This window comes from Bombina bombina, chromosome 7 (assembly GCF_027579735.1).
Source record: "Bombina bombina isolate aBomBom1 chromosome 7, aBomBom1.pri, whole genome shotgun sequence".
Taxonomy (NCBI): domain Eukaryota; kingdom Metazoa; phylum Chordata; class Amphibia; order Anura; family Bombinatoridae; genus Bombina; species Bombina bombina.
The window spans coordinates 496,408,492-496,480,580 of NC_069505.1; the positions used below are offsets into that span (position 1 = coordinate 496,408,492).

General features: G+C 37.7%; 2 protein-coding genes across 3 annotated transcripts in view; both read right to left on the reverse strand.

Annotated features, from left to right (window-relative positions):
• Window positions 1-14,279: 14,279 nt before the first annotated feature.
• LOC128666851 (cytochrome P450 2C15-like) lies at window positions 14,280-54,413 on the reverse strand. The gene is made up of 9 exons (XM_053721653.1): window positions 54,107-54,413; window positions 52,718-52,880; window positions 48,883-49,032; window positions 36,078-36,238; window positions 35,808-35,984; window positions 35,579-35,720; window positions 34,613-34,800; window positions 30,226-30,367; window positions 14,280-14,881 (listed from the first exon to the last, which is right to left on the reverse strand). The coding sequence occupies exons 1-9, from the start codon at window positions 54,284-54,286 to the stop codon at window positions 14,700-14,702; spliced, it is 1,485 nt and encodes a 494-aa protein (XP_053577628.1). The 5' UTR covers window positions 54,287-54,413; the 3' UTR covers window positions 14,280-14,699.
• Window positions 54,414-68,608: 14,195 nt separating this feature from the next.
• Window positions 68,609-72,089, reverse strand: part of LOC128666852 (cytochrome P450 2A4-like) — a 51,788-nt gene continuing 48,307 nt past the window's right edge. The window contains exons 9-10 of one of the 2 annotated variants that reach the window (XM_053721654.1): window positions 71,737-71,878; window positions 68,609-68,981 (exon numbers count right to left, since the gene is read on the reverse strand). In XM_053721654.1, coding sequence (XP_053577629.1) covers window positions 68,800-68,981; window positions 71,737-71,878 — 324 coding nt within the window. In that variant the 3' untranslated portion in view covers window positions 68,609-68,799. Of the gene's footprint in view, window positions 68,982-71,736; window positions 71,879-72,089 lie in introns of those variants that run through there. The other variant, XR_008403276.1, reaches the window with a different exon arrangement.

The window sequence follows — 72,089 nt, forward strand, 5'->3', positions numbered from 1 at the left end:
AAAAAAACAAACACTAAATTACAAAAAATAAAAAAAAGATTACAAGATATTTAAGATAATTACACCTATTCTAAGCCCCCTAATAAAATAATAAACCCCCAAAATAAAAAAAATTCCCTGCCCTATTCTAAATTCAACAAATTTCAAAGCTCTTTACCTTACCAGCCCTTAAAAGGGCCTTTTGTGGGGCATGCCCCAAAGAATTCAGCTCTTTTGCATACATCAAATACAATACCCCCCCCCCATTACAACCCACCACCCACATACCCGTATTCTAAACCCACCCAAACCCCCCTTAAAAAAGCCTAACACTACCCCCCTGAAGATCTCCCTACCTTGTCTTCACCACACCGGGCCGAACTCCTGATACGATCCGGGCGATGTCTTCCTCCAAGCGGCAAAGAAGAATTCTTCCTCCGGCGATGTCATCCTCCAAGCGGCAAAGAAGAATTCTTCCTCCGGCGACGTCTTCCTCCAAGCGGCAGCAAAGTCTTCATTCTTCCGGCGGCATCTTCAATCTTCTTTCTTCGCTCCGCCGCCGCGGAGCATCCATCCCGGCCGACTGCTGAACTTGGAATGAGGTACCTTTAAATGACGTCATCCAAGATGGCGTCCGCCGAATTCCGATTGGCTGATAGGATTCTATCAGCCAATCGGAATTAAGTTAAAAAAATCTGCTTGGCTGATTGAATCAGCCAATCAGATTCAAGTTCAATCCGATTGGCTGATCCAATCAGCCAATCAGATTGAGCTCGCATTCTATTGGCTGATCGGAACAGCCAATAGAATGCGAGCTCAATCTGATTGGCTGATTGGATCAGCCAATCGGATTGAACTTGAATCTGATTGGCTGATTCAATCAGCCAATCAGATTTTTTTAACTTAATTCCGATTGGCTGATAGAATCCTATCAGCCAATCGGAATTCGGCGGACGCCATCTTGGATGACGTCATTTAAAGGTACCTCATTCCAAGTTCAGCAGTCGGCCGGGATGGATGCTCCGCGGCGGCAGAGCGAAGAAAGAAGATTGAAGATGCCGCCGGAAGAATGAAGACTTTGCTGCCGCTTGGAGGAAGACGTCGCCGGAGGAAGAATTCTTCTTTGCCGCTTGGAGGATGACATCGCCGGAGGAAGAATTCTTCTTTGCCGCTTGGAGGAAGACATCGCCCGGATCGGATCAGGAGTTCGGCCCGGTGTGGTGAAGACAAGGTAGGGAGATCTTCAGGGGGGTAGTGTTAGGCTTTTTTAAGGGGGGTTTGGGTGGGTTTAGAATAGGGGTATGTGGGTGGTGGGTTGTAATGGGGGGGGGTATTGTATTTGTTGTATGCAAAAGAGCTGAATTCTTTGGGGCATGCCCCACAAAAGGCCCTTTTAAGGGCTGGTAAGGTAAAGAGCTTTGAAATTTGTTGAATTTAGAATAGGGCAGGGAATTTTTTTTTATTTTGGGGGTTTATTATTTTATTAGGGGGCTTAGAATAGGTGTAATTAGCTTAAATATCTTGTAATCTTTTTTTTATTTTTTGTAATTTAGTGTTTGTTTTTTTTTGTAATTTAGTTTAGTTAATTTAATTGTATTTTTAGATAGATGTTTGTAGTTTATTAAATTTATTGATAGTGTAGGTGTATTTGTAACTTAGGTTAGGATTTATTTTACAGGTAATTGGGTAATTATTTTAACTAGGTAGATATTAAATAGTTAATAACTATTTAATATCTATTATACCTAGTTAAAATAATTAACAATTTACCTGTAAAATAAATATTAACCCTAACATAGCTACAATGTAATTATTAATTATATTGTAGCTATCTTAGGGTTTATTTTATAGGTAAGTATTTAGATTTAAATAGGAATATTTTAGTTTATAAATGAATTAGATTAATTTAATATAAATTTAGTTAGGGTTAGATAGAGTTAATATAGTTAATATAAATACTATAGTAACTATATTAACTATATTAACCCTAATATAATTAGGGTTAATATAGTTAATATATATAATGTAATACCTATATTAACTATAATATACTTAGGGTTAATATAGATAATATAGCTGGCGGCGGGGTAGGTAGATTAAATAAGGGGTTAATCATTTTAATAGAGATGGCAGCGGTGTAAGGGGCTTACATTAGGGGTTAATAATTTTAATATAGATGGCGGCGGTGTTAGGGGCTCACTTTAGGGGGTTATAGATATAATATAGCTGGCGGCGGGGTACGGGAGCGGCGGTTTAGGGGTTAATAACTTTATTAGGTTGCGGCGGGGTAAAGGAGCGGCGGTTTAGGGGTTAATAGCTTTTTTATTGTTAGGATAGTGAGGGGGGATAGCGGATAGAGGGTTAGACAGTGCGGGCTATGTTAGGGAGGCGTGTTAGACAGTGCGGGCTATGTTAGGGAGACGTGTTAGACAGTGCGGGTGTTTTAAACTTTAGTCAGGTTTTATAGGCGCCGGCAGTTTCTAACGTGCCGCAAGTCACTAGCGACGCCAGAAATTTGTACTTACGCAGATTTCTGGACATCGCTGGTTTGTGAGACTTACGGCACGTTAGCATCTGACGGCGACTTATATGGGATGGCTCGAGTTGCGAGCTGAAACTGCGGGCGACGCCGGTTCCCTCGCTTGCGCCGCAAACTGCGATCGATATCGGATCGCGCCCACAGTACATATACATACAGTGCATATATATACAGTACATATACATAAAGTACATATACATACAGTACATATATATATATACACATATACATACAGTACATATACATACAGTACATATATACAGTACATATACATACAGTACATATATATATATATATATACAGTACATATATATACAGAACATATATATACACACATATACATACAGTACATATACATACAGTACATATATATATACAGTACATATACATACAGTACATATACATACAGTACATATATATATACAGTACATATACATAGAGTACATATACATACAGTACATATATACAGTACACATACATACAGTACATTTATATAAAGCACATATACATACAGTAAATATACATACAGTACATATAGTACATATACATACAGTACATATACATACAGTACATATATATACAGTACATATACATACAGTACATATACATACAGTACATATGCATACAATACATATACATACAGCACATTTACATACATACAGTACATATACATACAGTACATATATACAGTACATATACATACAGTACATATGTATATATACAGTGCATATACATACAGTACTTTTACATACAGTACATTTACATACAGTACATATACATACAGTACATATACATACAGTACATATATATACAGTACATATACATACAGTACATATAGTACATATACATACAGTACATATATATACAGTACATATACATACAGTACATATAGTACATTTACATACAGTATATATACATACAGTGCATATACATACAGTACATATACATACAGTACATTTATATACAGTACATTTACATACAGTACATATACATACAGTGCATATACATACAGTACATATATATACAGTACATATAGTACATTTACATACAGTACATATACATACAGTACATATACATACAGTACATATACATACAGTGCATATACATAAGTACATTTACATACAGTACATTTACATACAGTACATATACATACAGTGCATATACATAAGTACATTTACATACAGTACATTTACATACAGTACATATATACATACAGTACATATACATACAGTGCATATACATAAGTACATATACATACAGTACATATACATACAGTACATTTACATACAGTACATTTACATACAGTGCATATACATAAGTACATATACATACAGTACATATACATACAGTACATTTACATACAGTACATTTACATACAGTGCATATACATACAGTACATTTACATACAGTACATTTACATACAGTGCATATACATAAGTACATTTACATACAGTACATTTACATACAGTACATATACATACAGTGCATATACATAAGTACATTTGCATACAGTACATTTACATACAGTACATTTACATACAGTGCATATACATAAGTACATTTACATACAGTACATTTACATACAGTACATATATATACAGTACATTTACATACAGTACATTTACATACAGTACATTTACATACAGTGCATTTACATACAGTACATATACATACAGTACATTTACATACAGTACATTTACATACAGTGCATTTACATACAGTACATTTACATACAGTACATTTACATACAGTGCATTTACATACAGTACATATACATACAGTACATTTACATACAGTACATTTACATACAGTACATATACATACAGTACATTTACATACAGTGCATTTACATACAGTACATTTACATACAGTGCATATACATACGTACATATATACATACAGTACATATACATACAGTACATATACATACAGCACATATACATACAGTACATATATATACAGCACATATACATACAGTACATATACATACAGTACATATACATACAATAAATATATTTCCAACTAGAGAGCTTCTTAAATTGAGATATATGAGTTGTAGGATATTGGTATTACATACATGAAAGCACCATAGATTGTTAAAAGGTATAACATATACTACATATATTATACAGGTTATACTGTTAAATTAAAGGGATAGGAAAGGCAAAATTAAACTTGATTCTGATAGAGCATGTAATTGTAAGACACTTTCAAATTCACTTCTATTTTCAAATGTGCTTTGTTCTCTTTATATCCCTTGTTGAAAAATAATATGCACTTATCCTACACTAGTGGGAGCTAGCTGCTGATTGGTGCCTGCACACATTTGTCTATTGTGATTGGCTAACTAGATGTGTACAAATAGCTCCCAGTAGTGCAATGCTGCTCCTTCAGCAAAGAATAACAAGAGAATGAAGCCAATTTGATAAAATAAGTAAATTGGAAACTTGTTTAAATTGTACATTTACATACAGTACATTTACATACAGTACATATACATACAGTGCATATACATAAGTACATTTACATACAGTACATTTACATACAGTACATTTACATACAGTACATTTACATACAGTACATATACATACAGTACATTTACATACAGTGCATTTACATACAGTACATTTACATACAGTGCATTTACATACAGTGCATTTACATACAGTACATATACATACAGTGCATTTACATACAGTACATTTACATACAGTACATTTACATACAGTGCATTTACATACAGTACATTTATGTGTAGAAATAGCTCCCAGTAGTGCAATGCTGCTCCTTCAGCAAAGAATAACAAGAGAATGAAGCAAATTTGATAAAATAAGTAAATTGGAAACTTGTTTAAATTGTACATTTACATACAGTACATTTACATACAGTACATATACATACAGTGCATATACATAAGTACATTTACATACAGTACATTTACATACAGTACATTTACATACAGTGCATATACATAAGTACATTTACATACAGTACATTTACATACAGTACATATACATACAGTACATTTACATACAGTACATTTACATACAGTACATATACATACAGTACATTTACATACAGTACATTTACATACAGTACATATACATACAGTACATTTACATACGGTGCATTTACATACAGTACATTTACATACAGTACATATACATACAGTGCATATACATACAGTGCATATACATACAGTACATTTACATACAGTACATTTACATACAGTGCATATACATAAGTACATTTACATACAGTACATATACATACAGTACATTTACATACAGTACATTTACATACAGTACATATACATACAGTACATTTACATACAGTGCATTTACATACAGTACATTTACATACAGTACATTTACATACAGTGCATTTACATACAGTACATATACATACAGTACATTTACATACAGTGCATTTACATACAGTACATTTACATATAGTACATATACATACAGTGCATTTACATACAGTGCATTTACATACAGTACATTTACATACAGTACATATACATACAGTGCATTTACATACAGTACATTTACATACAGTACATTTACATACAGTGCATATACATAAGTGCATTTACATACAGTGCATTTACATACAGTACATTTACATACAGTACATATACATACAGTACATATACATACAGTACATTTACATACAGTACATTTACATACAGTGCATATACATAAGTGCATTTACATACAGTACATTTACATACAGTACATATACATACAGTACATATACATACAGTACATTTACATACAGTACATTTACATACAGTACATATACATACAGTGCATTTACATACAGTACATTTACATACAGTACATTTACATACAGTGCATTTACATACAGTACATTTACATACAGTACATATACATACAGTGCATTTACATACAGTACATTTACATACAGTGCATTTACATACAGTGCATTTACATACAGTACATTTACATACAGTACATTTACATAAGTGCATTTACATACAGTGCATTTACATACAGTGCATTTACATACAGAACATATACATACAGTACATATACATACAGTACATTTACATACAGTACATTTACATACAGTACATTTACATACAGTGCATTTACATACAGTACATTTACATACAGTACATATACATACGTACATATATACATACAGTACATATACATACAGTACATATACATACAGTGCATATACATACAGTACATATACATACAGCACATATACATACAGTACATATATATACAGCACATATACATACAGTACATATACATACAGTACATATACATACAATAAATATATTTCCAACTAGAGAGCTTCTTAAATTGAGATATATGAGTTGTAGGATATTGGTATTACATACATGAAAGACCATAGATTGTTAAAAGGTATAAAATATACTACATATATTATACAGGTTATACTGTTAAGTTAAAGGGATAGGAAAGGCAAAATTAAACTTGATTCTGATAGAGCATGTAATTGTAAGACACTTTCAAATTCACTTCTATTTTCAAATGTGCTTTGTTCTCTTTATATCCCTTGTTGAAAAATAATATGCACTTATCCTACACTAGTGGGAGCTAGCTGCTGATTGGTGCCTGCACACATTTGTCTATTGTGATTGGCTAACTAGATGTGTACAAATAGCTCCCAGTAGTGCAATGCTGCTCCTTCAGCAAAGAATAACAAGAGAATGAAGCAAATTTGATAAAATAAGTAAATTGGAAACTTGTTTAAAATTGTATGTTCTATCCATATCATGAAAGAAAATGTTGTCGTTTTCTATCCCTTTAATTTTTAGATATAGCAAGGACTGAAAGAAACAAAGTATTATTAAATGCATATGAAAGTTAAAATTAAACTTTCATGATTCAGACAGAGCGGGCAATTAGTTGGACATCCTGGTGTACAGAAAACAACTCATCTCATAACCAGATACTTTTGGTAGCCACATATAAGAGGTGATGTAAAATCTTATGTTAACTCCTGTGATTTATGTCAGTGCGCCAAATCTCCTAAACAGCTACCCGCTGGATTACTCCAACCCCTTCCTATTTCAGAAAAACCTTGGGATTCCATCAGCATGGACTTTATTGTGGACCTACCACCATCTGAGGGAAAGACCTGTATTCTTGTTATTGTTGACAGACTAACAACAATGGCTCACTTCATAAGCCATTACCTTTCATTCCACATGCCCGCACCATTCGTCAAACATTCCTAAACATTTTTTAGTTTGCATGGTTTTCCCAAAGAGATTATTTCTGATAGAGGTGTTCAGTTCACCTCCAGATTCTGAACTTCTATGCCTAAATCTCTCAAAATAGATCATCACTTTTCCACAGCATTTCAAAGTAATGGCCAAACTTAAAGAGTCCACCAAATACTTGAACAATATTTAATGATCTATTGCTCATACTTACAATCTGATTGGAATTAATTTTTATATTTAGCTGAATTTGCCTATAAGAACTTTCATTCATCCACCAAACAATACTCTCTCTTCGCTGGAATAGAAACACCTCCATCCTCCTCCACCAATTCTGATCGATGGAGATCCAGAATCCAAAAGTAGAACAATCCCTGGATTCTCGTATTAGGTACAGACATCTGGAATATTTTATGTGATGGAAGAGTTATGGTGTTGAAGAAAATTCCTGGGTAACTCATCATTCTGTTCATGCCCCAAAAATGACCGCCAGTTTTCATCAATCCAACCCTAGCAAACCCACACTTTCAACTCCCTGAGGGAGATCTTTGCCGGGGGGGGGTTTGTCACATTCTGATACTTATGATTATATGACGATACTGTCACTTTATTAAGTTTACCTTTTAGAAGTCACTCCCCTTTTTTTTCCTATGCTTCTGAAGGCATTCCCTGCCCATTAACAGGTGCTGTGTTAGTTAATTGTGTTTGCTGTCTGGTGTAAGAAATCTGTCTTTCTCTGCTGAAAGCCAACTGCATATTAAACCTGTGTCTGCTGACTGATTTTAATAACAGGACTTTTACTAATACTTGTAACCTATCTTGTATGTTGGATTACCTCCTATCTTTGGATTTATAGTCTTTTTATGCTGCTGAAAACATCAAGGCCACTGTTTGGGATATAAAGTGCTGGATCTGCTTTCTGGTTTTAAACACACTTTATATTTACTTAAAGCATCAAGTCTGCTGTTTGTGATCTGATTTTCAATCTGGGGCTACTCATTTGGATTGAAAGACACTTTATGTTTGTTTGCTGAAAGCATCAAAATTACTGATTGGGATCTGACGTATGTGCTGTTCTGTTTACTTCATGAGATACACGGCCTAATGAAAAAATAGGTAAGAACTAATTTTAAGAGGAAAAAAGACTGTTTATATTTTTGAGTTTGGATTCTGTTTGGCCTTTTTCTCAATACAAACTATAGTTGAATAATACAGTAAGAATCTTGTGTAAAGTTCTCCTTTTAAAAGGAAATATATTTAATTTGATCTAGTACAGGCATACCTCGTTTTATTGCGCTTCACTTTATTGCGCCTCACAGATATTGCTCTTTTTACAAATTGAAGGTTTGTAGCAACCCTGTGTCGAACAAGTCTATCAGCACCATTTTTCACCTTATACTCACATAAACGCACATGAATACACATATATACACACCTATATATATATATATATATATATATATATACACTCACCACCAGAATAAAGATTACGACTCGCTGAAGGCTCAGATGATGGTTAGCATTTTTTTATCACTAAAGTATTTTTTAATTAAGGTATTGCACACTTAAAGGGACACTAAACCCAAATTTGTTCTTTCATGATTCAGATAGAGCAGCAATTTTAAGCACCTTTCTAATTTACTCCTATTATCAATTTTTCTTCGTTCTCTTGCTATCTTTATTTGAAAAAAAACAGGAATTTAAGGTAAGGGTCAGGCTAATTTTTGGTTCAAATATTTCAACTCTGAGTGCTCAGCTACGCGACCTGATGTGGCTGAGCGCGCAGAGATGAAAAGGCAGGACACACTGAGCATGCACAGCTCCATCATCACGCTGTGCACCGCGCCGCTCTCAGTGTGTCACAGCCTTAACAGTTACTGCCAAGTGAACATTATTACTATCGATTTATAGCTGACAGGAGATTAAAGCCCTTATTTGAATTTTGGGACCTCCCTCTTTCAAATATGGGTCTTATAAAATATATATATATATATATATATATATATATATATATATATATATATATATATATATATATATATATATATATATATATATATATATATATATATATAGTGAGTGAGTAATAAAGATCAAATGCTTAGAGGTGAAAATCCTGTAACAGATATAAATAGTTTTGAGAAAAACCAGGGAAAAGTGTAGGCTGTAAGGCTGAGGAAAGTCCCGCTTCGGAGTTCAAGGGGTCAACTGAAAAGTTTGAATGAGTATTAAAAAAAATCTTTGTAATGCCCTGTTCAATTTACAGTCACTAGAGTCAATGTAGTTTGGATGATAACCCCAATATTTTTGCAGAGTTGTATAAATTTGAATTGAATCTGAAATTTTTGGTGACGTTTCTTAGGAACTTTGATTTGTCGGTTAAAATATTGGACAGCTGAGATGATTTCCATGAATGACTGCTATTGGAGAACTATTCTTCACAAAATATTTGCCTGCAAAATGCCCTGCTTAGAGTTCTTTGAAGTTGATATGTTCCTTATCTGCAGGATTCAACTTGCCCCTGTGATAGATAGGCCCCAACAGGCTCCTACTAATAAATTTCTTACATCTGATTCCATAACAACATCTAGAACACTGTCGAAGATAGTTCTTCTGTTCCAAATTTCCATGTGAAAAATCCACCAGGAGAGTTCTTCCATGGCCTCTGTAGAAAGAGGGATATTGTGGAAATCTCCTTTTTGGAGATTAAAATTTTTTAGTTGTTGCAAATAGGGTTGCCAGGTGTCTGGTATCTGACCAGACAGTCTGGTTTTTCAACCAGCTGTCCGGTAAAACTACCAGAAAAAAACGGACACTTAAATTTCTTGTTTTGAAGAAGACAACTGCACTTTATCCAGTGGAGAATAGGGAAGTACACATTCCCATGCTTTCTCCACTCCACAAGACTGTGCCACCTCCCCTTTTGGAGACCTGTTAAACTTCACAGGTTCCCAGTTGCTGCGGGGGTGGGGCCTCATCTTATGCTGCAGAAAAGAGAATGGACTGAAGTGTCTGCTTTTGCAAAAGACTTTCTCACGGACAGAAGAGTTGTAACTGCCCTTCTCTCTGACTGGAGGTAACCGTATGAAGAGGATGCTCCGCGCCAGATGCCTTGAAGATGGAGCCGCTCCACGTTGGAAGGATGAAGATAGAAGATGCCATCTGGATGGAGACTTCTGCCAGCATGGAAGACCACTTCTTGCCGCTTGGATGAAGACTTCTCCCAGCTTCGTTGAAGACTTCTTGCCGCTTAGATGAAGACTTCTCCCGGATGGATGTCGGGTCTTCAAAAACTGTAAGTGGATCTTCGGGGTTAGTGTTAGGTTTTATTAAGGGTTTATTGGGTGGGTTTTATATTTAGTGTAGGGTCTGGGCATGTAAAATATCTAAATGTCCTTTTCAGAGCAATGCCCATACAAATGCCCTTTTCAGGGCAATGGGGAGCTTAGGTTTTTTAGATAGGTTAAAGGCCCTTTTAAGGGCCATTGGTAGTTTATTGTAGGCTAGATTTTTTTTATTTTGGGGGGGGCTTTTTTATTTTGATAGGGCTATTAGATTAGGTGTAATTAGTTTAAATATTTCATAATTTCTTTTTTATTTTGTGTAACTTAGTCTTTTTTATTTTGTGTAACTTAGTCATTTTTAATAGAGTATTTTAATAACTTGAGTAGGGTTAGGTTTTTAAATATGTAATATAGTTAATTTAATTGTTAGGTTAATGTAATTGTAGTATAATAGTTAGGGTAGGTTAATTAGTAGTTTAATATAGTTTATTTTAATTCTAAAGGTAAGTTTAAATTTATTCTAAGATAGGGATGAGTTAATATTTATTGTAAAGTTAGTGGGTTGTTAGGTTTAGGGGTTAATAAGTTAATTTAGTTTATGGCAATGTGGGGGGCTGGCGGTTTAGGGGTTAATAGGTTTAGTTAATGGTAGTGATGTGGGAGGCCAGGGGTCTAGGGGTTAATCATTTTTATAACAGTTGCGGCGGGGTCCGGGAGCGGTGGGATAGGGGTTAATACATTTATTTAGTTATGGTGGGCTCCGGGAGCAGCGGAATATGGGTTAATAAATATAAATATATATATATATATAGTTGCAGTGGGCTCCGGGAGCGGCGGGATAAGGGCTCATTTTTTTTATTTAGCTTGCGGCGATGTCGGGGTGGCAGATTAGGGGTGTTAGGACTCTGGGTATATGTTAGGGTGTTAGGTGTATACTTTACTGGTTTTCTCCCATAGAAATCAATGGGATATCTGGCAGCAGCAAACATAAGATTTCGTTGCTTTCAGACTCCCATTGATTCCTATGGCATCCGCGGCCTCCAGGGTGGCGGATTGAAAACCAGGTATGCTGGGCCGGAATAGCGGCAAGCGTACCTGTTAGGAATTTGATAACTAGCAAAAGTTGTCAGATAGTGACAAATTTGTATTCGGAACATCTGTAATGACGTAAGCATTGCTCTATGTCGATTGAAACCAGCGGATCATATGTTACATCACAAATTTCAACTTTTGCCGGTCTGTAGGCTTTGATAAATAAGGCGAATCAGGCTCTCCACAATTACACCACAGAATTCCGGCGTATTTGCGGTTGACGGCTTTATAAATAGGCCTCATTGAGTCAACTCTGCGACCTGTTTCCAAAGCTGATACACGAGAGAGTGATGTGAACTCTCCAATATACCTGGCTGCTGGCTCCCAATCTTGGGGATGTGGCCGACCCCCAGAGGTGAGACAGGAGTCATCGGTTGGATCACAGGGGCAATCACATCAAAGCCAGTAAGGCATCTTTGTTCAGTGGATCACGGGTTGAACATTGCACTCTGCCGGACATGAAAGGGGAATCTTCACAGGTTATGAAGGGAGAGCAATTGCGGCAAATTGTGCACGCCAGTGTGGAGATTCCTTGGACATCTTTGCTAGACTTGCTACTTGAGGAACCTGAAAGGCTACCCCTTCAGGGTTGAATTCTGCGCTTGAGACATGCAGAAAAATGTATTTACTTTATCCGCTCAAGTGAGTTTGTCTTGCGTAGCCAGGGACACAGATTTTTAACCTATAAGAATCATAGAAAGGCAACTGGTTGAGACTCGGGGCTATGTCTGTGTTACTGAGCTGCAATTTGCATTTTTATATACGCTTGCTTTTGAGTATTATAGTATTACCTTCTGCTTTGTACAAAGTGTTTTGTCATGAAAGCTCAAAAGCCTGATATAGTTATTTACAGTCTGCTAAAGCCGAAAGTAGTTATGAATAGTTTACATTCCAATGTTCTTCATATAGAAGAAAATGTTTATTTTTAAATATATATTTCTCTATATAACTGATTATTTTCTTAAAAATGTATTTAAAAATAAACAAGATGTCAGTGCAACCCTCTAATGATAACATTTAATGGATGCCTCCTAATTCTAAATGCTATTAACTGTTTATGTATCCCCATTGCATTAACACCTTCCTACCTGAACCACAACTAAGCCCTTTGTCACTTTGCACAACTCCGCAGCACAAGGCCACTCCGTCAAAAAACACCTGAAATCATCCTTTTGAAAAAACAAACTAACACCCACATAGAAATAACATAGCCCCATAACCAGCACCAAGTTTCCCCTAATGTAAAGATATTAAAGGGACACTGAACCCAATTTTTTTCTTTTGTGAATCAGATAAAGCAACAATTTTAAGCAACTTTCTAATTTACTACTATTATCAAATTTTCTTCGTTCTCTTGCTATTTTTATTTGAAAAAGAAGGCATCTAAGTTAAGGAGCCAGCCAGTTTTTGGTTCAGGACCATGGAAAGCACTTGTTTATTGGTGGGTGAATTTATCCACCAATCAGCAAGAACAACCCAGGTTGTTCACCAAAAATGGGCCGGCATCTAAACTTACATTCTTGCTTATCAAATAAAGATACCAAGCGAATGAAGAACTTTTGATAATAGGAGTAAATTAGAAAGTTGCTTAAAATTGCTGCTCTATCTGAATCATGAAAGAAAATTTTTGTGTTCAGTGTCCCTTTAATCAATGATCATGTAATGTCTTCTTTCTTGTTGGATGAATAAGTGACACAGAAGTTCACAAACGCTCTAATGCAACATAACGCTTTATTTCAAACAGTGATCTAGTGCCCTAGAGGCATGAAACACGTATGATGCTTTACTATGTACTCCAGTGGATGATATATGTTTTTATGGAAATCAATTTGACACCTGAACTCTTACTTTACCTGGCTCGGCTGTTTGAAATAGAGCGTTATGTTGGATTAGAGCGTTTGTGGACTACTGAGTGACGGAAATTCTGTGTCACAAGCTTCAGTCCTATCGGGGGCTATCTCCATTGCACCTGACTTTCCATCCACGCCCACTACATCGTGTCGACACGGAAGAACGCCACTGTTTACCTTCGGCTAAGCATCCTTTCCCCTTGGGTTCCTATTTCTTGTTGGATGGAGGAATGGCCGACCTGATAAGTAGGTGAATTGGTAAAGTTTTTCTATTTCAAAAGCTTTCTGCCTTTATAAGCAAACCAAGATTATTTTTGAGTATTTCCATTTATTCATACATAGTTGTTTATATTTCACAGCAAATACAATTTGGGCAACTGAGATTAAAATACATCCCAAAAGATTTCATGAAAGTCTCCCCTTTGTAATGGTCCATGTTCTTTTAATACAACCACTGAGATTAAAATACATCCCAAAAGATTTCATGAAAGTCTCCCCTTTGTAATGGTCCATGATCTTTTAATACAACCACTGTGGTTGTGTTGTGCTTTCATGATTATCTTAAACCATCAGAATATAGAACTTCTTCAATGTAGAAACCCCCCAAAACATTTTTCTACAGGTATCTTTCTATGAGTTGTTTCTGTTATTCAAGATGTTGTCTTCATGATTCAGATCCAGGTCTTCTCAAAAACAGGTCTAGGCTAAGCAGCTTGGCCTTTGTATTGTTAGCGAGGGACGGCATACATAGTATATTTCCTAGGTCTTGATGCGTTGGTGTTAGGTTCTGGTGTGATCTCAATGTCCTTTTCATCTACTGTTGGCTTCAAGGTAAACTTCTGTAGTATATTGGTTAGGAAAAGAAATAACTCCATACGGGCCATGCCTTCACCAGCGCACACTCGTTTTCCTGCAATAAGGAGATGGGAGACACAAGTATATCAGGATGAGAAAAAACAAGCATGAAACTTTCTACATAAAAGGTGTATGGTCCATAAAATACCATTGTAGAACCATCCACACAATGTTGACGGAATATACGTTAATATTAAAATGTGAAATGATACAACAGACCTTGTTTTGTACCCACTTCTCTGTTGTGGTGCTATATGGCATTCTCTAAAGTATCCTTACCACTTGGATGTCTATTATGCACCCTGCAACATGCCATTGTTTTATAAACAGTGATAATATTTTGTTGATAGCTCTAGTATTAGTATTTCCCTTTTGTTTTTATGACAGAAAACCTACCAAACAACATATTTTAAAAAGCAAATCTACTATTTAAGGGTTTCTTTCAAGAGAAAAAAAGATCTTTTTTTGAGACTTGGGGGCCGAATTATCAAAGCGTCAATCGGCCCTAATGCATCTGTTTTCGCAAGAAACAGGAGTTAAGAAGCAGCGATCTTAAGACTGCGGTTCCTTAACTCGTCTGCCACCTCTGAGGTGGTGGACAGCAATCAGCCGATTGGATATGATCGGGATGATTGACACCCTCTGCTAATGGCCGATTGGCCGTGAATCTGCAGGGGGCGGTATTGAACAAGCATTTCACGAGAAATGCTTGTGCAATGATAAATGCTGACACGTATGTTGTCGCATTTATCGATGTGCGGCGGACATGATCTGCTACAGCAGATGTCCGTCCGCACAATGATAATTCGGCCCCTCAAAGTAGTAAAGCAGTATCGCTTGATAGTTTGCTAACAAAACACATGAATTGATATGGAAATAAAGGATAAAGTTAAATTTAGACTGAATACTTAGGAAGCAAAGGTTTATTAATGGATAAAAAAAGGTTTTATGACAGATTAAAAGGGACATAGTATATAAAAAGGGTCAGAACTGGGCTAGAGTCAAAGGTGTATGCGTGTGTATATATGTGTGTATGTATATATGTGTGTGTGTGTGTATATATGTGTGTGTGTATATATATATATATGTGTGTGTATATATATGTGTGTGTGTGTATATATGTGTGTATGTATATATGTGTGTGTGTATATATGTGTGTGTGTATATATGTGTGTGTGTATATATGTGTGTATGTATATATGTGTGTGTGTGTGTATATGTGTGTGTGTGTGTATATATGTGTGTGTGTATATATGTGTGTGTGTGTGTGTATATATGTGTGTATGTATATATTTGTATGTGTGAGGTGTTTTATGCCTAAATCTCAGTAAAATAGTATAGCACAGAAGCAAAACGCTAAAACCTTATCTTACATGAGTTTTTCCGTGCGCCCCCATAAAAGTCTGTGAGAGATTAAGCACACCCGTGCCCCCTGACATGCAGTTGTTAGTGTGCACTAGACTATTGCTTCAGTGATAAAAAACAAACAAAAAACGTTGTACTTGTTATATAATCACAAACATAGAAGTGGTACTGATTGCGCTTGAGTGCGCTAATATTTTTGTGCTCCACTTGTAATCTACACCAATAAAGGGATAGTTTACGAGTGGAGCACAAATTTGTGCTCCCACAAGTGCTTTATCTGCGCTCAACTTTTTTTTTTACCATTGCACGCCCAGTTGCTCACGTATTACAGGTCGCAAGTAAAGACTTTGCGAAGTTGTAAACGCAGGACCATATTCCCCCATAGACTTTAATGGAGCAAACATGAGCGTAGGATTGCAATAATATGTATGTATTTCTATAAATATGGATATCTGTATTTAGTTGTATAAATATGTATGTAAATACATATATATACATATGTATAGAAATACTTGCGTATATAATTATATACATACATATATTTATACGTGTTCCTATGGATCCCTATGTAAAAGCACTTTTGGCCCATTATTTTTTTTTCTAACACCTGAGACCTCATATCTTTGAGCCATTATAACTTTTTATTGCAATTTAAAAAAAAAATGTTTTATTAGATGCTGTTTTTATGAGTCTAACTGTACTCTGTAATGTATTTTTGATGTGTTTTGCGACACTTCTTTGACTTGCGTAACAGTTAACCAGAGCTCTGAAGTCCCGGTCATAATTGTAGCGTAAATTGCAATTGCGCTTAAGTGTTTGCATTTACTTTCAACATTTAATACAGGCGGATTTTAACTTGCGTGCAAACGACCACAAAAACCCGATATCACTTGCGCTCAAACGATAGCGTCACTCATAATCTAGCCCATAAATTTTTTACTAAATCGTCATATTAAAGTGCAATTTTTTTAGATCATTTGTGTACTGCACAAGAGAAGACTTCTTATCAAGAATGTCTCATTTATTAAATACATCTTATTCGGAAAATGTCGGGGTGGATATCGAATATGGCGGCGTGAGAAAAGAGCTCCAGCAAACCTGCATCTTTATTGTGTAATTATAGCCGCCATATCGATCTTCGAAGTAGTCCTTGGCAGGGAAATCCAGCCTGGAAACACTGCAAGGCTCACTCAGCAGCAACCTCACCATCGGAACACTACACAGGTAATATCAGTAGCCGCCATTGCCTTTGCCGCCCACGACGAGTGAGTTTCTACTGTGCCTGGAGGTATATAGGGCGCATATAACTGCCGATCTCAGCAGCGCAGTAACCCTCCACACATAGGGTAAGAAGAACTTTGAACTACTGCCACTCTGCTGGGAATAAACTTGGCCTCATTGCGATGTTAATGCCGCACTTATAATCTTGCCTCAGATCTTTGTCTCGGAGCTAGCTACATCTTTTAAAATAAAAATGCATCACAGACAAAGGGCAAAGTCTATTGATGTCCACAATTATTTCGACACTGAGGGGTCAATTTATTAAGCTCCGTACAGCTCGCCGGAAACAGAAGTTGCTCCATAACCTGTCCACCTGCTAGCGAATCTGCAGGGGGCGGTATTGCACCAGTAGTTCCCAAGATGCAATGATAAATGCAGGCAACGTATGCTGTCGGCATTTATCGATGTGCAGCGGACATAATGCGCTACATCGTATCATGTCCGTCCGCACAATAATAAATTGACCCCTGAATATTGAACTTATTATTGTGCATCAGGACCACATATAGCTTGCTACACTTTCCACTGCTTAACTACGCAGCATACCTATAAAAAGTTAACGGGAGTATACCTTTAATACCTATAAACAGAAAAGCTGCAAACAAGAAGGGAAATAAAAATATATTTTGTGAGCATAAAAGTAATAAGCAGACGGACCTCATCATTTGACTGAGACCTCCCCCGCACACAGCAATCTGCTAAGTGGCACAAGATATACTTGCTATAGCATTTTTGTTTTTTACTTAAAGATTCCTGTTGCCTACTGCAAACGAACTGTATGACCTGTAAAAGCCTATGGACAGGCATCTAACCTCTCAAAAAATGTTGAAAAGAGCAAAGGCCCACCAAGAAAGGAAGGGGAAGACGCCCCCTGACCCTCCACCTACTTCACCATCTACGATGGCTGTAGTGACACAGTCAGACATCTCCCTCAACGCAGATCAACAGCTTAGCTCTCTCCTCCTGACCAAGCTGGATACTTTACAGAAGGGTATGGATACCCTAACTACGGAAGTTAAAAATTTAACTCACGGCTTACTATGGCAGTGCAGCGAATCTCAGATTTGGAGGATGGTCATAACTCGTCGGCAATTAAGATTACGGATTTAATCCAACAAAATGCCTACCTTCACCAGAAAATTGATGACTTGGAAAACCTTTCCGTAGGAACAGTAATCGGCTGGTGGGACTCCCAGAGTCGGTTCGCCCCATCTCTATGAAAGTGCGCATAGGATTGGAAGTTACAGGCCAACAACTCTGGAGAAGAGTATCTCAATTTTCAATCCAAAATTCACCTTCTAAGAGCATACTGAAAAATTCAGATGCTGCTTTATGACAACAAAAGTATCTACCTGTTTCAGGACTATTCATCGGAAGTCATGAGGAAAAGGAAAGAATTCTTCTATCTTGTGCACATCACTACATAAGGAAAAGCGGCAAGCCATCCTGCTGTTCCCAGCACATCTTAAACTTCACACTCCGAGAGGCCCTACAATCTTTGATTCACCCAAAGATGCTCAAGCCCTCTTAGACCAAGAAATGGAATTCACCTCACAACTCCACTCACAGTAACATGCCTCTCCTGGCTGATTCAGTTGAGGAACCTTTCTTTCGCTCCTAAGTGGGAGCTCAAGCCCCTGAGAGGGATATTAACTGTGAAATCCAAAAATAAGACAATTATGGTTTGGTATTACTTATTGATATATGTTAATTGTTATATGTTGTTTTGGTTGTAAAAAATTTACCAAGGCTATTTGTTACAGAATGTAGATTAGTTTTTACTATGAGTCATCTCTACTTGTTACACACTACACACTCCAATAAAGATAACTACTTGAGCTCCACTCCTCCTTATGATTACATGCAACCCTGTGTAGCATACTTAATATATATATCCCTCCTAGGCTTCCAATGTCAGTGAAAACCATCTCCTGGAATGTAGGAGGGATTATTTCACCAATCAAAAGAAAATCTATTCTAGCTCACCTAAAGTTCCCCGCTAACATCATGTTCCTACAAGAGACCCATCTTAATACACCCGAACACGAAAAACAAAGTTAATTGGATCTCAGAGATTATTAGCGCCCCCTATAACAACTCTAGTAGAGGAGTAGCTATTCTATTCCACAAAAATTTTGACTATCAAATAGAGGACAAGATCATTGACCAGGAGGGAAGGTTTATCATTACCAAAACTTAAATGGCAGGGAGAATGGTATACCTTATGCAATGTTTATGGCCCCAACCAGCGAGCCCCCAAATTTTGGCAAGACTTGACCAAAAACCTAGCTAGATTTTTAGACACTTAACTCATTATAGCTGGCGATTTTAACCTTACCCCCAATCCAGCACTTGATAGATTTAGGGACCCAACAAGATCTGCTCCAAAGAGGCCTATAAGAGATATGACAATATTTCCACTTAAGGTATTTGATGTCTTTTACTCCTCATTGGAAGTGCAGGACATTTGGAGAAGACAACCCTACAGGAAGGGACTTTACTTGTTCATCTCGAGCCCACAATACGGTATCCCATTACCTCCTGACTCTCTAGAGCTCCTGATTACAGAAACTAAAATTTATAACATCACAATCTCAGACCATGCCCCTGTCTCTATAACCCTTCTCCAATCTCCAAAACCCATTTACAAATGTGTTTTTTGCTTCCCATTTTGCTTCCCAACTCACCTAATTAAGTCTCCTGATTTTAACATGTATCTAGTAAAACAATGGGACAACTTCGTAGCTAACAATGCCCCCCATTTGAAAACCCCAGAGCTTTTTTGGGAAACAGCCAAAACAGTCCTCAGAGGGGACATCATTACATATCTTACTAAACAGAAACATTTACAAAATAGTAAAGAGGAACACCATAATTATATGATGTCAAAAGCATACTCACTTTACTGCCAATACCCAACCCTGGCTCATAGGTGTTCCTATTATGCAGCAAAAAAGGAGAGATACCTTCCTATTGTGGAATACTATATATCAAGACAATAGAAAAAAGGGCAGATTTTTGAGGCATGGTAATATATCGGGAAAGTTTCTATCTTCCCTGATTAAAATTAAGCAATCAAATAGGGGAGTCCCTGCTCTCAAGAAAGGAGACCAGCTGACAAATAATCTATTAAATATAGTAACAGAGTTTGCAGAGTATTATTCCACTTTATAACAGTCACAGCCAGCCCAGAGGGATGCCCAAGATAGGTTTTGGAATAAAATCACACTCCCCAAAATAACAACTGACCAAGTAGACAATAAAAAGGGTCATGAAACCCAAACATTTTCTTTCATGATTCAGATAGAAAATACAATTTTAAACAACTTTCTAATTTACTTCTATTTAGTGATGTCGCAAATTGTTCGCCGGCGAATAGTTCCCGGCGAACATAGCATGTTCGATCCGCCCCCTATTCGTCATCATTGAGTAATACTTTGACCCTGTACCTCACAGTCAGCAGGCACATTCCAGCCAATCAGCAGCAGACCCTCCCTCCCAGAATCTTGGTTGCGCTCCTGTTCCCTTTATTGTTTTGCATGTTGACACCGGCTGAGAGGGAAAGAACTCGGCATCGATGGAGCTGCACCAGAGACACCATACATACCACTGAGTGACGTCATCATCCAGACACTTGGATTCACACGCCGGAACTACACGCCACACACCAGTGGGGAGTGAGTTTGTTTGGCTGCATCTTTGTCTTTAGCATGTACACTATAAGGAAAATATCGCCACAGAGGAAGTCTTGGTCTGCAGTTTAAAAAGAACTAAAAGCGGAGCAGTTTTATAAAGGTACTGTGCCAGTCTAATTCGGGAGTTGATTTCTTCTACAAGATACGACGAGTCCACGGATTTCATCCTTACTTGTGGGATATTATCCTCCTGCTAACAGGAAGTGGCAAAGAGCACCACAGCAGAGCTGTATATATAGCTCCTCCCTTCCCCTCCACCCCCAGTCATTCTCTTTGCCTGTGTTTGTACTAGGAAGAGGGTAAAGTGAGGTGTTAGTTTTAGTTTCTTCAATCAAGAAGTTTTTTTTATTTTAAATGGTACCGGTGAGTACTATTTCCCTCAGGGGGATATAGAAGAAGATTTCTGCCCTGAGGTTTATGATCTTAGCAGATGTAACTAAGATCCACGTTGGTTCCCACAGAGCTTCTGAAGGTAGTACAAGAGAGATCTTCATTGTGGAGAACGGTTTCATGCTGCAAGCAGCATTGAGGTATGTTTAGTCCTTTACTTCTGAGGAGACTTGGTGTATCAGAACTGGCTGACATGTTTTTCCCTGCAAGGGAAGGGGTAAGCAGTAGACCTGTTGAAACAGAGGGTATTACTGAAAACCTGTATGTATTATTTGTTAACATGATACTGGGCTTTATGCATATTGCAGCATATATCAGAGACACTGGGAGAGGCAGCTTAACGGTTTGGTTTTTATTAGTGAATAACAAACGTTTCCATAGCTGTTTTTATGAGGTTTTTGTTTGGGGACCACATGGCTTTTGGCAAAACCGTTTCCCATGCAGTTGTACAGTCTGAGGTAAACGTCGTCCATGATGGGCGGGGCCTATTTTCGCGTGCTCGGACGTGCAGTTCATCTGGCTGTGAAGGCAGCAGGCATTAGCTCCGGATGGGTCTACACTGATGTCCTGTTAACCGGATCGTTAGCAAGTCCTTTTGCAGTTCCCTGGGGGCAGGTAGGTGCCACAGCTCTGCAGGGGTCATTTTTTGAAATCAAATACATTTTTTGCTTTAAAGAACGTCTAGAGTTTAATTTTGCCCTTTTGCCTCAGGGTGCAATAATTTTTGGCACTATTGTGTATGTGTAGCTAATTAGATAGCGTTATTTAATGTTTTTTAGGCAATTTGAAAAAATTGTGTGCTTTTTTATCTCTTAAAGGCGCAGTAAACGTTTTTCTAAAAACTGTTTAATTCAATAAATAAAGTGTTTGACTACTGTGGTTATTACTAGTCTGTTCAACATGTCTGACATTGAGGAAACTCATTGCTCTATGTGTTTGGAAGCCATTGTGGAACCCCATATTACATTGTGTACCTCTTGTACTGAAAGGGCCTTACATTGTAAAAAGCATATTTTAGGTGAAGAAAGTGTGCCTAAGGATGATTCTCAGTCTGAAGAGAATCAGGATATGCCATCCAATTCTCCCCAAGTGTCACAACCTTTAACGCCCACACAAGCGACGCCAAGTACCTCTAGTGCGTCTAATTATTTTACTGCAGTTATGTCAACTACCCTTACAGAGGTATTATCTAAATTACCAGTGTTGCAGGGTAAACGCAGTAGGTCAGGTATTAATGTGAATACTGAATCCTCTGATGCTTTATTAACTATTTCCAATGTACCCTCACAGTGCTCTGAGTTGGGGGTCAGGGAATTGCTGTCTGAGGGAGAACTTTCAGATTCAGGAAATGTGTTATCTCAGACAGATTCGGACGTGATGTCCTTTAAATTTAAGCTTGAACACCTCCGCATGTTACTTAGGGAGGTTTTAGCGACTCTGGATGATTGTGATACTATTATGATACCACCAGAGAAATTGTGTAAGATGGACAAATATCTAGAGGTGCCTACTTACACTGATGTTTTTCCAGTTCCTAAAAGAATTTCGGAAATTGTAAAGAAGGAATGGGATAGACCAGGTATACCGTTCTCTCTCCCTCCTAATTTTAAGAAAATGTTTCCCATATCAGACACCATTCGGGATGCTTGGCAAACGGTCCCTAGGTCCCTAGGGTGGAGGGAGCTATTTCTACCCTGGCTAAGCACACAACTATACCTATTGAGGACAGTTGTGCTTTCAAAGACCCTATGGATAAAAAGTTAGAGTGTCTTCTAAAGAAATTATTTATTAATCAGGGTTTTCTTTTACAACCTACGGCTTGCATTGTTCCAGTTACTACTGCAGCAACTTTTTGGTTTGAGGCTCTAGAAGAGTCTCTGAAGGTTGAGACTCCATTAGATGACATATTGGATAGAATTAAGGCTCTCAAGCTAGCTAATTCTTTTATTACTGATGCCGCTTTTCAAAATTGCTAAATTAGCAGTGAAAAATGCAGGATTTGCATTCTAGCGCATAGAGCGTTATGGCTCAAATCTTGGTCTGCTGATGTCTCATCAAAATCTAAGCTTTTAGCTATTCCTTTTAAAGGTAAGACCCTATTCGGGCCTGAATTGAAGGAATCATTTCTGACATAACTGGAGGTAAAGGCCATGCCCTACCTCAGGATAAGTCTGTTAAGACGAAGGGTAAACAAAATAATTTCCGTTCCTTTCGAAAGTTTAAAGGAGGACCCTCTGCTTCCTCTTCCTCCATAAAGCAGGAAGGGAATTTTGCTCAATCCAAGTCAGTCTGGAGACCCAACCAGGCTTGGAATAAAGGTAAACAATCCAAGAAGCCCGCTGCTGCTACAAAGACAGCATGAAGGGGCGGCCCCCGATCTGGGACCGGATCTAGTAGGGGCAGACTTTCTTTCTTTGCTCAGGCTTGGGCAAGGGATGTTCAGGACCCTTGGGCACTTGAAATCGTGACCCACGGGTATCAACTGGAATTCAAGGATTTTCTCCCAAGAGGGAGATTTCATCTTTCACGATTATCTGTAGACCAGATAAAAAGAGAGGCGTTCTTACGCTGTGTAAAAGATCTCTCTACCATGGGAGTAATTTGTCCCGTTCCAAAACTGGAACAGGGGCAGGGGTTTTACTCAAATCTTTTTGTGGTTCCCAAAAAAGAGGGAACTTTCAGACCCATTTTAGATCTCAAGTGTCTAAACAAGTTTCTCAGAGTTCCATCATTCAAGATGGAGACTATACGAGCAATCTTAACAATGATTCAGGAGGGTCAATTTATGACTACCATGGACTTGAAGGATGCATACCTTCATATCCCTATTCACAAGGATCATCATCAGTTCCTAAAGTTTGCCTTCCTGGACAAACATTATCAGTTTGTGACTCTTCCCTTCGGGTTGGCCACAACACCCAGAATCTTCACAAAGGTTCTAGGGTCTCTTCTAGTGGTTCTCAGACTGCAGGGCATAGCAGTGGCGCCTTATCTGGACGATATTCTGATTCAGGCGTCAACTTATCATTTGACAAAATCTCACACGGACATAGTATTGTCTTTCCTGAGAACTCACGGTTGGAAAGTGAACATAGAAAAGAGTTCACTAGTTCCACAGACAAGGGTTCCCTTCGTGGGGACTCTGATAGACTCGGTAGACATGAAAATATTTCTGACGGAGGTCAGAAAAACAAAGATTCTAAATACTTGCCGAGCACTTCAGTCCATTCCTCAGCCATCAGTGGCTCAGTGTATGGAGGTCATTGGATTAATGGTAGCGGCAATGGACATCATTCCATTTGCCCGCTTTCATCTCAGACCACTGCAGCTGTGCATGCTCGGATAGTGGAATGGGGACTATGTGAATTTATCTCCTCAGATAAATCTGGATCAAGAGACCAGAGACTCTCTTCTTTGGTGGTTGTCGCCGGATCATCTGTCCCAGGGGACTTGTTTCGGCAGACCTTCGTGGGTGATGGTGACAACGGACACCAGCCTACTGGGCTGGGGTACAGTCTGAAGGCTCGGGGTGTTTGGACTCAGGTGGAGTCTCTACTTCCAATCAATATTCAGGAATTGACAGCAATATTCAATGTGCTTCAGGCGTAGCCTCAGTTGGCTTCAGCCAAATTCATCAGATTCCAGTCGGACAACATCACGACTGTGGCATATATCAATCATCAGGGGGGAACAAGGAGTTCCCTAGCGATGATAGAAGTATCCAAGATAATCCAATGGGCAGAGGCCCACTCTTGTTATCTGTCGGCAATTTACATCCCAGGAGTAGAAAACTGGGAAGCGGATTTTCTAAGTCCTCAGACTTTTCATCCGGGGGAGTGGGAACTCCATCCGGAGGTGTTTTCCTCATTGATTCGCCAATGGGGCAGACCGGAACTGGATCTGATGGCATCTCGTCAGAATGCCAAGCTTCCACGTTACGGATCCAGGTCAAGGGATCCCCAGGCCGAACTGATAGATGCCTTGGCAGTGCCTTGGTCGTTCAGCCTAGCTTATGTGTTTCCACCATTTTCTCTCCTTCCACGCGTGATTGCTCAAATCAAACAGGAGAGAGCTTCAGTAATCCTGATAGCGCCTGCATGGCCACGCAGGACTTGGTATGTGGATCTACTGGACATGTCCTCTCTGCCACCACTTCCTTTGAGACAGGACCTTCTCATTCAAGGTCCTTTCCAACATCCAAATCTAAATTCTCTGCAGCTGACTGCTTGGAGATTGAACGCTTGATTCTATCTAAGCGAGGATTCTCTGATTCGGTCATTGATACTTTGATACAGTCTCGAAAGTCTGTCACTAGAAAAATCTATCATAAGATATGGCGTAAATATCTTTATTGGTGTGAATCCAAGGATTACGCATGGAGTAAAGTTAGGATTCCCAGGATTCTGTCTTTTCTCCAAGAAGGATTGGAGAAAGGGTTATCAGCAAGTTCCTTAAAGGGACAAATTTCTGCTTTGTCAATTTGCTTCACAAACGTTTGGCAGATGTGCCAGATGTTCAGTCTTTTTGTCAGGCTCTATCTAGAATTAAGCCTGTATTTAGACCAATTACTCCTCCCTGGAGTTTGAATTTAGTTCTTCGAGTTCTTCAAGGGGTTCCGTTTGAGCCCATGCATTCCATAGATATTAAATTGTTATCTTGGAAAGTTCTGTTTTTAGTTGCTATTTCTTCTGCTCGAAGAGTTTCTGAGCTTTCAACGTTACAGTGTGCCAGTGTGATTTGCCTTATCTTATCTTTCATTCTGATAAGGTGGTTTTACGCACCAAACCTGGATTTCTTCCTAAGGTTGTTTCAAATAAGAATATTAATCAGGAAATTGTTGTTCCTTCCTTGTGTCCCAATCCTTCTTCTAAGAAGGAGCGTCTGTTACATAACCTGGACGTGGTCTGTGCCTTTAAGTTTTACTTACAGGCGACTAAGGATTTCCGTCAATCATCTTCATTATTCATTGTTTATTCTGGAAAGCGTAGGGGTCAGAAAGCTACGGCTACCTCTCTTTCTTTTTGGCTGAGGAGTATCATCCGCCTGGCATATGAGACTGCTGGTCAGAAGCCTCCTGAAAGAATTACGGCTCATTCTACTAGGGCTGTGGCTTCCACATGGGCCTTTAAAAACTATGCTTCTGTTGAACAGATTTGTAAGGCTGCGACTTGGTCGTCCCTTCATACTTTTTCCAAATTTTCCAAATTTGATACTTTTGCTTCTTCTGAGGCTGTTTTTGGGAGAAAAGTTCTTCAAGCAGTGGTGCCTTCCGTTTAGGTCTCTGTCTTGTTCCTCCCGTTTCATCCGTGTCCTGTAGCTGTGGTATTGTATCCCACAAGTAAGGATGAAATCCGTGGACTCGTTGTATCTTGTAGAAGAAAAGGAAATTTATGCTTAGCTGATAAATTGATTTCTTCTACGATACGATGAGTCCACGGCCCTCCCTGTCATTTTAAGACAGACTATATTTTTTTATTTACAACTTCAGTCACCTCTGCACCTTTAAGCTTTTCCTTTCTCTTCCTAAAACCTTCGGTCGAATGACTGGGGGTGGAGGGGAATGGAGGAGCTATATATACAGCTCTGCTGTGGTGCTCTTTGCCACTTCCTGTTAGCAGGAGGATAATATCCCACAAGTAAGGATGAAATCCGTGGACTCGTCGTATCGTAGAAGAAATCAATTTATCAGGTAAGCATAAATTTCCTTTTTTATCCTATCTGTGGACTGCAGTCGTAACACAATTGTTCAGCATCATGAGAACTCTCTGTTTGTATTAACCTACAATCGTGTGTGTATATATATATATATATATATATATATATATATATATATTAATTCCCTGCATTTATCACGCTTGCTCTTGGGGATTTTTTAGCGCAGAACGTTTTTCTTAAATTGGTGTCACTACATAAATCATATATTACAGAATTGCATGACATTCTGGAACCCCACACCGTTAGGCCTAACCTCTACTCTATAGATTGGGGATATAGCAAAGTTGCGCATTAGGAATAAAGTATTAATACAAGCTAAAATCCCTACAATGCAACAGAAGCTCTTGAACACCTGGAATAAAAAAATAGCTAGAATACCCTCAACTAAGATTATATATGACAGCCTGACTTTGACAAGGTCAGCGACTCTTGCGGCGGACCTTAGAGAATCTCAGCTGAGAGTTATCAAGACTACCTTACCCCAAATAGACTGAGCAAATGGAGGAAAAACTTCTCTAATGTCTGTAGTAAATGTTCACATCCAGATCCAGATTTTATCCACTACCTTGGTACTGCACCAAGATCCATAACTATTGGGGATGTGTCTCCTTTTGGTTATCTAAAATAACACACTTACCTTTAACTCTTACGCTTCAACATTCTGTTTTTTTTTTACCAACTACCAATCAGAGGTCTAGTTAAAAGTTAGATAAAGTTTTTTATTATTTGTGTATTGTTGGCTAGAAAATGTGTGTTTCACAGATAGCTTCATAGAAAAGCACCCACTTTTGTATTTTTGAAGCAGATGGTATTGAAATATCTAAAACATGAACAGTGTGAATACCTTATTTGATGTATGTGCCAGAGTGTCACGTTTCCTGGGGAAGTGGAAGCTCTATCTAGAGTTTATAGATCTTCCAACCAAAAGGCAGATTCTGTATCCTTTCAAAACTACAGTTTATATGATGGAAGCGAACCTGAGAGATGAATGGAATATATGGGAGGACTGACCTATATATGGAAGTTGTATTGAGTTGCATATTCAAGTCCGCTGCGTTTGCCCTGATGATGCCTCACAGATCATTTGTTGTGTGCCCTAACTGTCAATTTGTTGGAATGTATATATATATTGCACACATGGAACTTTCCTAAGATCTCAACTCTAACATTTATAAACCACTAGTGAGTTGACTTTAGATTATTCAGGTTACAGGTATAGGGTTGCCAGGTGTCCAATTTTCAACTGGACAGTCCAGTATTTTTATCAGGCTGTTTTGTAAAATCTTCCTGAAAATACTGGCCAATTAACCCCTTCACACAATAAGACGTATATATACGTCTTGTGGTACTTTGCTCATCGTACCGCAAGACGTATATATACGTCTTAGCTTCAGGAAGCTCCAGCAGTCTCGGCTTTTAAGTTACAGCAGAGAGCTGGAGTTCCTGAAGCTCCAGGCATCTGCCGCATATGGAACTGGAGCGCGATTGGCGCTCCGGTTCCTTATGAGGGCAGATGCGTGATTGTTACAGATGTTGACACTGTGTGTATCACCGTCTGTAACGATCATTACTGGTGCGGGCGGGTGGGCGGCCAAGCAGCAGAGGAGGGAGGGAGTGGGTGGGCCCTAGGCTACAGAAAAAAATTAATAAAGGGACACGGAGGGATGGGGCAGCTACTACACTACAGAAAAAGGTGTGTGGGATGCCCTAACTAATGATCGCGGGAGGGGAGAGGTAGGGGGGACACTACGCTACAGAAAATAATTTAAAAAAAAAAGAATAAAAAAGTATAGCTGCCAGTACCTAAGATGGTGGCTAATAGAGGGGGGGGGTTTAGAAAGCTGTTTGGGGAGATCAGGGAGGTTGGGGAGTAAGGGGGGATCCTACACTGCAGAAAATATCAAAATAAAATAAAAAATAATTTATAAAAAAAAAAAAAAAAAAAAGACATTTTCATACTGGCAGACTGTCTAGTACCTAAGACCAGTGGGAATTGTGGGAGGGAAGAGAGCTGTTTAGGAGGGATCAGGGGTTGGGAAGTATCAGTTGAGAGGGTAATCTCTACACTAAAGCTAAAATTAAACTTTTAAGCTACCTAATTAACCCCTTCGCTGCCGGGAATAATAAAAGTGCGATGCACAGCTTCAATTAGCGGCCTTCTAATTACCAAAAAGCCATGGAAAAGCCATATATGTCTGTTATTTCTAAACAAAGAGGATCCCAAAGAAACTTTTACAACCATTGGTGCCATGATTGCACAAGCAGTATGTAAATGATTAAAGTGAGAAAACCAAAGTTTGTGAAAATATTAACAATTTTTTTTTATTTGATTGCATTTGGCGGTGAAATGGTGGCATGAAATATACCAAAATGGGCATAGGTCAATACTTTGGGTTGTCTACTTAAAATATATATATATAGTTTTGACAGGTAAATAAAAACAAGACAAGGCTTTATTTCTGTTTAAATGGAGTGATAGCAAAAATGCTAAAAATTCTCCGTTATTTTGGGCACGTTTTTCTCTGAAAGTCCCTGAAGCGAAGGGGTTAAAGGTTCAGTTTTTTTTTTTTTAAGTTCCTGAGTGTTATATAAATATAAAAGACATTTTTATACCTAAATGTGTTACAAATATGGAGCAGACAGAAGTGAGGGGCAATCAAGAGGGTGAAATCTGGCAGTCAGAGGTAAAATAATTGATATGTATGTTACTGGCTACCAAGGGGTAAACATACTGCTCAGTTGTGAAAAATATACATAATGGGATCAAGAGTTGGGGGCTAATGTAAAGCTTTTGGGGGGAAACATTTTGTGAATCCCACCTACCAGTGTACCCCAGTTTGCTCAGTATTTTTGTGGAGGGAAGTTGGCAGGCCTATTCACTTAGGAATTGTAAGATGACCGTATGCCTTTTCTTGAAGCCAGTGAACTATTATTGGTGACTTATTGATCTTACCTACAGAAAATGGAATAAAATTCTCAGATTTCTTAAAACCTCCGTTTTCATCAAGAAAATGATTGGGGTCAAACTGTTGTGGATTTTTGAAATACTTTGGATCCTTCAGGACAGAAGTTAATACCGGAAACAATGTCGTACCCTGATATAGAAAAATAAATTAAAATATAATTTGTCTTACAATATTTATGATAATGATAGCAAATTTAAGGATTCAGTGTTTAGAAAAAGACCAAAATGTACCATAAGATAATGATTATGTTAGGAAAGGGATAGGTTTACCAAATTTGCCTATTCCAAACTCTAGCACATCTCATTTCTATATAGCTATTAGATTCATTTGTAGAAACCTGTTAATGGGACACTGTATTATAAAATGTGTTTTTCCTTAATTTGTTCCAAATTACTTGTTTTACAAAGAGCATAGTATTACATTTATGGGAAATTGATCCTTCATGTTTTTGTTTGTATTCAAAATAAAGGATTTTGCTAATTAAACCCATCACATAGGACATGCCCATAACAGGGGGCTGAGCCTGCAAGTAAAGCAGATCTGCTAATGTTATTTATGTTAGGTCTTGAATTGCTAATTATGACTGGAGGGTTAAATAAACACAAGCAGCTATTTCATATATAAAATTTCCCCCTCTTGTCCCCCACTATAAGATTAATTAGTGCTAATGTCTCCTGTTGACAAAGTTTTTCTAAAGAGAATATCTGCGAGATTACGAGTTTTGTATTAACAGGGGTGCGGTGCTAACTAGCAGTTTTCCCTCACCGCTCACCTACAGACAACGCTGGTATTACGGGTCTTTACAAACCTGGCGTTAGCCGCAGAAAAGTGAGCGGAGAGCAAAATTTAGCTCCACATCTCACCTAAATACCAGTGCTGCTTACGTTAGCGGTAAGCAGGTAAAACGTGCTAGTGCACGATTTCAGCTTAGGAATCAATGGGGGAGAGCCGGCTGAAAAAAAACCTAACACCTGCAAAAAAGCAGCGTTCAGCTCTTAACGCAGCCCCATTGATTCCTATGGGGAAAAAACATTTATGTCTACACCTAACACCCTAACATGAACCCTGAGTCTAAACACCCCTAATCTTACACTTAACCCCTAATCCGCCGCCCCCGACATCGCCGACACCTGCATAATATTATTAACCCCTAATCTGCCGCTCCGGACACTGCCGCCACCTACATTATACTTATTAACCCCAAATCTGCTGCCCCCAACATCGCCAAACCCTACATTATATTTATTAACCCCTGATCTGCCGCCCCCAATGTCGCTGCCACAATATTAAATGTATTAACCCCTAAACCTAAGTCTAACCCTAAACCTATCCCCCCTAACTTAAATATAATTTAAATATATCTAAATAAATAATTCCTATTTAAAACTAAATACTTACCTATAAAATAAACCATAAGATAGCTACAATATAACTAATAGTTACATTGTAGCTAACTTCGGGTTTATTTTTATTTTACAGGCAAGTTTGTATTTATTTTAACTTGGTAGAATAGTTATTAAATAGTTATTAACTATTTAATAGCTACCTAGTTAAAATAAATTCAAATTTACCTGTAAAATAAATCCTAACCTAAGTTACAATTATACCTAACACTACACTATAATTAAATTAATTACCTAAACTAAATACAATTAAATACAATTTAAAAAAATTATCTAAAGTACGAAAAAACAACAACACTAAATTACAGAAAATAATAAAATAATTACAAGTTTTTTAAACTAATTACACCTAATCTAATCCCCCTAATAAAATAAAAAAGCCCCCCAAAATAATAAAAAGCCCTACCCTATACTAAATTACAAATAGCCCTTAAAAGGGCCTTTTGCGGGGCATTGCCCCAAAGTAATCAGCTCTTTTACCTGTAAGAAAAATGTACAATACCCCCCCAACATTAAAACCCACCACCCACACACCCAACCCTACTCTAAAACCCACCCAATACCCCCTTAATAAAACCTAACACTAACCCCTTGAAGATCACCCTACCTTGAGAAGTCTTCACCCAACTGGGCCGAAGTCCTCAACGAAGCCGGGCGAAGTGGTCCTCCAGACGGGCAGAAGTCGTCATCCAAGCCGGGAAGAAGAGGTCCTCCAGACGGGCAGAAGTCTTCATCCAGACGACATCTTCTATCTTCATCCATCCGGCGCGGAGCGGCTCCATCTTCAAGACATCCGACGTGGAGCATCCTCTTCAAACGAATTCCAACTGAAGAATGAAGGTTCCTATAAATGACGTCATCCAAGATGGCGTCCCTTGAATTCCGATTGGCTGATTCTATCAGCCAATTGGAATTTAGGTAGAAAAAAATCCTATTGGCTGATGCAATCAGCTAATAGGATTGAGCTTGCATTCTATTGGCTGATCCAATCAGCCAATAGAATGCAAGCTCAATCCTATTGGCTGATTGGATCAGCCAATAGGATTGAACTTCAATCCTATTGGCTGATTGCATCAGCCAATAGGATTTTTTCTACCTTAATTCCGATTGGCTGATAGAATTCTATCAGCCAATTGGAATTCAAGGGATGCCATCTTGGATGACATCATTTAAAGGAACCTTCATTCTTCAGTTGGACTTCGTTTGAAGAGGATGCTCCGCGTCGGATGTCTTGAAGATGGAGCCGCTCCGCGCCGGATGAATGAAGATAGAAGATGCTGCCTGGATGAAGACTTCTGCCCGTCTGGAGGACCTCTTCTTCCCGGCTTGGATGAAGACTTTTGCCCGTCTGGAGGACCACTTCGCCCAGCTTCGTTGAGGACTTTGGCCCGGTTGGGTGAAGACTTCTCAAGGTAGGGTGATCTTCAAGGGGTTAGTGTTAGGTTTTATTAAGGGGGTATTGGGTGGGTTTTAGAGTAGGGTTGGGTGTGTGGGTGGTGGGTTTACTTTTTTTAACAGGTAAAAGAGCTGATTACTTTGGGGCAATGCCCCGCAAAAGGCCCTTTTAAGGGCTATTTGCAAATTAGTATAGGGTAGGGCTTTTTATTATTTTGGGGGGCTTTTTTATTTTATTAGGGGGATTAAATTAGGTGTAATTAGTTTAAAACTTTAGATAGTTTTTTTAAATTGTATTTAATTGTATTTAGTTTAGGTAATTAATTTAATTATAGTGTAGTGTTAGGTGTAATTGTAACTTAGGTTAGGTTTATTTTACAGGTAAATTTTGTTTTTATTTTAACTAGGTAGTTATTAAATAGTTAATAACTATTTAATAACTATTCTACCTAGTTAAAATAAATACAAACTTGCCTGTAAAATAAAAAAAAACCCTAAGCTAGCTACAATGTAACTATTAGTTATATTGTAGCTGTCTTAGGGTTTATTTTATAGGTAAGTATCTAGTTTTAAATAGGAATAATTTAGTGAATTGTAGTAATTTTTATTAGATATATTTAAATTGTATTTAAGTTAGGGGGTTTAGGGTTAGGGCTAGACTTAGATTTAGGGGTTAATACATTTAATATAATTGCGGCGATGTTGGGGGCGGCAGATTAGGGGTTAATAAATGTAGGTAGGTGTCGGCGATGTTAGGGATGGCAGATTAGGGGTTAATAAAATTTAACTAGTGTTTGCGATGCGGGAGGGCGGAAGTTTAGGGGTTAATATATTTTTATAGTGGCGGCGATGTCCGGTTCAGCAGATTAGGGGTTAAAAAATATTTTTTTGTGATGGGGGGGGGGGCTCGGTTTAGGGGTTAATAGGTAGTTTATGGGTGTTAGTGTACTTTTTTTGCACTTTAGTTAAGAGTTTTATACTACGGCGTTAGCCCATAAAACTCTTAACTACTGACTTTTACATGCGGTATCAGTCTTGACAGGAGAGGCTGTACCGCTTACTTTTTGGAAGACTCGTAATACCGGCGTTATGCAAGTCCCATTGAAAATATAGGATACGCAATTGACGTAAGTGGATTTGTGGTATTTTCGAGTCTGACCAAAAAAGTGAGCGGTGAGCCTCTCATTTCAAGACTCGTAATACCAGCGGGCATTAAAAAGCAGCGTTGGGACCCCTCAACGCTGCTTTTTAAGGCTAACGCAAGACTCGTAATCTAGCCGTATGTTTGTTATTCATATTTGTAGTATAGGTGGTAGTTTCTAGAGGCAAATTAAGCTATTTCAAATAACAAAATAAAGGTAAATTATGTGTTTGCAAATATTTAAATACACTCCAGCAGGTAAAATGTACCATTTGGACAACATTAACATTTTACAGTACAAAGCCCCTTTCTATAGAGAATAGAAAGAGGAGGGCACTTTAGTTAAAGTCTGCATTGGAAAAGAAAATGTAAGGAAGTTGTTTGAAACCAGATCATTTGGATTGAAAAGAGAAAACTTTGTTGAATTCCTCTAACCTTTGGGATATGGTATCCTCTAAAGGTTGTGTCTTTGCTGGCTGCATGAGGAACCCCCATTGGCACAATATCTGCAAATCTCTGAATCTCATGGATCACAGCATCGGTATATGGCATTTTGCTCCGGTCCTCTATTGATGGCAAGCGATTATGGCCTACCACGCGATCAATCTCATTGTGGACCTTCTCTGAAGACAAATAAGAGTTATAAACATGCATAACAAGAAATAAAAACAAAGACAATGTAACATATACTAGGGCCATGGATTTGAGATCCAATGAGTGTGCTCTAACCTCTATGGTGGTGGGAAGATAAATATTTTTATATTTAAATTACAGTAAAAACAGGCAATACAAATACTGTATAGATGCACTACACATTGTTTTGTTTTCCCTATGCATAATTTAACTTTTTATGGTTAATTACAATTTAACTTTTAAGGGCATTGAACTAGATGAAAATATTATTACTTTATCACCAAATGTATAAATCTCCTTAAATGGCCTGAGAATGGGAGATAAGGATAACTGCTTTTTGATGTAGAATAAAAATATAGTGGTGCAGATTACATTACAGAGACTGAGACTGTAAACTTATTTATTCAATAATTAAAGAGCTTACATAATGCTTCTATAATCTAATGTTCTTTGTCTTCTTGGTGTCATTTGTTGAAAAGCAAACCTAGGTAAACTCAGGAGCAACCATGCACTACTGGGAACTAGCTGCTGATTGGTGGATGCATACAGTATATGCCATATGTTTTTAACTAGCTCCCAGTAATGCATTGCTGCTCCAACAAAGGATAAGAGAATGAAGCTAATTTGATAATAGAATAATTTGGAAAGTTGTTTAAAATTGTACGCTCTATCAGAATCTTGAAAAATGGGTTTTATGTCCCTTTAAGTTTGGCGTGTTGAAAAAAGTCTTCAGACTGATATTGGGTAAAACATAAACAGGGAAGTTACCTTGTATGTGAGGGTATTTCAGCATGATCAAGAGGGCATATGTTAATGTTATGCTTGTAGTCTCCGTCCCAGCAAAAAATAGATCATTAACAGTGCTCATTAAATTATCATCATTAAATTCAGTGTTGGGATTTTTCTTCTCCTGTTTAAAGTTGAAAAATGAATGAGAAAAAAATAAAAAAAATAAAACTCTTCCCATAATTGTTCACCTTTTATATTTAAAAAATACCTCATTTATCTTGATAAGGAAACAGTCAATTAAATCCCGGGGGCAATTCTCATCCAGTGACTCTTTGTGGGCAGCCAACTTTTCCTTCAAAAATTCCTTTATACTGTCGAAATATGTGAAAATCTTTTGATGAGGACCAGGTATATAGCTGACAGCATTTGGAAAGAAATTAAAAAGCTGTGAAAATGGAAAACCAAAGACAAAGATAAAATGAGTTTAAGAGGCTTTGGAATGAGCAACCTAATTCTCCATCTTATCCATAAGACTAACCTGCCCAGTAGCACTGTTGAAAAGTTTGGTCATTTCTCTTAGGTTGAACAGAAGATCCTTAAACTCCTTGTCTTTGTAGTCAAACCTCTCACCAAAGACGACGGAGCAGATTACATTGGAGACGGATGATATTAACATGTACGTTGGGTCAAATGGGGAATCTGTCAAAAGAGTTAATCATTATAAAGCAAAAATTGTAATATTTCCAGCAAGGATTAGCACAAATCATTAAGTGTTAGGTTCACCACCAACCTCTTACGTCTATCTACTCTCTCTTATCTTAACAATCCAAGTGTTATTCTGCCAAACCTGTAAACTAAGGCCTAGGGGTCAATTTATTAAACCCAGGACTATAGTGAATAATGTCCACCCTCTATTGCGTATGCTGTCGTCATTTAACATTGCACAAGCATTTAAGAAGAAATGCTTGTGCAATGCCGCCACTGCACTTTCACAGTCAAACGGCTGCTAGCAGGGGGTGTCAATCATCATGATCTTATCCGACTGCTGCTTTTTAACTTCTGTTTCCGGCAAGCCTGAAACTATGGGGGTAGATAGCAGCATCCACTGCTTATTAAATCTACCCCTAGTTTCTATTGAGGTGGTAAAGTTTGGAAACTGGTGATAAAATAATGTATCTCCATTAACGTCTATGGAGATTTTTTTTCTTGCCACCAGTTTCCAAACGTTACCAACTCAATGGAAACTAGGCCCATGTAGGGTCAAGTTTCCATGTTATTACCAGTTTCCCAAATACACCACCTCAATCAAAACTAGGTCTAAGATTGGTTTGATTTTGTCTATGGTTTCCCTAGAAAAAAAGGTAGGATCCTCATGAGTTTTACCAGCCTTTTCACAATAGTAGAGAGCAAATGTCCACATTGACTATCATACACCCAAATCTAGATAGCTTTCCTTGAGCCCTCATAATTTGTACCAGACCAAGGGCTCATTTTCATTGAGGTGGTAAAGTTTGGAAACTGCTGACAAAAAAATGTGGGCTTTTTCCATTGAGGTGGTAGACTTTGGAAATTGGTGGTAACATAAAAAATTTCCATAGACTTTAATATAAATAAAGATTTTTATCACAGTTTTCTTTTACACTTTACCACCTCAATGAAAAGCCCTTTATCTCCATTATAGTGTAAGGAGATGTTTTATGTTACCACCACTTTCCAAACTTTACCACCTCAATGGAAACTAAACCCAAGGTCCCAAATATAGGCCTAGTTTACTGGTGGTAACATAAAATATCTCCATAGACTTTGGCCTATTTTCCTTTGATGTGGTGAATTGTTAAAACTGGTGGTAAAAACATTTATCTTCATTAAAGTCTATGGAACATTTTTATGTTACTACCAGTTTCCAAACTTTACCACCTTAATGGAAACTAAGGCCTAGATTTGGAGTTTGGCGGTAGAAGGGCTGTTAACGCTCCGCGGGTTTTTTTCTGGCCGCACCATAAATTTAACTCTGGTATCGAGAGTTCAAACAAATGCTGCGTTAGGCTCCAAAAAAGGAGCGTAGAGCATTTTTACCGCAAATGCAACTCTCGATACCAGAGTTGCTTACGGACGCGGCCAGCCTCAAAAACGTGCTCGTGCACGATTCCCCCATAGGAAACAATGGGGCTGTTTGAGCTGAAAAAAAACCTAACACCTGCAAAAAAGCAGCGTTCAGCTCCTAACGCAGCCCCATTGTTTCCTATGGGGAAACACTTCCTACGTCTGCACCTAACACTCTAACATGAACCCCGAGTCTAAACACCCCTAACCTTACACTTATTAACCTCTAATCTGTCGCCCCCGCTATCGCTGACCCCTGCATATTTTTTTTAACCCCTAATCTGCCGCTCCGTAAACCGCCGCAACCTACGTTATCCCTATGTACCCCTAATCTGCTACCCCTAACACCGCCGACCCCTATATTATATTTATTAACCCCTAACCTGCCCCCCACAACGTCGCCGACACCTGCCTACACTTATTAACCCCTAATCTGCCGAGCGGAGCTCACCGCTATTCTAATAAATGGATTAACCCCTAAAGCTAAGTCTAACCCTAACACTAACACCCCCCTAACTTAAATATAATTTACATCTAACGAAATAAATTAACTCTTATTAAATAACTTATTCCTATTTAAAGCTAAATACCTGTAAAATAAATCCTAATATAGCTACAATATAAATTATAATTATATTATAGCTATTTTAGGATTAATATTTATTTTACAGGCAACTTTGTAATTATTTTAACCAGGTACAATAGCTATTAAATAGTTAAGAACTATTTAATAGTTACCTAGTTAAAATAATAACAAATTTACCTGTAAAATAAATCCTAACCTAAGATATAATTAAACCTAACACTACCCTATCAATAAATTAATTAAATAAACTACCTACAATTACCTACAATTAACCTAACACTACACTATCAATAAATTAATTAAACACAATTCCTACAAATAAATACAATTAAATAAACTAGCTAAAGTACAAAAAATAAAAAAGAACTAAGTTACAAAAAATAAAAAAATATTTACAAACATAAGAAAAATATTACAACAATTTTAAACTAATTACACCTACTCTAAGCCCCCTAATAAAATAACAAAGCCCCCCAAAATAAAAAATTCCCTACCCTATTCTAAATTAAAAAAGTTAAAAGCTCTTTTACCTTACCAGCCCTGAACAGGGCCCTTTGCGGGGCATGCCCCAAGAATTTCAGCTCTTTTGCCTGTAAAAAAAACATACAATACCCCCCCCCCAACATTACAACCCACCACCCACATACCCCTAATCTAACCCAAACCCCCCTTAAATAAACCTAACACTAAGCCCCTGAAGATCTTCCTACCTTGTCTTCACCATCCAGGTTCACCGATCCGTCCTGAAGAGCTCCTCCGATGTCCTGATCCAAGCCCAAGCGGGGGGCTGAAGAGGTCCATGATCCGGTCAAAGTCTTCATCCAAGCGGGGCAGAAGAGGATCTTCCATCCGATTGAAGTCATCATCCAGGCGGCATCTTCTATGGTCTTCCATCCGGAGCGAAGCGGCAGGATCCTGAAGACCTCCAGCGCGGAACATCCATCCGGCCCGACGACTGAACGACGAATGACTGTTCCTTTAAGGGACGTCATCCAACATGGCGTCCCTCGAATTCCGATTGGCTGATAGGATTCTATCAGCCAATCGGAATTAAGGTAGGAATTTTCTGATTGGCTGATGGAATTAGCCAATCAGAATCAAGTTCAATCCGATTGGCTGATCCAATCAGCCAATCAGATTGAGCTCGCATTCTATTGGCTGATCGGAACAGCCAATAGAATGCGAGCTCAATCTGATTGGCTGATTGGATCAGCCAATCGGATTGAACTTGATTCTGATTGGCTGATTCCATCAGCCAATCAGAAAATTCCTACCTTAATTCCGATTGGCTGATAGAATCCTATCAGCCAATCGGAATTCGAGGGACGCCATCTTGGATGACGTCCCTTAAAGGAACAGTCATTCGTCGTTCAGTCGTCGGGCCGGATGGATGTTCCGCGCTGGAGGTCTTCAGGATCCTGCCGCTTCGCTCCGGATGGAAGACCATAGAAGATGCCGCCTGGATGATGACTTCAATCGGATGGAAGATCCTCTTCTGCCCCGCTTGGATGAAGACTTTGACCGGATCATGGACCTCTTCAGCCCCCCGCTTGGGCTTGGATCAGGACATCGGAGGAGCTCTTCAGGACGGATCGGTGAACCTGGATGGTGAAGACAAGGTAGGAAGATCTTCAGGGGCTTAGTGTTAGGTTTATTTAAGGGGGGTTTGGGTTAGATTAGGGGTATGTGGGTGGTGGGTTGTAATGTTGGGGGGGGGGTATTGTATGTTTTTTTTACAGGCAAAAGAGCTGAAATTCTTGGGGCATGCCCCGCAAAGGGCCCTGTTCAGGGCTGGTAAGGTAAAAGAGCTTTTAACTTTTTTAATTTAGAATAGGGTAGGGAATTTTTTATTTTGGGGGGCTTTGTTATTTTATTAGGGGGCTTAGAGTAGGTGTAATTAGTTTAAAATTGTTGTAATATTTTTCTTATGTTTGTAAATATTTTTTTATTTTTTGTAACTTAGTTCTTTTTTATTTTTTGTACTTTAGCTAGTTTATTTAATTGTATTTATTTGTAGGAATTGTGTTTAATTAATTTATTGATAGTGTAGTGTTAGGTTAATTGTAGGTAATTGTAGGTAGTTTATTTAATTAATTTATTGATAGGGTAGTGTTAGGTTTAATTATATCTTAGGTTAGGATTTATTTTACAGGTAAATTTGTTATTATTTTAACTAGGTAACTATTAAATAGTTCTTAACTATTTAATAGCTATTGTACCTGGTTAAAATAATTACAAAGTTGCCTGTAAAATAAATATTAATCCTAAAATAGCTATAATATAATTATAATTTATATTGTAGCTATATTAGGATTTATTTTACAGGTAAGTGTTTAGCTTTAAATAGGAATAAGTTATTTAATAAGAGTTAATTTATTTCGTTAGATGTAAATTATATTTAAGTTAGGGGGGTGTTAGTGTTAGGGTTAGACTTAGCTTTAGGGGTTAATACATTTATTAGAATAGCGGTGAGGTCCGCTCGGCAGATTAGGGGTTAATAATTGAAGGTAGGTGTCGGCGATGTTAGGGAGGGCAGATTAGGGGTTAATACTATTTATGATAGGGTTAGTGAGGCGGATTAGGGGTTAATAACTTTATTATAGTAGCGCTCAGGTCCGCTCGGCAGATTAGGGGTTAATAAGTGTAGGCAGGTGTCGGCGACGTTGAGGGGGCAGATTAGGGGTTAATAAATATAATATAGGGGTCGGCGGTGTTAGGGGCAGCAGATTAGGGGTACATAAGGATAACGTAGGTGGCGGCGCTTTGCGGTCGGAAGATTAGGGGTTAATTATTGTAAGTAGCTGGCGGCGACGTTGTGGGGGGCAGGTTAGGGGTTAATAAATGTAATACAGGGGTCGGCGGTGTTAGGGGCAGCAGATTAGGGGTACATAAGTATAACGTAGGTGGCGGTCGGCAGATTAGGGGTTAAAATTTAAATCGAGTGGCGGCGATGTGGGGGGACCTCGGTTTAGGGGTACATAGGTAGTTTATGGGTGTTAGTGTACTTTAGGGTACAGTAGTTAAGAGCTTTATAAACCGGCGTTAGCCCAGAAAGCTCTTAACTCCTGCTATTTTCAGGCGGCTGGAGTTTTGTCGTTAGAGCTTTAACGCTCACTTCAGAAACGACTCTAAATACCAGCGTTAGAAAGATCCCATTGAAAAGATAGGATACGCAATTGACGTAAGGGGATCTGCGGTATGGAAAAGTCGCGGCTGAAAAGTGAGCGTTAGACCCTTTAATCACTGACTCCAAATACCAGCGGGCGGCCAAAACCAGCGTTAGGAGCCTCTAACGCTGGTTTTCACGGCTGCCGCACAAACTCTAAATCTAGGCCTAAGCCTTTAATGGAGTTAAATGTTTTTACCACCTCAGTGGAAATGAGCCCATGTTCTCCATAGGCTTTTATGGAGATAAATATTTTTACCATCAGTTGGCCTAAATTCCACTGAGGTGGTAAACTTTGAAAAACGTTGGTAAAAACTTTTATCTCCATTAAAGTCTATGGAGACTTTTTTTGTTACCAGTAGTTTCCTAACTTTACCACCTCAATGGAAACTAGGCCTTAGTCGGAGGGTTTAAATTGAGCAATATACTCTAAACCCACCAATGGGATTACAACTTGATTTACAATCTAGGTACAGGTAGAAAAGATCCATGAACGGGCAAGGTGGGACACTAATTAAGCTTCTGTCTGCAGCTAACTGTGGAACATAAACATGTCAAAAACTTTAAAAAAACAGGGAGGTAGGTAAAATGAAAGTTGTCAATAACAAATAGTTACACACATTTTAATATGGAGTTTTAGATAACACTTAACTCACCCACAATGGGCCAGATTACTAGAGGCACGCTAACAGTTACGTGCGAGCAATAAGGGGTTTATTGTGGCTGTTTGCGTGTGTCAGATGTAGCGTATTACAAGTTAAAAGTAAACGCAATCGCTTGAGCGCAATTGTTAACGTGCGTCGGGATAGTGTGTCCTCACAGCTCAGGTTAATTGTTTAGCGAAACAATAATATTTTATTATATCTTTTATATCTTTTTATGTAACAACACTGAAGAAATGACACTTTGCTACAATGTAAAGTAGTGAGTGTACAGCCTGTATAACAGTGTAAATTTGCCATCCCCTCAAAATAACTCAACACACAGCCATTAATGTCTAAACTGTTGGCAACAAAAGTGAGTACACCCCTAAGTGGAAATGTCCAAATTGGGCCCAAAGTATCAATATTTTGTGTGGCCACAATTATTTTCCAGCACTGCCTTAACCCTCTTGAGCATGGAGGTCACCAGAGCTTCACAGGTTGCCACTGGAGTCCTCTTCCACTCCTCCATGACGACATTATGGAGCTGGTGTATGTTAGAGACCTTGCGCTCCCCCACCCTCCGTTTGAGGATGCCCAATAGATGCTCAATAGGGTTTAGGTCTGGAGACATGCTTGGCCAGTCCATCACCTTTACCCTAAGCTTCTTTAGCAAGGCAGTGGTCGTCTTGGAGGTGTGTTTGGGGTTGTTATGATGTTGGAATACTGCCCTGTGGACCAGTCTCCAAAGGGAGGAGATCATGCTCTGCTTCAGTATGTCACAGTACATATTGGCATTCATGGTTCCCTCAATGAACTGTAGCTCCCCAGTGCCGTCAGCACTCATGCAGCCCAGACCATGACACTCTAACCACCATGCTTGACTGTAGGCAAGACACACTTGTCTTTGTACTCCTCACCTGGTTGCCACCACACACACTTTACACCATCTGAACCAAATAAGTTTATCTTGGTCTCATCAGACCACAGGACATGGTTCCAGTAATCCATGTCCTTAGTCTGCTTGTCTTCAGCAAACTGTTTGCGGGCTTTCTTGTGCATCATCTTTAGAAGAGGCTTCCTTTTGGGACAACAGCCATGCAGACCAGTTTGATGCAGTGTGCAGCGTATGGTCTGAGAACTGTGAGGCTGACCCCCACCCCTTTTAACCTCTGCAGCAATGCTGGCAGCACTCATACGTCTATTTCCCAGAGACAACTTCTGGATATGACGCTGAGCACATGCACTTAACTTCTTTGGTTGACCATGGCGAGGCCTGTTCTGAGTGGGACCTGTCCTGTGAAACCGCTGTATGGTCTTGCCCACCGTGCTGCAGCTCAGTTTCAGGGTATTGGCAATCTTCTTATAGCCTAGGCCATCTTTTTATTTTTTATTATTTTTTCAGATCCTCAGAGAGTTCTTTGCCATGAGATTCCATGTTGAACTTCCAGTGAACAGTATGAGAGAGTGTGAGAGCGATAACACAATATTAACATACCTGCTTCCCATTCACACCTGAGACCTTGTAACACTGACAAGTCACATGACACCGGGGAGAGAAAATGGCTAATTGTGCCCAATTTGGACATTTCCACTTAGGGGTGTACTCACTTTTGTTGTCAACGGTTTAGACATTAATGGCTGTGTGTTGAGTTATTTTGAGGGGACAGAAAATTTACACTGTTATACAGGCTGTACACTCACTACTTAACATTGTAGCAAAGTGTCACATGTATGTGTGTATGTGTTTAAATAAGTGCACATTTGTATTTATGTGTCTATATGTATTTACAGCCATATATACACACATAAATACATATGTATACATATATAGGCATAAATATAAGTGCATTGGAGCCCTGTGGCCCTTTGTTGTCAAGTACATGAAAAAGCATATTAATGTAATATCTATATTTAATGCAATGTTATACTGTGTATTTACTGTAAATATTTCACATTCCAATGTTCTGCACATAGAATATGTTCTAAGTATTTCTAAATAGATATTCCTATATATATCCGCATATATCTATACCTTTATATAATCATCTATATATATAAGTATATATGTCACCAACATAGTAAATAATTAGCAAACTCCTAATTCTTGGCTACATTATATATGAAACAACCAATCATATCTCAGAATCACCACTGCCGCAGCACAACAGCATGAGCTCTCCCACAGATAGGAAGAAGGAAGCAAATCTATTGCTCACTTTGATCTCCTACTTTAAAGATTATTAGCCTTGGTCCCCATAGAAAAAAACTAAGTTGCCACTTTTGTGACAGGTATTTAAAGCGACACAAAACCCAAATTGTGGCCTTTAAAGGCTTAGAAATTAGCATATCAGCCTACCTAGGTTAAGCTCCAAAATCACCAAGATTAAGACCAAGAATAGAAACAGAAAAAGATATACAAAGACCCCAAAAAAGTCCAAGAAAAAGATTAATAGAGGTTGTAGAGGAAGAGACAAAAATAAGAGATTACAAAAGGACGAAGTAGTAGCTAAGGGTATTTTTAATTTAAGCAGTGTCACGCTGAATAAAGATGAATTAAAAGTCCTAAACAGAGGTCTATCTTTTGCACCCTCTACAAGAATGAACAAATTTCAAACACACATACATATAAGTCAATTCGTCAGAAAACTGACTTTGAAAAAATATTTCATAAAAAATCCCATTGAAAGAAACTTCCAGACACCACTTAATCACACTACTAATACTAATAATTCTCCAAAATATATACATACTGACTTAAAAGAAAAATCTAAATTTTATCCAAGACATGAACGTGGAAGTAATCTCGAGTTATTCGAACAACTAGTTCAAAAAGATATACAAAATACAAAATCAAAAAACCATACTAAATACAATCTTTCATTAAAAGAAAAACAAGCATTGCAAAGTTTACAAAAGAACAAAAACATAGTAACAAGCTGACAAAGGAGGGGGGGTTGTAATTCTGGATAAAACAGAATATTTGAAAGAATCAAATAGATTACTTGAAGATCAGACCACTTACACCATACTTAAATCAGATCCAACTAATACATATTCTAACAGATTGAATGCATTACTAGATGAAGCCAAACAGAAAGGCATTATTAATACTAAAGAATTTAGATATTTATCACCAACATTCCCAAAAATACCCATTTTCTATTACCTCCCCAAAATACATAAAGATATACAAAATCCACCCGGCAGACCAATCATTTCAGGTATTGGATCAATAACATGCAACCTTTCAGAATACATAGATACATTTTTACAGAAATATGTTAAAACTCTCCCATCATATCTGAAAGACACGACAGACGTACTACAAACTTTAGATAAAATTACATGGCAAGACAATTATTACCTCATCACTAGTGATGTTTCATCACTCTACACAAGTATAAAGCATAATTACGGTATAAAAGCAGTGGAAAATTATCTATTGAATGACAAAGAACTTGAGAAAGATCAGGCCAAATTCTTATTGGAGGGAATCTCTTTTATTTTGAATCAAAACTATTTTTCTTTCAATGGGAAATTTTACCTTCAGATAACAGGTACAGCTATGGGCACGAGGTTTGCGCCAAGCTACGCTAACCTATTCATGGGCAACTGGGAACAAGAATTTATCCAGAGCCATGAGCTTGGCGCAAACCTCGTGCTATACAAACGGTACATAGATGATATCCTGATGATTTGGAGAGGGGATATTGTCCATTTAGAAAAGTTTCTTGATGATATGAATCACAACACAATAGGTCTGCAATTCACAAACAATATAAGTAGAACAAAAATAATTTTTCTGGATTTAGAAATTGAAATTATTGACAATTCAATAAACACAAAGACACATTTTAAGACAGTAGACGCCAACAATTTAATACATTCAGAAAGTTGTCATCTAAAAAGATGGAAAGAGAATGTTCCAAAGGGACAATGTATTCGATTACGTCGAAACTGTTCTAAAACAATAGATTATTTGGAACAAGCGGACTTTCTAGAAAGAAAATTTCTAGAGAAAGGCTATAAAAAAGAGATAGTAACAAAAGCAAAAAAAGATGTGGAAGCAACTGATAGAAAGGAATATTTAAAATATAAAGACAAATCTAAAGTAAACACTCCAGAAAATTCTATTATTAATGTACCACTAATCACCAATTATAATGATGACTTCAAAACCTTGAAAAAGTTTGTCAATAAACATTGGCATTTGGTACAAAATGATCCAATAATAGGCAATAAAGTATCTCCATATCCCAATATTCTATACAGAAAGGCAAAAAACTTAAAAAATATCCTATCCCCTAGTGAGTTTAAAACTGAACATCGAAACATTAAACAAACCAGCCTATCAGGTAACAATATTAAAGGGTTTTTTCCCTGTTTTGGATGTAAGTCCTGCCAACATAGTTGTAAAACAAAAAATTACAAGTCCACACAAACTGGAAAAATATACGACATAGACTTCACAATTAGATGTCAAGATAAAGGGGTAATATATATGACCCAATGCACATGTAATAAACAATACATCGGAGAAACGACTAGGACCCTCAGGGAAAGAATCCGAGAACATCTATGGACAATTGAGAAAGGCAAAAAAGAAACCTACTTGTACCAACATTTTAAAGAACACCATAACAATAATTTATCAGATTTTAAATATTGGGGGATTAAAAAGATCACTCCGAATTGGAGGGGAAGTAACTTAGAAGTTGAACTCCTTAGAATGGAATCAGAAACCATATATACATTACAGACCCTCCAGCCACTAGGACTAAATTCAGAATTAGAGATATCCATTTTTCTTTGAAATTTCTATATTGCATGTTTTTGTTATATTTGCATTATGTACCCCTGATACTTTATATTTAGAAGCAAACTACAAAATGTAGGTACACTCATAATTGATATTGATATACATAACCGTTAATATCTCAATTAACTCTATGTGTCGAATTATAAGCAATCCAATCCCACAAATGGATTTAGAATTAGAAAACATTTATATATGCAATATTTGGATATAATTCCAAATCCTAACATATGATAGACTCGCTTCCTCCTTGTACACTATTCCATCAAGCCAACCTTTAGTGATGTCACTTATGTAGGTATAACGTCATTAATTCTGTATGATAATATTTACACCAACAATTCATCCTTAACACTAATCTATTGCCTCAGAGATCGCTTTAAAACTAGCATAACGATATGTGTAACACCTCACTACATAAGGTATTATTTCCAATGCAACCCCCTTTTTTTAGTTAGAAAATACAAATTGTCTATTTTTATAAATTCACATTATTGTGTTCCCTGTTATAAATATCATATGTGATAATATTTAATTTATTATGTGTATAAGATTCCATAAATGAATATCTAATTTTGTTAAAAGCATAAAGTGAACTTTATTACCACCTTTATATAAAAAAAACTGTTAACCTGCAATTCCACCTTAAACCTAAGAAGGTGTGTCTCTGTGGAACCTACCTTAATTACCTAACCAATAATATCACAAGCAACACCTTTATAAGGAAGCACTCAACCTGTCTGGAGTATCTTGATAAAGCCCCCAGAGGGTGAAACGCGTAGATCTTACTCCAGACTTTTCTACCACCACTTTTCTACAACCACGTCTAAAGAAAGTTTTACAAACTCCAACAAGCTGCGATCCAGCCCCTCAAGTGGACTCTCTAATTTTGAGGATTTAGGAGCCAAAACCACAAGGAGGACCAAGGATCTGAACAGCGAGAAAGTGGAGCACAGCTTTTCTTTCTAACAGTGGATCCCCAACACCGCACACCAAAGTGCAGAAGAAATAAGTTTTTCACAGCTGCAGTTCAAACATCTTGCAAAAGATTACTTACATCGGAACACGCTAAACATCCAGCGTGCACAGTCACAGCCTATCCTAAGAGAGGTGTGACCCCTAACTACCAATCAGGAACGGAGGCTTGTTTGTTATCTCACGTTAAGCCGCGAAGGAACAAAATTGAGAAGGAAGCTCACAGAACATCGGCACTAATACGATTCCCAACAGACATTTGTAAGGTACCTTACAGCTTGCTTTAATCCCAAGGTGGCATTTTTTGTTTATCAAGTCATATTCAGAGACCATATATTGTCAAGTCACTCGACTTACTGAGAAAAAACACATAGGGAGACGTCCCTTGTTTTATTTGCTTTTATTTGTTTTATTTGCCTGTATATTTTTAGTCTATTCTAAAGTTTTATTGTTGACAGTAAATTTAGTTTAATAAAACAGTTTTAACACTTCTACAACTTTCTATATTATTTGGATATAGTTATATCCATTTCTAAACACTGCTAATAGGATCGTCAATAGCTTCACTTACACTTATTTACTCTTCATAACCTATTCACGAACACTATCCACATCATCTGTAATTACAGATTAGTAATATTATTATTTTTTACAACATAAAATATTAAGAGAATATTGTATACCAGTCAACACACAAGATTTAAATCCTAAATATCCGCTGTCGGATACACTTAGACACTATTGTTTTCTCACCTGATAAGAATCAGCATCACTTAGAATATCTCACTTAGATAAGTTACACATATAATGGTAGCATAAATCCTAGCTTAATATATAAGCGCCAGTGGAAATCTAAACTTCTAACTTTAAGCTTTAAACAAAGAATAGCAAGTGAACAAAGCAAATTTGATGATAAAAGTAAACTGGAAAGTTGTTTAACATTGCGTGCTCTTTCTAAATCATGAGAGTTTAATTTTGACTTGACTGTCCCTTTAAGTTCCTTACCCACCATGTTTCTCTGCCTTTGCCCATATCACCAATTACTTCACCAACCTTTGTGAGTTTTGATCTCATCCACCAGACACTGTGCTTCCTCCTGAATTCTCTCCTCAATACTTCTCTTCCCCATGCCAAAATTCCTCAGTGTCATGAGAGAGAATCTACGCATGGTTTTCCAACGATCCCCATTGCTAAAGATGATGCCTGAAAATAATTTAACAACTATATTATCAAGGTTACTGAACATGAGTTAACACTTTAATATCCTAAAAAGACTTCTGATTACATATTGATCATTAGAAAAGATGTGTTTGTGACTTACAAGGAGAAAATAAAGTTTTACTGCTCCAATCACAAAAGGGTTTCATTGTTTTAGCAGACACTCATGAAAAAGAAGGTACTCACCATTTAACTCATTTATGACGGGGGGCAAATGTTAATGATTAGAATAAAGTTTAGACGTAAACATTACAGGGAAAAGGGAAATCATATGATCGCCGATGTGATCACATGATACCAGCGCTAGGATCAGATCCTTGCGGACTGCTTCCGGTGCTAGGAATGTCCCTCAAGCAAATCTTCATTGAAGCAGGGGGGGTGCTGGATGCCAAAAAAGGTAGGATGTTCCATACCGTCCTAACGGCGTTAAAGCCCAATGCCTTTAACATGGCATGGAATGTCTTAACAGTGTTAACCGGTTAACAGAGTTTATGGGAATTTTTAGTAAAGTAAAAATATACTCCTGATTTACTCCAGTTTGGTATTGACTGTGAAAGTTAAAGCAGAGTTGCCAACGGTCCCTATTTGTGCAGAACAGTCCCGCATTTAGAGTTTTGTCGTGCTGAGACCCGCCATATGGCAGGATTTCCTTTGCTCAGGTATGATCAGCCTTAGCCCTTCAGAGTTTTTGGAACTAAATTTCCAATGATGCTCTGACACTTTAAACTGGCTGAGCATCATGGGAAATAAAGTTTCTAAACCTCTGAAAGGCCAAGGTTGATCACCCCTGGGTTAGTCCATTGACCTCCCAGACACACCCAGCAACACACCAATCAAACCTATGATCACACCCACTATCCAACCCATAACCCACCTCTCCTGACATAGCTCCTCCCATACAATGGCGACGGGTCCCCCTTAACTTCCTGAGTCTTAATTAGCCATCCACAAATGTTAAAAGGTATGTTAAAGTAATTTCCAGAATATTTATTAAAATTCACAACAGTTTTGTAAAATAATTTTTACCCTAAATTTAAAAACGACTTCATGAAATACTCCGCATAAATCCTATTAATCTAGAGTGGCTGCATTTATACTTCTACAAGAAAGGGACCCATGTGAATTTAATTCTATACAATAATTATGTTGAGTCTTTCATTAAGTAGTTTTTTTGGTTTTGTTTTTTGTTTATTTTAACAAAATGTAATAATTTTTTGTCTTTTGGCCACTAGATGACGCTGCAATATTTGATGTAAAGTTTACATGTATAAACTATAAATGTTATTATTGTTACATTATTGTAAGCATTACTAAGAACTCATTGATTGATAGAAATGTTGCACATTTCAGTGTTGGACTCCTGTTACATTAAAAGAAAGAATCCACAGCACCAACGATATATTTACAACTTTATTGGAACATCTGGGTCAGACAGATATTATAAGCAACGTTTAGGGTTAACAACCCTTAAAGAGACAGTGTAGTCCAAAATAAACTTTCATGATTCAGATAGGGCATGTGAGGGTGTTAGTTTATGTGTGTCATATAGATAACACTGTGCTCACGCGCTCGGAGTTCCTAGGAGCCCGCACTGATTGGCTAAAATGCAAGTCTGTCAAAAGAACTGAAATAAGTGGGCAGTCTGCAGAGGCTTAGGTAAAAGATAATCACAGAGGTAAAACATGTATTTATATAACTGTGTTGGTTATGCAAAACTAGGGAATAGGTAATAAAGGGATTATCTATCTTTTAAAACAATAAACAATTCTGGTGTAGACTGTCCCTTTAATCATGCTTAATCATAGCATGATTAAGGGTTGTTAACCTGAAACGTTGCTTATAATATCTGTCTGACCCAGAGGTTCCAATAAAGTTGTGAATATATCCTTGGTGCTGTGGATTCATTTGGAATTTGGATGATTATCCTTGTGTGCCTGCAGTAACCCTTCCAGCGTGCACTTAGGACTAAGGTGTTAAGGTGCTGTGTCTATTGGTATCACGTTAAAATAAAGGTCAGTTTTAATTAAAAAGTTTAATTGAACTGTTATCTTTGAATGCAGTGGGGAAGTGCCTGGTAAGCACAGCTCATGCCAAACAAGGGATAAGCCTGAGATACTAAGTTTAGAGTTCTATAATATGACTATAGACACCCAAGCTTACTCAACAAAATATACTAAGAGAATGAAGCAAAATTGATAATATAATTAAATGGGAAAGTTGTTTAAACTTGTATTCTCTATCCAAATCATGAAATAAAAAAAAAATGTGTGTTTCATGTCCTTTTAACCTTTCACACCTATATATATTCCTACATTATACATATTAGAATAAGTACAGCAGTGTGCTTTTATTGGCAAACTATATAATATCAGTAAAAGTTATTTTTAATTAATCATTTCTTCATTGCTTTATACATTCTATTTTGGTATATATACTATAGATTGTAGAGTCATTTTATAGAACTCAGAATCTGAATCTAAAAATGTACCAATCACTGTCTAGATAACTCTCTAATCACAAAACTTAATATATATGATGATTTCTGGAGTTTCTACTTATTTAATACATAAGCATCATCTATTTTTTCTTTATCTAAGGAATTCGAATGGGTGGCATTGTCTTCAAACAGTGAAACTTAGTACCTGCTACACAGTGATTGTTGGATCCGTCCAGAAGCTCATTTAGGAGATAGAATAAACATGTCTTTAAATTTAATTAAAATATTTATTTTGTATGCAAATATTTTCCAATGTAATGCTTTTAATTCATTATGTGTAGAAAAACAATTTATTTTCACAATGTTTTCTCTTTTTCCTGTAATTAATCTCTAAAAAAAAAAATGCGGAAAATGCACACTGCAGACTTCTCAGGGTTAAACCTGCTACATAGCTGTCCTTTATTGGCCTCAACAAGGGAAGATTACATAAGGAACTGCAGAACAATGCAAGTATTTGCTAACATAATGGGTGTGCTAAGTTTCAAACTGTGATTGCCTTCAAATAAGTGGTGAGGCAAGTTTTGATATTTTAAATAATTTGCAGTAATTAAGATGTTTATGTGATTTAAAAATAATTACACTTGGCTGCTATGTTATTCTATCTTAAGAAAAATAAAATGGACTAGTGGCCACTTAACGGCTGATATAATATATATATTATATTGTTACTAAACTTCTAGTAACTAGCTATATAATTATGCATCATCCCAGTCTAAACATGTCTGAAAGAAATTAACATCTTGTTTGCTGCACTTGTTTTTTAATAGCCAAACTCCAACCACTACATGCCTTATCTGGGCTTGAGCCTGCAGACTATTATATTTGTATAAAGTGGATTGTTTTGCAGCTGTTGTTAGAGAAAGACGTGTAGCAGGTTTAGCCTTGACAAATCTGCAGTGTGCATTTCTAATTCTAAGAAATAGGAAGCAAAATAAATAATGAAAATATATTGCACAGTTAATTTATTAAACATAACTAAACATTTCAATTAAAATAGCAAGGTGCATACTGTCCATTTAATAAATGTAATACTGTAGTTTTTGTTTTAAAAAGGACGTAAGCTGTTAATTAATTAATTGGATAATTAATTTTATATTGGCAATCTTTAATGATCTCAGCTATTGTAAGCTGCTAAAAGGTCTACAACTTATGTGATTTATTGCACTTTCTTACCATAATCTTTAAAGAATAGGTCAACAATTTGTGTGCCTCCGCGGTCACTAAACGAGTCACTTTGGTCTACCAGAGCCTCTTTCACTGCATCATAACCAACCAGTACCATGACACGTTCCGCAATCAAATCAAGAGTAAAAACGGGTCCATAGGTCTCACTCAGCTGTGTAGAAACAGACAGTGCAACAGAGTTCAGAACTTTGGACGTTGCAATACATTTAACTGTTTCAGTTGTAGAGAATAATGTTTAACTTTTTTTTTATACTTTTTATTTCATTTTTTATCTATTTACAAATGTTTCCTGCTGAAGTTGTGCTTATGTTAATACCAGAAAACTCTTTTTAAAGAATTGCGTTTCCTAGGTTTATTTTGGTTACATATTATTGATTATTAATGAGGTCATAATATCATAATTTTTTCAAACTATAATGTTCATATTCTCTTAAATTTTCACATGGCACAAGCGTTGCGTGCTAAATGCTAGCAAAGGATAAATGTCTCACACATTTGTTAATACATATTAGAAATATTTATTATACTTAACAAATGACAAAAGTTTTCTAAACAAAAATGAATATCTTTCTATCATGAAATATGACATCTGACTGCCAAATGTAACTCTATATTCTCATATTAAGATTTAAATATTGATCTTCATAGAACAAGATCTATAATTAAATGTGCAGACAAAGGTGTACTTGCCCACCAGAGTTATTAGGTGGCAGACATTGCTTTTCCCTGCACTTGTGAGACCTGTCAATCTCCCAGGCGTTAATAATGAGCGGTCGTACCACTGTTGCTTTTGGATTAGCTCAAAGCAAGCTCTGCTGCTCAATAATAGGTACCCATAGACATCAATCAATGTGTAGGAGACTTATAATATGAATATGAAGGTAATATCTAATTGTTAAATATGGTCATTCAATTTTAACATCTGATATTAGAATGCTAACGTTGGTTCTATAAAAAATAATTTAATTAAACCATTCTTATTTAAAAACAAACAAACATATATCCACACATCCCTATTGAATCCTATTAGTTTAAGTAGAAATTAAATTACAAAAAAATGTATTGAATTATACAAGTCTAGATGTGAGACTTTGTTTTTTTTAAATTACTCCTGATTGTGTGGTTGTTAAAAAACAAACAAAACACAGTTAACATTGAATCTGCTGTTAATTAGAATATACAATTGTTCCAAAGAATGTCATTGTCTTTGTCAATAATTACCACTAATGATCTATAGAACCTCCAGATATTAAAAGTAAATTAAAATAAAAAAGAAAGAAAAATAAAAGAATAAAATATATTGGTTATGGCTAAAGGAAAAGTTTTCCAAGCAGAAAAAAATGAACCTGCAAAACTGGACCTCAAACTCACACTTACCTTCAACAAGGACTTTGGAAACTCTTTAGGACTAATGTTCAAAAGGTTCCCTAATAAAGGTAAAGGGATCGGCCCAGGGGGCAATTTTTCTTTCCTGAACTTGTTCCACCATGATATCAGATACAGCAGGAAGGTAATACAGGTTGCAAGCAGAATTGTTCCTGCAACACTCAGAGCCATAATTTTATTAACAAGGTTGGAGAACAGTTCTTCCCCTCTCTCTCTCTCTCTCTCTCTCTCTCTCTCTCTCTCTCTCTCTCTCTCTCTCTCTCAGTTGTTATTACCTTTTCGCTGTCTTTTTATACCCTGTACTTTTCGGACTATGCCCTTGTTTTTTTTTTCTCTGGTGACCCAGCTTAAAATTACAGCTGATACAAGGTGTGCCTGAGATTTACACATGGTTGCATAACCAGTTTGGTAGTATCACATACCATTGTAATATAGATATATTTAAATATATATATATATATATATATATATATATATATATTTATATATATGTATATATAATAATAATAATAGTACGTAAAATGATCTCATATAGACCATCTCTTACTAAAATTAAAAATCAAAAAGGTCCATAATGTCCAATATTTTATATAGTTGGATAGATGTATTAGGCTTATCCATAAAATTCAATTATTAAACTGTAGATCAATACTTGACTCAGTAAATAAATTACATTTGTATAATGCAATATCGTATAACATATATGAACAAACAACTCAAAGTATTAAAGCATACAACAATTTATTTTTTATTATAAATTTAATCCTGAAATAAAAAATATGCATAGAAAAGTTAGTCAATAATATTATTATACCACAATTGAAATTTCAAGCGCTGAGATCTTAGCTATGCCAAGATTCAGGTCTCTGACATAAAAGGGATTAATGGGAGTTTTCCCAGTCCATGGCAACATTAAAAGCAACAATGCAGGTAAGACGTCTGTAGCAACATTTCTATGGCAACATTTCTTTTACAAAGATATGATGAGTCCACGGATTTCATACTTACTTGTGGGATATTAACCTCCTGCTAACAGGAAGTGGTAAAGAGCACCACAGCAGAGCTGTATATATAGCTCCCCCTTCCCTCCACCTCCAGTCATTCTCTTTGCCTGTGTTAGTAATAGGAAGAGGTAAAGCGAGGTGTTAGTTTTAGATTCTTCAATCAAGAAGTTTTTTATTTTTAATGGTACCGGTGTGTACTATTTTCCTCAGGGAGATATGGAAGAAGATTTCTGCCCTGAGGTTGATGATCTTAGCAGTTGTAACTAAGATCCATTTTGGTTCCCACAGAGCTTCTGAAGGTAGTGCAAGAGAAATCTTCAGTGTGGAGAACGGTGTCATGCTACAAGCAGCATTGAGGTATGTTCAGTCTTTTATTTCTGAGGAGACTTGTTATATCAGAATTGGCTGACATTTTTTCCCTGCAAGGGAAGGGGTAAGCAGTAGATCTTTATCACTGAGGGTGTTACTGAAGATCCTTATATTGCATACATATTGCTTATATCTGCATGGGGCTGGACACTGGGAGAGGCAGCTTGACATTGTATATATATTTATTATTTATAAAAGTCAGTAGAGCTGCAGTTTATTTTTATAGAAATTCAGGGGACCACTAACCGCTTCCCATGCCGTTATACAAACTATTCAGACGAAGTCCATGATGGGCGGGGCCTATTTCGCATGCTCAGACGCGCAGTTTACACTGTCTGAGAAGGCAGCAGGCATTTAGCTCCGGTGGGGCCTAGAGTTGAGATCTGTTCACCAGATCGTTGTCGAGACATTTTCGCAGTACCCTGGGGCAGTTAGGCATTTTTTTCTATTAACTTAATCTTTTGTGATTAAAATGCTTCTTAGAGGGTAGATTCATCACTTACCTATAGGGTGCAATAATTGTTGGGCCAATTGAGTTATTATATTTGATTGTTTTAGTGTTTTCAATCGCTTTAAGCAGTTTGAGAAAAATTGTTGCGCTTTTTATCTCTTAAAGGCGCAGTACATTTTTTCTAAAAATTGTTTTGAATCAATATTTGAGGTGATTTACGACTAGTGTGGCTAGTACTAATCTGTTCAACATGTCTAACATTGAGGAAACTAATTGTTCTATGTGTTTAGAAGCCATTGTGGAACCCCCTCTTACTTTGTGTACCTCTTGTACTGAAAGGGCCTTACAATGTAAGAAGCATATTTTAGGTAAAGAAAGTGTGCCTAAGGATGATTCTCAGTCTGAAGAGAATCAGGATATGCCATCTAATTCTCCCCAAGTGTCACAACCTTTAACACCCACACAAGCGACGCCAGGTACTTCAAGTGCGTCTAATTCTTTTACTCTGCAGGATATGGCTGCAGTTATGTCAACTACCCTTACAGAGGTATTATCTAAGTTACAAGTGTTACAGGGTAAACGCAGTAGGTCAGGTATTAATGTAAATACTGAATCCTCTGATGCTTTGCTGGCTATTTCCGATGTACCCTCACAGGGCTCTGAGTTGGGGGACAGGCAATTGCTGTCTGAGGGAGAACTTTTAGACCCTGGAAGTATGTTACCTCAGACAGATTCGGACGTCATGTCCTTTAAATTTAAGCTTGAACACCTCCGCCTGTTACTCCGGGAGCTTTTAACGACTCCAGAAAAATGGTGTAAAATGGACAAATATCTAGAGGTAACTACTTACACTGATGTTTTTCCGGTTCCTAAAAGAATTTCGGAAATTATAAAAAAGGAATGGGATAGACCAGGTATACCGTTCTCTCCTCCTAATTTCAAGAAAATGTATCCCATATCAGACACCATTCGGGACTCTTGGCAGTCGGTTCCTAAGGTGGAGGGAGCTATTTCTACCCTGGCTAAGCGTACAACTATACCTATTGAAGACAGTTGTGCTTTTAAAGACCCTATGGATAAGAAGTTGGAGGGTCTTCTAAAGAAATTATTTATTCATCAGGGTTTTCTTTTACAACCAACAGCTTAGCTTACATTGTTCCAGTTACTACTGCAGCAGCTTTTTGGTTTGATGCTCTAGAAGAGTCTCTAAAGGTGGAGACCCCTTTAGAGGACATTTTGGATAGAATTAAGGCTCTCAAGTTAGCTAATTATTTTATTACAGATGCCGCCTTTCAAATTGCTAAATTGGCAATGAAAAAAATGCAGGATTTGCCATTTTAGCGTGTAGAGCATTATGGTTAAAATCATGGTCTGCTGATGTTTCATCAAAATCGTTTAGCTATTCCTTTCAAGGGTAAGACCCTATTCGGGCCTGAGTTGAAGGAAATCATTTCTGACATTACTGGAGGTAAAGCTCATGCTCTAACTCAGGATAAGTCTGTTAAGATGAGAGGTAGACAAAATAATTTTCGTTCCTTTCGAAATTTTAAAGGAGTACCCTCCGCTTCCTCTTCTTCCACAAAGCAGGAAGGGAATTTTGCTCAGTCCAAATCCGTCTGGAGATTTAACCAGGCTTGGAACAAAGGTAAACAACCCAAGAAGCCCGCTGCTGCTACAAAGACAGCATGAAGGGGTGGCCCCCGATTCGGGACCAGATCTAGTAGGGGGCAGACTTTCTTTCTTTGCCCAGGCTTGGGCAAGAGATGTTCAGGACCCCTGGGCATTGGAAATCGTGACCCACGGTTATCAACTGGAATTCAAGGATTTTCTCCCAAGAGGAAGATTCCATCTTTCACGATTGTCTGTAGACCAGATAAAAAGAGAGGCGTTCTTACGCTGTGTAAAAGACCTCTCTACTATGGGAGTAATTCTTCCCGTTCCAAAACTGGAACAGGGACAGGGGTTTTACTCCAATCTTTTCGTGGTTCCCAAAAAAGAGGGAACTTTCAGACCCATTTTAGATCTCAAGTGTCTAAACAAGTTTCTCAGAGTCCCACCGTTCAAGATGGAGACTATACGAACAATCTTACCAATGATCCAGGAGGGTCAATATATGACTACCGTGGACTTGAAGGATGCATACCTTCATATCCCTATTCACAAGGATCATCATCAGTTCCTAAGGTTTGCCTTCCTGGACAAATATTTTCAGTTTGTGGCTCTTCCCTTCGGGTGGGCCACAGCACCCAGGATCTTCACAAAGGTTCTAGGGTCCCTTCTGGCGGTTCTCAGACCGCGGTGCATAGCAGTGACGCCTTATCTGGACGATATTTTAATTCAGGCGTCGACTTATCATCTGACTAAATCTCATACAGACACAGTGTTGTCCTTTCTGAGAACTCTCGGTTGGAAGGTGAACCTAGAAAAGAGTTCACTAGTTGCACGGACAAGAGTTCCGTTTGCTCGTTTTCATCTCAGACCACTGCAGCTGTGCATGCTCAGACAGTGGAATGGGGACTATGCAAATTTATCTCCTCAGATAAATCTGGATCAAGAGACCAGAGACTCTCTTTTTTGGTGGTTGTCACTGGATCAGCTGTCCCAGGGGACGTGTTTCCGCAGACCCTTGTGGGTGATAGTTACAACGGACGCCAGCCTCCTGGGCTGGGGTGCAGTCTGGAATTCTCTGAAGGTTCAGGGTGTATGGACTCAGGTGGAGTCTCTACTTCCAATCAATATTCTGGAATTGAGAGCAATATTCAATGCGCTTCAGGCGTGGCCTCAGTTGGTTTCGGCCAAATTCATCAGATTCCAGTCGGACAATATCACGACTGTAGCTTATATCAATCATCAAGGGGGAACGAGGAGTTCCTTAGCGATGATAGAAGTATCCAATATAATTTGATGGGCGGAGGCCCACTCTTGTTATCTGTCAGCAATCTACATCCCAGGAGTAGAGAACTGGGAAGCAGATTTTCTAAATCGACTGACTTTTCATCCAGGGGAGTGGGAACTCCACCCGGAGGTGTTTGCCTCTCTGATTTTCCGATGGGGCAGACCGGAATTGGATCTGATGGCATCTCGTCAGAATGCCAAGCTTCCAAGATACGGATCCAGGTCAAGGGATCCCCAGGCAGAACTGCTAGATGCCTTGGCAGTGCCTTGGTCATTCAGCCTAGCTTATGTGTTTCCACCGTTTCCTCTCTTTCCACACGTGATTGCTCGGATCAAACAGGAGAGAGCTTCAGTAATCCTGATCGAGTCTGCGTGGCCACGCAGGACTTGGTATGCGGATCTAGTGGACATGTCTTCTCTGCCACCGTGGAAACTTCCTTTGAGACAGGACCTTCTCATTCAAGGACCTTTCCAACATCCAAATCTAAATTCTCTCCAGCTGACTGCTTGGAGATTGAACGCTTGATTTTATCTAAGCGGGGATTCTCAGATTCGGTCATTGATACTTTGATACAGGCACGTAAGCCTGTCACTAGAAAGATCTATCATAAGATATGGCGTAAATATCTTTTTTGGTGTGAATCCAAGGGCTACTCATGGAGTAAAGTTAGGATTCCCAGGATTCTGTCCTTTCTCCAAGAAGGATTAGAGAAAGGGTTATCAGCGAGTTCCTTAAAGGGACAGATTTCTGCTTTGTCATTTTTGCTTTACAAACGTTTGGCAGATGTTCCAGATGTTCAGTCTTTTTGTCAGGTTCTATCCAGAATTAAGCCTGCATTTAGACCAATTACTCCTCCCTGGAGTTTGAATTTAGTTCTTAGAGTTCTTCAAGGGGTTCCGTTTGAACCCATGCATTCCATAGATATTAAGTTGTTATCTTGGAAAGTTTTGTTTTTGGTTGCTATTTCTTCTGCTCGTAGAGTTTCGGAGCTTTGAGCGTTACAATGTGATTCGCCTTATCTTATATTTCATTCTGATAAGGTGGTTTTGCGTAGCAAACCTGGATTCCTTCCTAAGGTTGTTTCTAATAAGAATATTAATCAGGAAATTGTTGTTCCTTCCTAAGAAGGAGCGTCTGTTACATAACCTGGACGTGGTCCGTACCTTGAAGTTTTACTTGCAGGCGACTAAGGATTTCCGTCAATCATCTTCATTATTCATTGTTTATTCTGGAAAGCGTAAGGGTCAGAAAGATACGGCTACCTCTCTTTCTTTTTGGCTGAGGAGTATCATCCGTCTGGCATATGAGACTGCTTGACAGCAGCCGCCTGAAAGAATTACGGCTCATTTTACTAGGGCTGTGGCTTCCTCATGGGCTTTTAAAAACGATGCTTCTGTAGAACAGATTTGCAAGGCTGCGACTTGGTCGTCTCTTCATACTTTTTCCAAATTTTCCAAATTTGATACTTTTGCTTCTTCTGAGGCTGTTTTTGGGAGAAAGGTTCTTCAAGCAGTGGTGCCTTCCGTTTAGGTTCTTGTCTTGTCCCTCCCATTCATCCGTGTCCTATAGCTTTGGTATTGGTATCCCACAAGTAAGGATGAAATCCGTGGACTCGTCATATCTTTGTAAAAGAAAAGTAAATTTATGCTTACCTGATACATTAATTTCTTTTACAATATGACGAGTCCACGGCCCACCCTGTTATTTTAAGACAGATTTATTTTATATTTATTTTTTGCAAACTTCAGTCACCTCTGCACCTTTAGCTTTTTCCTTTCTCTTCCTAAACCTTCGGTCGAATGACTGGGGGTGGAGGGAAGGGAGGAGCTATATATACAGCTCTGCTGTGGTGCTCTTTGCCACTTCCTGTTAGCAGGAGGTTAATATCCCACAAGTAAGGATGAAATCCGTGGACTCGTCATATCGTAAAAGAAATTAATTTATCAGGTAAGCATAAATTTACTTTTTGCTAGTGGTTGCCCCACTATAGCATCCTTGATCTTCCTGTTGGGGCAACATACAGAATAAGAACCAGCAAAAACAACCCCTTGGTGTGCAATATTACTCTATAGGGAGCAATTCTCAGTCCTTACAAATTACTAACACAGCTTTATACTTCATTGCCTAAAAGGTCATAACAGAGATGTTTCTGCAGATATGGGGGCCTATCTATCAAGCTCCGTGTTTTCGTGTCTAAAGACCGCTGCTCCATAACCCTGTCCGCCTGCTCTGATGAGGCGGATAGGAATCGCTGGCATTCAACACGATCGAGTACGATCGGGTTGATTGACACCCCCCTGCTGGCGGCCTGCAGGGTGGGGCGTTGCACCAGCAGCTCACAAGAGCTGCTGGTGCAATGCTGAATATGGAGAGTGTATTGCTCTCCGCATTCAGCGATGTCTGTCGGACCTGATCCGCACTGTCGGATAAGGTCCGACAGACATTTCATAAATAGGCCTCATGAAGGCCTAGTTATCAACGTGTCTATTTACCTGCCTTCGCCGGCCCAATACGCCCGCCTAAGCTCGCCTACCATCGCCGCCGCGGACCTGAATAATCTCGCCAAAGTTATCAAAAAAGCTGTCAAAAAGCCGCGCACCAAGTACGGGGCGATGAGCAGCGGACTGTGATAGTTATCACTCATCCGATCTGGCTGCTCTTCTGCTTTTCTACAGCTTTATTGATAAGCTGTCACTAAGCACCCACACTAAACTACACTGTTCTACCCCCTATACCGGCGCCCCCGGAGCCCCCCGCAACTAAATAAATTTATTAACCCCTAATCTGCCCCCCCTACACCGTCGCCACCTATAATAAATTTAATAACCCCTATCCTGCCCCCCCCTGCCGCCACTAAAATAAAATTATTAACCCCTAAACCTAAGTCTAACCCTAACCCTAACACCCCCCTAACATAATTAGGGGGAACAGCCAATAGAATGTGAGCTCAATCTGATTGGCTGATTGGATCAGCCAATCGGATTGAACTTCAATCTGATTGGCTGATTGAATCAGCCAATCAGATTTTTCCTACCTTAATTCCGATTGGCTGATAGAATCCTATCACCCAATCGGAATTCGAGGGACGCCATCTTGGATGACGTCACTTAAAGGAACCGTCATTCGTCGGTGGAAGAAGATGGCTCCACGTCGGCTCGTCTGAAGATGGCTCCGCTCCGGATGGATGAAGATTGAAGACACCGCCTGGATGATGACTTCAATCGGATGGAAGACTTCTTCAGCGCCCCTTGGATGATGACTTCAATCGGATGGAAGACTTCTTCAGCGCCCCTTGGATGATGACTTCGGCCACTGCGGATGTCCTCTTCTGTTCCATCGGTGGTCGGCTGGCTGAAGACGGCTAAAGGTAGGATGATCTTCAGGGGGGTAGTGTTAGGTTTATTTAAGGAGGTTTGTGTTAGAGTAGGGGTGTGTGGGTGGTGGGTTTTAATGTTGGGGGGGTTGTATTTTTTTTTTACAGGCAAAAGAGCTGAATACTTTGGGGCATGCCCTGCAAAAGGCCCTTTTAAGGGCTGGTAAGGTAATAGAGCTGTTAACTTTTGTAATTTAGTATAGGGTAGGGCATTTTTTTTTATTTTGGGGGGCTTTGTTATTTTATTAGGGGGCTTAGATTAGGTGTAAGTAGCTTAAAATTGTTGTAATATTTTTTAAATGTTTGTAACTTTTTATTTTTTGTAACTTCGGTTTTTTTATTTTTTGTACTTTAGTTAGTTTATTTCATTGTATTTAATTGTAGTTATTTGTAGCTAATTTATTTAATTAATTTAATGATAGTGTAGTGTTAGGTTTAATTGTAACTTAGGTTAGGATTTATTTTACAGGTAATTTTGTATTTCTTTTAGCTAGGTAGTTATTAAATAGTTAATAACTATTTAATAACTATTCTAACTAGCTAAAATAAATACAAAGTTACCAGTAAAATAAATATAAATCCTAAAATAGCTACAATGTAATTATTAATTACATTGTAGCTATCTTAGGGTTTATTTTACAGGTAAGTATTTAGTTTTAAATAGTAATAATTTAGTTAATGATAGTGTAGTGTTAGGTGTAATTGTAACTTAGGTTAGGATTTATTTTACAGGTAAATTTGTCTTTATTTTAACTAGGTAGCTATTAAATAGTTAATAACTATTTAATAGCTATTGTACCTAGTTAAAATAAATTGAAATTTGCCTGTAAAATAAAAATAAATCCTAAAATAGCTACAATATAATTATTAGTTATATTGTAGCTATATTAGGGTTTATTTTATAGGTAAGTATTTAGTTTTAAATAGGATTAATTTAGTTAATAAGAATAATATTTATTTAGATGTATTTAATTAATATTTAAGTTAGGTGGGTGTTAGGGTTAGACTTAGGTTTAGGGGTTAATAATTTTATTATAGTGGCGACGGTGTGGGGGGGCAGGATAGGGGTTAATAAATTTATTATAGGTGGCGACGGTGTAGGGGGGGCAGGATAGGGGTTAATAAATTTATTATAGGTGGCGACGGTGTAGGGGGCGCAGGATAGGGGTTAATACATTTATTATAGGTGGCGACGGTGTAGGGGGGCAGATTAGGGGTTAATAAGTTTAATATAGGTTGCAGCGGGGTCCAGGAGCGGCGGTTTAGGGGTTAAACAATTTATTTAGTTGCGGCGGGGTCCGGGATCGGCAGGATAGGGGTTAATAAATTTATTATAGGTGGCGGCGGTATAGGGGGGGCAGGATAGGGGTTACTAGGTATAATGTAGGTGGCGGTGGGCTCCGGGAGCGGCGGTTTAGCGGTTAATACATTTATTATAGTTGCGGCGGGGTCTAGGAGCGGTGGCTTAGGGGTTAATAAGTTTATTAGAGTGGTGGTGGGCTCCGGGAGCGGCGGTTTAGGTGGGAATAACTTTATTTAGTTGCGGCGGTGTAGGGGGGGACAGATTAGTGGTGTTAGGACCTGGGTACATGTTAGGGTGTTAGGTGCAGACATCTCCCATAGGAATCAATGGGATATCGGGCAGCAGCGAACATGAACTTTCGCTATGGTCAGACTCCCATTGATTCCTATGGGATCCGCCGCCCTCAAGGGTGGCGGATTGAAAACCAGGTACGCTGGGCCGGAAAAGTGACGAGCATACCTGCTAGTCATTTGATAACTAGCAAAAGTAGTCAGATTGTGCCGAACTTGTGTGCGGAACATCTGGAGTGACGTAAGAATCGATCTGTGTCGGACTGAGTCCGGCGGATCGAAGCTTACGCCACAAAATTCTACTTTTGCCGGGCAGCAGGGCTTGATAACTAAGGCGAATCAGCCTCGCCACAAATGCGCTGCGGAATTCCTGCGTATTTGAGGTTGACGGCTTGATAACTAGGGGCCATGGTCTCTTCCTGTGCCTGCAAGCTGCAGAACCATTGGTCGTACAAGAATGAGCAAGACTACAAAGAACTTTCACTTCAGAAAAATGTCTCTTATCAGTCTCATTTTAAACAGATTTACTAAAGATAAATATATATATGAAATACAAATAATAAATGTGACCACTTATTAGAAGGGTATAATCCAATTGAGATTGTCTCCTTACAATACTATAGCAGAGACCAATATATTGCAATTAAGAAGATAAGATGCCCTATAGCTGAGGACATGAATCCAGTTTACGTCAGAGAATACTGCTGTCTGGTTATCAGACTCTTTTGTACAGGATCTCATATAATATGTAACAACTGAAGGTTTCACTAGAGGGCAGGATTGAACAAGTCTAGAACCGATGTCTGGAATCTCAACCTGAATACAGACAAATAATTCTTAACTCGGCCTTCCATAAAAGAGGGGAGGCTAACTGCCTTGTCCATTCTGCAAGAGGTGTGATCATAAACATGAACTCAGGAAAAATAGGTATTTAGTGGTAATTTCAGCAAAATAATATTGTCATTCTATATGGGAGGCTGCATGCAGCTGAGTGACATTATTTCTGCCATCTGAATGGAACTTCTGGGAAAGATAGTGGTTCTTTTATATTTTCTCCATTTTATTTTAAGAACTGTGTAGTCGTGTTTAACTCTTTTTTATATATATATATAAATGCACTGTGACTCTTTTTTTCCCGATTGCATTTTCTCAAGTGTGCTAACCGGACATGAAAATATGAGTATTTCACATTCCAGTGTTCTTAACAGAATATGTTCTACGGATTCATAAATACATATTTCTCTATATATATCTGATGGTATTTTTGTAAAATATATATCTATACCTTTCTCTGTATGTATATGTATGAGAACCATGAGAAATAATTCAGATATACAAACTGGGGTCTCCCAATTGGCAGGAGTGGGAGAAAGATTCCGTGAGCGGGGATATAAATCTTCCATTATCCAAGAAAACATGATTACAGCATCCTTACTCACTCAAGAAGAACTGATCAAGCCCACACCAAAGAGAGACACGAGTAATAGATTAATTATGACCACTACATTTACTCCAACTACCAAAAATACCGGACGTATTCTACATCAACATTGGCCTATCATGACGTCAGACCCTAAATTAACATTCACCCGGCAGGTACAACCAATGGTGGGCTTTAAGAGGGGCATTAACCTTAAAGACCTCTTGATGCGCACTGATCAAAAATCTAGCTACACCACAGGGGCTAAAATAAATATCAAAGGATCATACAGATGTTTAGGCTGTACAACGTGCAATGGTTTGGTCAGTACTAAAACCTTTCATCACCCACATACTAATTGAAGATATGTGATTAAGCATTCTATCACGTGCACTACCACACACGTGGTGTACCTCCTCTTTTGCCCATGTTCATGTTTTTACGTAGGTAAAACTACAGGCACCTTACGTGAACGAATGGCAAACCATAAGCACGTAATCAGATCGGCACTTAAACGGGGGGATTCTGACCAGCCTGTTGCACGCCATTGTGCCAAGCAAGGCCATGCCGTTTCTTCAATGCGCTATATCCTCATCGACCACATACCCCGACTTGACCGGGGAGGGGATAGGAGCAAGATATTACTTAAACGGGAAGCCCAGTGGATCTTTAAATTGGGGACCATACATCCAGGCGGATTAAACACTACCCCAGATTTCAAAAATCTTACCTAAAGTTATAAGGTAGTGCTACATGCTTGGGGTATAACCCAGGGTCATTGTGGCTACGTTTTAGCTCCCAGCTCTATGGCTCTTCTGAGCGATGTGAGCTGGTCGCTTACGACACACCCGGGTGGAGGAACATCTCCCCCATCTAGGTTGTGGAAGCCTGGTCCCTGAGGTGAGATTACCCAATTTTGCACTTTATACCTTAAGCCGGGAATAAACCAATGTCCCTGCAAATACTAAGGAGTTATAAGATGGACTGTTCTTATATGTCCACACTTGGTCATCTACATGTTGGACATTGTTACCTGTTTCATCTTGGTGTTATAAGCGATTGCATCCTAGACATAGTCTAGATACATTTCCATACACCATATTAAATACCAAACAGCTATAGGCCACATTAATATACATACAGAAATAGAGGTACAATTAATATTGTCATGACCTAGTATGCCTCTCTTGGTCCTAGTATGTTAATCCAGATCCCTTTGTGAATTCACTATATCATTAAATGAATTTTCTCAGTGGGCCACATACCTGTATTATATCTATTATATCACTAACATACAGAGGAATAGATGCACTTTGTTGTTTGCTAATTTTGAACGCTCACATAATAAGTCATGTTTAACTAGCTATGGTACATCATTTACCTATCTTTATATTCAGGGCAAAACACAACAGAATAATGTTGCAAATTGATTTCATGGACATACTGTCTATATAAGGTATTTGTACTATCCTGCAGGTAGTGCACATTTCTAAATGTATTGATAACAAGCACAGCAAGAACCGCCACTTTTTATGTTTACTTTTATGTTTAATTCCCCTTTTTATTTATTTATGTATATAGATTATTGTGCATAGCTGTGATTGGACGTGACTCAGAATGCCTAGCAATTATTGTCACTATATATACTTGCTGCACTAGACAATTCACTATTGTAGTAACACACTGACTTGGGCATGTATTGTAACCATGGCTACGGTTGCCATGACGGTTTATTTACACTATCATATTTGATTTGCAGATCATAGCTAATAACATTGTGATTGTTGGCACCATTTTCACATACCTATAAGGTAATTTTGAGCACAATGTAGATCGCTATTAAATGAAACACAAAGTATTGTATATATGTTTTAATCATGTCGCGAAACCGGAAGTGACATCACTTCCGGTTGACATGATCACGGTGGAACGCAAGATGCGTTCCACGCTCAATATTTTGGCGCACTTTTGGAAGCAACTTTTGTTTGGTGAGACACTGTGTGATACACTATAAATTGTGTGATATTTGGTTATTTGTTCATGCTGATGAAGGGGCTGTGAACCCCGAAAACGTTCCATTAAAGAATCAATTGAAAAGACCTGAGAGTGCATCTGACTGTGTTACTTTTATATATATATATATATATATATATATATATATATATATATATATATATATATATATATATATATATATATATATATATATATATATATATATATATATATACATATACACACATATATATATATATATATATATTTATAGGAATATATATTTTTAAATACAAAGAACATACTTCCTTATGTGAAGAACATTGGAATGTTAAAAATTTACAGTAAATACACAGTTAAACACTTTATTAAATTGCATAAATAGGATTTGACATGTTTTCAGGTACTTGACTGCAAAGGGCTCCAATGTACATATATGTAACTGTATTTTGTAATATATATTTGATTTGTTTTGTGACACTTTTTTGTTTCATGAAACAGTTAACCAGAGCTCTGAGGACGCGGTAATCATTTTAGTGCAAATCCCGATTGCGCTCAATTGATCGCGTTTACTTTCAACTTTCAATACGAGTGGCAAATCTGACGCGTGCAAACACCTGTGATATACCCCTTATCCCTTGTACGTAACTGTTAGCACTCTACTCTTAATCTGCCCTAAATGTATACAAATGTTATAGTACAGCATCACTTTAAAAGGTTTCAACAATTTGATTTAAACCTAAATTGATTAAGGAAATATGTTGCATAATAAAGGTATTTAACACAATAAAAAGAATATTTTTGACCCTTACAAACACATTCAATTAATTTCACAGAAAACTAAACCTAGATTTTTTTACAAAATTAAATGAATATTATTACTTTAGTAGCATCTTTGAATAAGACATTTTATTGCAAAAAAAAAAGAAAAAAAAAAAAGAGGAAACCCAAATTAAAACCCCAAAACACCATCAATCATGTAGTAGGCTTAAAGGGACACTGAACCCACATTTTTTCTTTTGTGATTCAGATAGAGCAGCAATTTTAAGCAACTTTCTAATTTACTCCTATTATCAAATTTTCTTCATTCTCTTGGTATTTCTATTTGAAAAGCAAGAATGTAGGTTTAGATGCCGGCCCATTTTTTATGAACAACCTGGGTTGTCCTTGCTGATTGGTGGATAAATTCATCCACCAATAAGTGCTGTCAAGGGTTTGCACTTTTTTTTCAAATAAAGATTGAAAGAGAATGAAGAAAAATTGATAATAGGAGTCAATTAGAAAGTTGCTTAAAATTGCATGCTCTATCTGAATCATGAAATAAAAAAATTGGGTTCAGTATCCCTTTAAAGCAAGTGACCTTTTTAATTTAAATAATGTTACAATTATTAATTTTAGATCAAGAAAATATGCATTTAATATATTTTTACAACTTTCACAAATGATATATAGATTCTCCTATAGAGTAAACACATACCCAAACAAAGACTCTCTTACAATATTTATCAAAAGGGATATTTTATGATATTGAGTGAAAGCTAACATTTTTGGCCCTTCAAGAGACTAGCAACCATGATTAGATGTTAACGAGGAACTGCATACATCTCGTACGTTCGAGGTTTTGATGAATTACTGAAAGGTTCTGGGGTGAGATCAATGTCCTTCACATCTATTTTTGGCTTCAAGGTGAACTTTTGTAGGATGCTGGTCAGAAACAGAAATATCTCCATCTTTGCTAGACCTTCTCCAGCACAGGCCCGTTTTCCTGGAATAAGATGTTAAGCACACAAAGTCAATTTTAAGAAGAAATTATTAGGGCCTGGTTCCCTAAAATCCTCTGGTATGGAGTGTAATATAATACTAATCCTTGTATGAATGAGAAGACTCCCTCAATATCCCGAAAATAGGAGCAGAAACTGGAATCTCCATTGGATGGTGAGCTGCCCTCCATAGAAAGTAATACAGGGGGATTTACAAAAAAATGGAAGAATGGGCTGGCAAATGGCAAATGAGATTTAATACTGGTATATGTAAGGATTTACATTTTAGAAGTAAAAATATACAGGCTCCCTATTATTTAAATGGGACTAGAGTTAGTAGAGGAGGAAAGGAGTTAGGTGTATTTATAGATAACAAACTAAGAATCGGCACACAATGAAAGGCAGCAGCTTCTAAGGCTAATAATATGCTGGCATTATTCTATCTCTATATAATTTCTTGGTAACACCTCACATTGAGTGCAGTTCTGGGGACCTATTTTAAAAAGCACATTGCAGAATTAGTAAAACGGCCACAAAACAAATAAGGGGAATGTAGGATTTAGATTTTGAGGAGAGGTTAGCAAAATTTGGCACTTTTTCTCTAGAAAAAAAAGGAACTTTAGAGGTGATATGACTACTTTATATAAATATATTCAAGGTTCATATACAGAATTGGTGGCAGTGCTGTTTATTCCAAGACAATTGTTTGTGACAAGAGGTCACAGTTTAGGGTTAGAGGAAAAAAGATTTATTGATAGTAGCGAATCATGTCCGCTCAACCCCGCTAATCATTTCTGCTCAACCTCGCTAAATGCTTGTCGGAAACAGGAGTTAAGAAGAAGCAGGATATGATCGGGTTGATTTACACCCCCTGCCATGAATGTGCAGGGGGCGGCATTGCACAAGCATTTCACCAGAAATGCTTGTGCAATGATAAATGCCGACAGCGTATGCTGTATTCATTTATCGAGCGGATCATGTCCTCCCGCACATTAGTAAATCTCCTCCTTAGTCTGCAGCAATATAAATGTATTTTCGTTGTAAGAGCAATCAAATTGTGGAACACCTTGCCTAAGAAGGTAGTGAATGCCAATACCTTATATTATTTTAAAAATTGCTTGGATACATTTCTATCTCGGGAAATGATTGCGTGTGTTAAATGGGACAGCTTTATAATTGTACTAATGTAAGTTCAATTGGTAGCTTCTTTATTGAACATCAAGTACGATTAGTATAGGTTGAACGTGGTGGACTTATGTCTTTTTCCAACCTCATCTATTATGTTACTGTTTTACTACCTGGAATGGAAAATCTTACAGAAGAGATTGCATTCGGCGCTGCTAAGAATTTTTTTCAAGCAAATTTAGATCAAATTATTATGTTTTCAGCATTTTCGTATATTGCATTAACTTCTGGTTTTGCACAAATCTTTAGTCCTCAGGGCAATATGCATATTGCTTATTTTGAGACAAATTCACTAGCTTGGAATAAAATAGTGAGATCTGTAGGCGTAACATTTTTAGAGAATATTATGAGGCCTGTGAGCCTTCACAAAGGCTGCAAGACTCATTTTACTATAAAATAATAAATTATGCTTCAAATTTTGAGTTTTAACTGATTACATTAAATATGATTTATTCCTAAACACTTTTATTAAGAATTGAATGTGTAATACAAATAATTTTGCTGCATACATTTATTTTGACTTTTAATCTGTATTATTAAAGGGACATAATACTCATATGCTAAATCACTTGAAAGTGATGCAGCATAACTGTAAAAAGCTGACAATAAAATATCACCTGAACATCTCTATGTAAAAAAGGAAGATATTTTACATCACAATTTCATCAGCTCACCAGAGTAAGTGCTGTGTAAACAGCTCTTTCAGTTACTGCCCAGCTGCAGGTTAAAAAAAAAAAAAGAGGAAGAAATGAACAGCAGCCAATCAGCGTCAGCAGTGCTGAGGTCATGAACTCTTTTACTGTGATCTCATGAGATTTCACATAACTCTCATGAGATTTCAAAGTAAACTTCCTTAAACTGAATAGGGAAATTACATGTGTGCATGAGGCACGCTCCCTTGCAAGTCCCGGGCATACTGATTGGCTGCTTAAAGTCCTTTACAATGGGGTGTGAATACATTTTGTGCAGGACATTTTGAGGTAAAATATATTTATTTTTTACATAGAGATATTCAGGTGATATTTTCTAGTCCTCTTTTTACAGCTATGCTGCATCACTTTCAAGTGCTTCAACATTTGGATATCATGTCCCTTTAATATTATTTTTAATGCTTATTTAATTAAGTTTTTTTACTTTTGTATTTATGGTGTACTTATGAAGTAATGAGTGCAATTATGTGAATGAATGCATAATATATTAACTAACTGCTTATTATCTAAAGGGACTCAAAATCCAACATTTTCTTTTGTAAATTTGATGGAGCATGCAAGTTTTAACAAGCTTGCCATTTTACTTCTATTTATATAATTTTCTTCGTTCTCCTGGCATTCTTTTTTGTAAAAGCATATCTAGGTAGGCTCAAGTGCAGCCTCTTGCAGCTGATGTGTTCAGCTATCCCCCAGTAGCACATTGCTGCTCCTTCAGCAAATGATACCAAGATAATTAATCAAATTTGATCATAGAAAAAAAATTGGAAAGTTGTTTAACATTGTATGCTCTATCTGAGTCATAAAAGAAACATTTTGGGTTTGATGCCCCTTTAACAAGCATGTTATCAGGAAAAAAATAGATTACCTATAGAAAACGGAATAAAGGCATCACTTTTCTTAAAGCAGCCGTTTTCATCAAGAAAATGCCCAGGATCAAATTGATGAGGATTCTTGAAATATTTGGGATCCTTCAAGACAGAAGTCAGAACAGGTATCACCAGGGTCCCCTAAAATTAAAATATTACAATTAATCTTCAAAGAACCTTGAAGTTCTCGTAGTGACATTTGATGGCTCAAGCAAAAGAGTCAGATGCACTTATATACATTACAGTACATATACATACAGTGCATATATATATATATATACACACATATACATACAGTACATATACATACATATACATACAGTACATATACATACAGTACATATATATACAG

Bases quoted from the DNA above. Each gene is read 5' to 3' on its own strand.
- LOC128666851 (XM_053721653.1), bottom strand. From the start codon at position 54,286: ATGGCTCTGAGTGTTGCAGGAACAATTCTGCTTGCAACCTGTATTACC. The intron at 49,033-52,717 runs GTAAGAAAGTGC...AATTATTTTCAG, and splicing joins CCTATTCTTTAAAGATTATG to GCATCATCTTTAGCAATGGG. The intron at 35,985-36,077 runs GTTAGTCTTATG...CCATTTTCACAG, and splicing joins TCAACAGTGCTACTGGGCAG to CTTTTTAATTTCTTTCCAAA.